Raw genomic sequence first — 70730 nt, 5'->3', positions numbered from 1 at the left:
CGGATTATAGGCGGGGCAAGCGGGGCTCCAGCCCAGGGGCCCCCACCAAAAGAGCTTCTAAGGGGGCCCCCACCACCAGGGCCATACTTGTCAGCATTTTTTTTTCCTTCACATCCTCTCCCCCTCCGTAAAGACAGTCTAATAAATCAGCTGTGTTTTCGGAGGGGGGGGGGGGGGTGTGCACCGGCATTTATTTGTATCTGCGTCTTTAAGATGCAAAAACAAACTGCGGGCACAGGACGCTGAATGACCCCGGAAGTACCAGCGATTGTACTTCCGGGGTCAGAGGTGTGCCAATGAGCTCCCTGCTATGTGCTGCGGCCGTCATGGGCGTACCCAGCGAGGGGCGGGGGGGCACCTGCCCCCCCCCTTCCTAGAAGCAGGGGTACGGTGTAATGGGCCGCTGTATGTGCAGCCACGCTCCTCCGCAGTGTGTGCATGCAGGCCCGACACACTAGCTGCAGCAGGAGCAGGAGGCAGCGCTGTGCTGTGTCGGCTCTGCTGTGTGCGGTGTGCCCGGCCTGCACACAATGCAGAGGAGCGGAGCTGGAGCCGGTGCTCGCAGCTTCCTCCTTCTTCCTATTCAAATGTATTTGCATCTTTCAGACGTAAATACATGTGAACAGCGCGCCGGGACTGGGCCCCGCCCCCGACGTGCAGCGACGTGATGAGATCAGCACCTTGCTGACGTCATCACAGTGCTGCGGGCGCCGGCACACAGGGGAGATCAGATGGTAAGCGCTCCATGAAGGAGCCGAAGAGACAGGTTTAATTAATGATGATGAGTGGGGAGGGGCTGAGGACACATAACGGGGAACATCTGTGAAGGAAGTGGAACACAGCTTTGTGACAGGCAGAGGGGGAGTACTGTATTCCGAGGGGGGAGGCAGGAGTGTGTAGGGATGGGGCAGTGTGATTTGTGTGTGTAGGGGGTGATGAGGGTTGCATTGTATTGTGTGGGGGGAGGGGTAATGGGGGGGTGCATTGTGTGTGTGTGTGTGTGTAGAGGTGATGGGGGGTGCATTGTATGTGTGTGTGGGGGGGGGGTGATGCATTGTGTGTGTAGGGGGTGATGGGGAGAAGCATTGTGTGTGTAGGGGGTGATGGGGAGAAGCATTCTGTGTGTAGGGGGTGATGGGGAGATGCATTGTGTGTGTGTAGGGGGTGATGGGTGGGTGCATTGTGTGTGTGTTTTGTGTGGGGGGAGTAATGGGGGGTGCATTGTGTGTGTGTGTGTGTGTAGGGGGTGATGGGGAGATGCATTGTGTGTGTGTGTAGGGAGGGGGTGATGGGTGGGTGCATTGTGTGTGTGTGTGTGTGTGGGGGTGATGGGTAGGTGCATTGTGTGTGTGTGTGTGTGTGTGTGTGTGTGGGGGTGATGGGTAGGTGCATTGTGTGTGTGTGTGTGTGTGTGTGGGGGGGGGGGTGATGGGTGGGTGCATTGTATGTGTGTTTTGTGTGGGGGGAGTAATGTATTTGTGTGTGTGTGTGTAGGGAGGAGAGGTAGGTGCATTGTATTTTAGTGTGTGTGTGTGTGTAGGGGGTGATGGGGGGTGCATTGTATTTGAGTGTGTGTGTGTTTGTAGGGGGTGATGGGTGCATTGTGTGTGTAGGGGGTGATGGGGGGTGCATTGTGTGTGTGTGTGTAGGGGGTGATGGGGGATGCATTTTGTGTGTGTGTGTGTGTGTGTGTGTGTAGGGGGTGATGGGGGGTGCATTGTGTGTGTGTGTGTGTGTAGGGGTAAAGGGGGTGCATTGTGTGTGTAGGGGGTGATGGGGGGTGCATTGTGTGTGTGTGTGTAGGGGGTGATGGGGGATGCATTTTGTGTGTGTGTGTGTGTGTGTGTAGGGGGTGATGGGGGGTGCATTGTGTGTGTGTGTGTGTGTGTAGGGGTAAAGGGGGTGCATTGTGTGTGTAGGGGGTGATGGGGGGTGCATTGTGTGTGTGTGTGTGTGTGTGTGTAGGCGGTAAAGGGGGGTGCATTGTGTGTGTGTGTAGGGGGTGATGGGTGGGTGCATTGTGTGTGTCAGAGCTGTGTATGGGTGTCAGAGCTGTGTATGTGTGTCAGAGCTGTGTGTGTGTGTCAGAGCTGTGTGTGTGTGTCAGAGCTGTGTGTGTGTTTGTGTGTCAGAGCTGTGTGTGTGTGTGTGTGTGTCAGAGCTGTGTGTGTGTGTCAGAGCTGTGTGTGTGTGTGTGTGTGTGTCAGAGCTGTGTATGTGTCAGAGCTGTGTGTGTGTGTCAGCTGTGTATGTGTCAGAGCTGTGTGTGTGTGTCAGAGCTGTGTGTGTCAGAGCTGTGTGTGTGTGTGTCAGAGCTGTGTGTGTCAGAGCTGTGTGTGTGTGTGTCAGAGCTGTGTGTGTCAGAGCTGTGTGTGTGTGTGTCAGAGCTGTGTGTGTGTGTCAGAGCTGTGTGTGTGTGTCAGAGCTGTGTGTGTGTGTCAGAGCTGTGTGTGTGTCAGAGCTGTGTGTGTGCCAGAGCTGTGTGTGTGTGTCAGAGCTGTGTGTGTGTGTGTCAGAGCTGTGTGTGTGTGTCAGAGCTGTGTGTGTGTGTCAGAGCTGTGTGTGTGTGTGTGTCAGAGCTGTGTGTGTGTGTCAGAGCTGTGTGTGTGTCAGAGCTGTGTGTGTGTGTCAGAGCTGTGTGTGTGTGTGTCAGAGCTGTGTGTGTGTGTGTCAGAGCTGTGTGTGTGTCAGAGCTGTGTGTGTGTGTCAGAGCTGTGTGTGTGTGTGTGTGTGTGTGTGTGTGTGTCAGAGCTGTGTGTGTGTGTCAGAGCTGTGTGTGTCAGAGCTGTGTGTGTAAGAAGCAGTCTGTGCAGCCCCCCAGAACTATATGAGTCCCCCAGAGCGCTATGTCACCCATCCCAGTAATGAGTACACCACCAGAGCTGTTTGCAACTCCAGTAACGTCTATGCCCCCTGCCCCTCCTGTAATGTATATATTGTAGCCCCCAGCCCCTCCTGTGATGTATATACAGCAGTGCTGTCAGTGTGCAGTCATGTCTGTTAGTGACAGCCATCGTGAAACACAGCCACATGTCCTGAAGAAGCTGGACGGAAACAAGCGGGAGAGGTGAGTGAGGCTGCTGGCGATTTCCCCATATTAATACCTGTAAGGGCTCATGCGCACGTAACTGCTGAATATTCTGCAGCGATTTGACAGCACATGTGCGCGTCAAATCGCTGCAGAAACACTGCATAATGGATGCAGTTTTTCTTTACAAAAAATGCCGATTCCATGCGCTCTGGCTGCTGCCCCCGCCATAGACAGAGTGGGAGCTGCATCCATAGCGCACGGAATAATTGACATGCTCATTTTATGAACTCACAGATTTGGGTCAACATTTTAGCACCCAAATCGCTGCGTTCATAAAAGCAACGTGCGCTCGTATCATGCACAATCTACATAGCTTGTATAGGGGACACAGGACGCATGCATTTACACTGCAGTGCTATACGCAGCGTAAATGCATGAAATTACGCAACGTGTGCACGAGCCCTAATGCGTCTGTGTCAGCATGCATGTCAGTGTATATGACTGTGCATATATTTGTCTGTTTATATGTATTTTTCTGAATTTGTCTTCAAATATGTATATATACGTATGCCTGTATGTGTATGCAGGGCCGTATTTGCCACTAGGCACCCGTGGTCCCGTGCCTAGGGCGGCACGTTGTGGGGGCGGCACTTTCTGGCAGCAAAAAAAAAGCAAAAAAAAAAAATATATATAATTTTTTTTTTTTTTTTACATCCCCGCCCCCCGTCCCTCCCTCCGTTGCACTCGGCTGTGTTCCGGGGGGGGGGGGGGGGGGGGGGGTTGGGAGGGAGGAGAGGCGCACTTCTGCTGTCTATTTAAATACATGGCGGGCGCCAGGCATAGTGAGCTGACTAACCCCGGAAGTTCCATGGCCTGCACTTCCGGGGTCAGAGGCGCGCGGGCGCAACAATCAGCTCACTGCCCCGTGCTGCAGCGTCCAATGCTGCAGCTGACACGCCGCGGAGGAGGACGCGTCTGCAGCTGGAGCAAGCCAGAAGAGGAGCCAGCCAGAGCAGGGCGGCGGGCACCGGAGAAGGTAAGGCAGAGGCAGAGCCTAGAATGTATGGGCTCCTTACAGGTTAGTTGATGATCGTTGCGAATTGCGATGCCTCTTTTTGTCCACTGTAATCATGCAAGGGGAGGCTGGGGGGAGAGAGGCTGAGGCTGGGGGGGAGGCTGGGAAGAGAGAGAGGCTGGGAGGAGGCTGGGAAGAGAGAGAGGCTGGGGGGAGGCTGGGAAGAGAGAGAGAGGCTGAGGCTGGGAAGAGAGAGAGGCTGGGAAGAGAGGCGCTGAGGGGAGGCTGGGAAGAGAGAGAGAGGCTGAGGCTGGGAAGAGAGAGGCTGAGGCTGGGGGGAGGCTGGGAAGAGAGAGGCTGAGGCTGGGGGGAGGCTGGGAAGAGAGAGGCTGAGGCTGGGGGGAGGCTGGGAAGAGAAAGAGGCTGAGGCTGGGGGGAGGCTTAGGCTGGGGGAGGCTGGGAGGGGGAAGGTGAGGCTTGGAGGAGGGAGGCTGATGCTGAGGGAGGCTGGGAGGAGGGAGGCTGATGCTGGGGGAGGTTGGGAGGAGGGAGGCTGATGCTTGGGGAGGTTGGGAGGAGGGAGGCTGAGGCTGGGGGAGGCTGGGAGGAGGGAGGCTGAGGCTGGGAGGCTGAGGCAGGCTGGGAGGAGGGAGGCTGAGGCTGGGGGAGGCTGGGAGGAGGGAGGCTGGGAGGAGGGAGGCTGATGCTGGGGGAGGTTGGGAGGAGGGAGGCTAAGGCTGGGAGGAGGGAGGCTGAGGCTGGGGGAGGCTGGGAGGAGGGAGGCTGAGGCTGGGGGAGGCTGGGAGGCTGATGCTGGGGGAGGTTGGGAGGAGGGAGGCTGATGCTTGGGGAGGTTGGGAGGAGGGAGGCTAAGGCTGGGGGAGGCTGGGAGGGAGGCTGATGCTGGGGGAGGCTGGGAGGAGGGAGGCTGATGCTTGGGGAGGTTGGGAGGAGGGAGGCTAAGGCTGGGGGAGGCTGGGAGGAGGGAGGCTGATGCTGAGGGAGGCTGGGAGGAGGGAGGCTGATGCTGGGAGGCTTGGAGGAGGGAGGCTGATGAGGAGGGAGGCTGATGCTGAGGGAGGCTGATGCTGGGGGAGGCTGGGAGAAGGGAGGCTGATGCTGGGGGAGGCTGAGAGGAGGGAGGCTGATGCTGGGGGAGGCTGGGAGGAGGGAGGCTGATGCTGTGGGAGGCTGGGAGGAGAGAGGCTGATGCTGGGGGAGGCTGGGAGGAGAGAGGCTGATGCTGGGGGAGGCGGGAGACTGATGCTGGGGGAGGCTGGGAGGAGAGAGGCTGATGCTGGGGGAGGCGGGAGGCTGATGCTGGGGGAGGCGGGAGGCTGATGCTGGGGGAGGCGGGAGGCTGATGCTGGGGGAGGCTGGGAGGAGAGAGGCTGATGCTGGGGGAGGCGGGAGGCTGATGCTGGGGGAGGCTGGGAGGCGGGAGGCTGATGCTGGGGGAGGCTGGGAGGCGGGTGGTTGATGCTGGGGGAGGCTGGGAAGATGGTGGCTGATGCTGGGGGAGGCTGGGAAGATGGTGGCTGATGCTGGGGGAGGCTGGGAAGATGGTGGCTGATGCTGGGGGAGGCTGGGAGGAGGGTGGTTGATGCTGGGGGAGGCTGGGAGGAGGGTGGCTGATGCTGGGGGAGGCTGGGAGGAGGGTGGTTGATGCTGGGGGAGGCTGGGAGGAGGGTGGTTGATGCTGGGGGAGGCTGGGAGGAGGGTGGCTGATACTGGGGGAGGCTGGGAGGAGGGTGGCTGATGCTGGGGGAGGCTGGGAGGAGGGTGGCTGATGCTGGGGTAGGCTGGGAGGAGGGTGGCTGATGCTGGGGGAGGCTGGGAGGAGAGAGGCTGATGCTGGGGGAGGCGGGAGGCTGATGCTGGGGGAGGCTGGGAGGCGGGAGGCTGATGCTGGGGGAGGCTGGGAGGCGGGTGGTTGATGCTGGGGGAGGCTGGGAAGATGGTGGCTGATGCTGGGGGAGGCTGGGAAGAGGGTGGCTGATGCTGGGGGAGGATGGGAGGAGGGTGGCTGCTGGGGGAGGCTGGGAGGAGGGAGGCTGATGCTTGGGGAGGTTGGGAGGAGGGAGGCTAAGGCTGGGGGAGGCTGGGAGGAGGGAGGCTGATGCTGAGGGAGGCTGGGAGGAGGGAGGCTGATGCTGGGAGGCTTGGAGGAGGGAGGCTGATGAGGAGGGAGGCTGATGCTGAGGGAGGCTGATGCTGGGGGAGGCTGGGAGAAGGGAGGCTGATGCTGGGGGAGGCTGAGAGGAGGGAGGCTGATGCTGGGGGAGGCGGGAGGCTGATGCTGGGGGAGGCTGGGAGGAGAGAGGCTGATGCTGGGGGAGGCGGGAGGCTGATGCTGGGGGAGGCGGGAGGCTGATGCTGGGGGAGGCTGGGAGGCGGGAGGCTGATGCTGGGGGAGGCTGGGAGGCGGTGGTTGATGCTGGGGGAGGCTGGGAAGATGGTGGCTGATGCTGGGGGAGGCTGGGAGGAGGGTGGTTGATGCTGGGGGAGGCTGGGAGGAGGGTGGCTGATGCTGGGGGAGGCTGGGAGGAGGGTGGTTGATGCTGGGGGAGGCTGGGAGGAGGGTGGCTGATACTGGGGGAGGCTGGAAGGAGGGTGGCTGATGCTGGGGGAGGCTGGGAGGAGGGTGGCTGATGCTGGGGGAGGCTGGGAGGAGGGTGGCTGATGCTGGGGGAGGCTGGGAGGAGAGAGGCTGATGCTGGGGGAGGCTGGGAGGCGGGTGGTTGATGCTGGGGGAGGCTGGGAAGATGGTGGCTGATGCTGGGGGAGGCTGGGAAGAGGGTGGCTGATGCTGGGGGAGGCTGGGAAGAGGGTGGCTGATGCTGGGGGAGGCTGGGAAGAGGGTGGCTGATGCTGGGGGAGGATGGGAGGAGGGTGGCTGCTGGGGGAGGCTGGGAAGAGGGTGGCTGATGCTGGGGGAGGCTGGGAAGAGGGTGGCAGATGCTGGGGGAGGCTGGGAAGAGGGTGGCTGATGCTGGGGGAGGCTGGGAAGAGGGTGGCTGATGCTGGGGGAGGCTGGGAAGAGGGTGGCTGATGCTGGGGGAGGCTGGGAAGAGGGTGGCTGATGCTGGGGGAGGCTGGGAAGAGGGAGGCTGATGCTGGGGGAGGCTGGGAAGAGGGAGGCTGATGCTGGGGGAGGCTGGGAAGAGGGAGGCTGATGCTGGGGGAGGCTGGGAGGAGGGAGGCTGATGCTGGGGGAGGCTGGGAAGAGGGTGGCTGATGCTGGGGGAGGCTGGGAAGAGGGTGGCTGATGCTGGGGGAGGCTGGGAAGAGGGTGGCTGATGCTGGGGGAGGCTGGGAAGAGGGTGGCTGATGCTGGGGGAGGCTGGGAAGAGGGTGGCTGATGCTGGGGGAGGCTGGGAAGAGGGTGGCTGATGCTGGGGGAGGCTGGGAAGAGGGAGGCTGATGCTGGGGGAGGCTGGGAGGAGGGAGGCTGATGCTGGGGGAGGCTGGGAGGAGGGAGGCTGATACTGGGGGAAGCTGGGAGCAGGGAGGCTGATGCTGGGAGGAGAGAGGCTGATGCTGGGGGAGGCTGGGAGGGGGAGGCTTGGAGGAGGGAGGCTTATGCTCAGGGAGGCTGATGCTGGGGGAGGCTTGGAGGAGGGGGGCTGGGAGGAGGGAGGCTGATGCTGGGGGAGGCTGGGAGGAGGGAGGCTGATGCTGGGGGAGGCTGGGAGGAGGGAGGCTGATGCTGGGGGAGGCTGGGAGGAGGGAGGCTGATGTTGGGGGAGGCTGGGAGGAGGGAGGCTGATGCTGGGGGAGGCTGGGAGGCTGATGCTGGGGGAGGCTGGGAGGAGGGAGGCTGATGCTGGAGGAGGCTCATGCTGGGGGAGGCTGGGAGGAGAGAGGCTGATGCTGGAGGAGGCTGATGCTGAGGGAGGCTGGGGGGAGAGAGGCTGATGCTGGGGGAGAGGCTGCTGCTGGAGGCGGGGGGAGAGAGGCTGATGCTGGGGGAGAGGCTGCTGCTGGAGGCGGGGGGAGAGAGGCTGCTGCTGGGGGAATGGGAGAGAGGGGCCAATGCTAGAGACAGAGGACAAGGGGTGAGGGATAGAGCAATGACAATATCGATGGTGGGGGAGTGTAAGGACTCAGAATAAGAGGGGGGCATCATTGGGAGCTCATTATGGAGAAGGGGCAGCATGTGTGGGCTCAGTTTGGAGTGGAACAATGTAGGGGGAGTCAATATCAAGAGTGGGGTAGTGTGTGTGTGTGTGTGTCTCAGCATAAGCGCTAGTGTGGTGGTCTTAGTATGATGAGTGGGGCAGCATGGAGGTGTCATTATGGAAAAGAGGAAGGCAGCATTAGGAGCTCATGGAGAGGGGCAGCATGCATGGGACATTGTGAGGAGGGGGCAGCATGCATGGGACACTGTGAGGAGGGGGCAGCATGCATGGGACATTGTGAGGAGGGGGCAGCATGCATGGGACATTGTGAGGAGGGGGCAGCATGCATGGGACACTGTGAGGAGGGGGCAGCATGCATGGGACATTGTGAGGAGGGGGCAGCATGCATGGGACATTGTGAGGAGGGGGCAGCATGCATGGGACATTGTGAGGAGGGGGCAGCATGCATGGGACACTGAGGAGGGGGCAGCATGCATGGGACACTGTGAGGAGGGGGCAGCATGCATGGGACACTGTGAGGACGGGGCAGCATGCATGGGACACTGTGAGGACGGGGCAGCATGCATGGGACATTGTGAGGAGGGGGCAGCATGCATGGGACATTGTGAGGAGGGGGCAGCATGCATGGGACATTGTGAGGAGGGGGCAGCATGCATGGAACATTGTGAGGAGGGGGCAGCATGCATGGGACATTGTGAGGAGGGGGCAGCATGCATGGGACATTGTGAGGAGGGGGCAGCATGCATGGGACATTGTGAGGAGGGGGCATCATGCATGAGACACTGTGAGGAGGGGGCAGCATGCATAGGACACTGTGAGGAGGGGGGCAGCATGCATGGGACACTGTGAGGAGGGGGCAGCATGCATGGGACATTGTGAGGAGGGGGCAGCATGATGTGAGGTCAATGTGCAGATCATATTTCATAACTGAGGAAGGTGTGGTGGGTATAATTTATAAGGTAGGGCAGTGTGTAGTTTTATTAGGGGCAGTGTGACAGTCACAGTATATAAGTGGGGACGGTGTGGTGGGAATATTTTATACTCATGCTATGTTTTGATGTGCCTGTGGTGATCCCCATTGGGGGGGGTTAGTGCCCTTCGTTTCTCATTGATACTTTTTAAAGTGTTTTACAGAGTAGATCTGCCTTAAACAGATGTCGTGTGCGAAAACTCAGTTTTACGTTGTCAATAAGGGGCGCGACCACTTAAAGTGCCTAGGGCAGCATGAAGGCAAAATACAGCCCTGTGTGTATGTGCGTGTCTGTGTGTGGATGGGGTCCACTCTTTCACCCGGAGGCCACAGAGACCTGGAGCCTTAACATTGGGATCAATAAAAAAAAATATGTGAGTAAGGTTCTGTACGCACGTTGCGTATTTGCATGCAGTTACACTGTGATCTGCACCGCAGCATAACTGCATGCGTCCTGCGTCCCCAGCACAATCTATGAAGATTATGCAGGAGCCGTGCGCACGTGGTGTATTAGAGCGCAGCGATTCGGCTGCTGCCTGAAGCGCTGCGCTCTAAGAAGTGACATGTGACTTCTTTCATGTGCTTTGGATGCAGCCCCTGCTCTGTCTATGGGAGGGGCTGCACTCAGAGCGCATGAAATTGGCTTTTCATTACGGACTCTTTCTGTAGCGATTTGAAGCGCACGTGTGCTGTTCAAATTGCTGCAGAAATTTCTGCAGAGACAAACGCAATGTGCGCACATAGCCTAACTCTACTTTCTGTGTATAAGTGACGGATGTGAGTGATCCTGGACTGTATCTGTATTGTAGTACTGGAAATCTGAATGTGGCAGAACAGGATAAGATAAATGTTCATTGGATTTATATCTAAATGCTACGGTTCGCGCTATACTGTTATAGCTAAAAATGTTAACGTTATGGGGCCCCCACCAGATTTTCTGCCCAGGGGCCCCCACCAACCTTAATCCAGCCCTGCCTACCAGTAATACTTAGCAACAAGGTTTGAAGTACAAAAATCTCCTAGGAGACACTAATATAAAACTTTTATTTAAGACCTTAATAAAAAGTGAACAGGGTCACTGGTAATCGTGATTTTTAAAAAAGAAAAATACACACATGTAGTGTACGATCACAGCCTCACACAAGCCATTACCGATGTGTATGATCTATGCAGTAACACATAGTATCTGACTCAAGCCACTCAAGGATCGACACCAATGCATGTGACACATAAATTATATCCATGCATATAATGGTCACAAGAGACCAACTCCACTCCAAACCTAGAAAGAGCCCACTTATAAAGAAGTGGACATTGAAGTGGTCATGGAGAATGAGACCCAGACCTATTACTTATAGCTCAAGAAACCACCCTCATCAACCGGGGGTCTTGCTGAAAAAAAAGGGGAAAGGTCTCACCAAATTCAGGCGGGCTTCGTTAGTATAGTAAACCTACATCAAGTATCCATTCTTCTGTTGGTTTGTAAAAATTGTTGCTATTGTAATAGGCATTCCTACCAGTAGCTGCCGCATCTCCCACCCTAGGCTTATACTCGAGTCAATAAGTCCAGTTTTTTGTGGTAAAATTTGTAGCCTCTGCTTATACTTGGGTCGGCTTATACTCAAGTACAGTATATGCGTAGCTAAAGTTATTGGGAGTTACTAACTGTGTATTTTTTTTGTAGGTCTCTTACAAAATTTGCGCAGTTGTGCACGCAAAAAAAAGATGTGAAAAGACAGGAAAAGCAAAATGTAAACCTATTTAATAAAAGGCACCAGCACCCATTATATATAAAGTACAACATTAAAAAAATTTAGTATACAAACTAAAATGTCTTTTTTTTTTTTTATCACAATTTCTGGTATGGAGACACGTAATATAACTTTACGTCTATCAGATATCATATTATATACACATTGTCCCAATATCAAACACAAGGCCTTAAATATTTGAGATGAAAAAAAGCTTTTTTTTTTTAAAGCTTAAAGTCAGTAGTTTCCTATATGACAAATTTATCCTGTATTAAAATGTAGGTATCCCTCTACCAGTAGTAAAAATAATAAAATTAGCAGTAAAAATATATAAAAGTTCATACAGCTTGTAAACATCTGAACATAAAAGTTCCCAAGCTTCTCACTCCACCTCTTCTTCTGGTTTCGGACTTCCTTGAAGAACAGATGTGATTTTGTTTTGTAGAAGAGCGGTCAGTTTTTTTGTGGTCTTTTTAAGGAAGGCACTGCCGGGGTGAATATTGTAAACATGCAAATATAAATCCTCCTGGGACGGCCCGGTGTACCCGCATTCTTCACACACGAATAGCTTGTCCCTCCTCTGCTTATAGGCATAGCCTTGCTGTACCCCGTGGATTTTCTTCAGATGAGATTCCAATGAGCAGCGCTGAGTAAACGCTTTGTTGCAAATGTCACATTTATAGGGCCGGATACCTGCAAGTACATTTTAAAATAAAGGTTAAACAATTACATAAATATATGGTCTCATATAGCATGTGTGATATATAGTATATTATATATATTTTTTATTTTTTGCAATCACATTAACCTATTCACGACACATGATATACTGGGTACGTCATGGATCAGGTCACTGTAATCCCGGGCAGCCGGCAGCGATCCCCGCATATGTTAGCTGATTTGAACAGCTGACATATGTGCCTACCAGGCATGAGTGGATCCGCGATCCACTCGTGCCTGTTAACCCCTTACATTTCGCTGTCAAAATCTGACAGTGCCAAGTAACAGCAAGCCATGATAAACATTCACTTACCCGGCGCCATCGGAAGTCACATGACGTGATCACGTGGAGATGATGGTTGCTATGGTAGCACAGGATCATGTGATAACTCCTGTAGTTATCATGAGTCAGTTCCTCTTACAGCCAGCAGAGGGCCGTGTGTGAATGGAGAGCAGCTTTTCTGCAGATCAGAGTAATGCTGCTCTGATCTACAGAAATGAATGAGTGATCAGACTGCTAATCCTTACTTATAGGTGAAGGGATTAAGTAAAGCTAGGGTCACACGACTATTTTTCTCTCATCCGAGAAAAATCGATCCGATTATGCTAATCTGACTCTGAACAGAATATGATCCGATTTTCTCAGATGTGTAGATGATTAAAGAAAAAAAAGAAAAAAATTAAAATCAAACCTCACTCATGTCATCCGAGTGCACCCCGATTTTTTTCCACAGACCCATTGACTTGCATTGCTGAGTGCAATCTGATTATGGAGGCAAATTGTTCATACTGCAACATGTCAAAATGACTGATAGCACTCATTCAATTTTTACGGTTGTCTGTACGAGCGCTTTATTGTATTTTGTTATATCATTCGACAACAGCACAAACAAAAAAAAAACCTGATTGATCTAGTGAATCTGGGTCTGCAGGAGAACGCAGGAGACCGCAGCTGCTTGTACCCACTATTTTGGTTCGGGGCGTTGTAGTCTCTCGCTTGTGTTCTCCCTATGGAGGACGCATGCAAATCCGCAGCAAACAATTGACATGCTGCGGTCTGGAAACAAGCACCACAGGTCAGTGTTTGCTGCAGAAAAAACAAGTACAGGGGGCACGGGATTTCTAGAATTCCATCCACTGTTCTTGTACTGTACACCGCAGCGTTTTGGACGCAGCGAAAACATGCTACATCCAGAATGCTGCAAACAGTAATTGTGGGCACGCACCCTTAGTGCCGATTATTTCCAAAAAAAATAATGACCATAAACCACACCTCTCTCAGGTGGGAAATGGACTTCACTTGCAGATTACGGTAATTATTTCTCTCCCAGCGGAATAGTGAAATGTTTTTAACCAATATTTGGTATTATACCATAGTATCTGAACCATGACACTAGTGAGGTAGTTTACTCAGACACAGATTTTGGAGTATATATTGCAGAAATTAAGATGCAAAATGTTCACATAGAATTGGATTAAAGGGGATCCGGTCACCAGATTTGTCCCCTATAAGCTGCGGCCACCAGTGAGCCCTTATATAATGCATTCTAGAATACAGCATGTAAGAGCCCAGGCTGCTCTGTATAAACTAAAAAATCTTAATTACTCACCGGTAATGGGATTTTCAATAGCCCATGACAGCACCACATGAGAGATAGGTTCCGCCCACATCAGGACAGGAAACCCACTGATAAAAAGGCGGTACCTCTCCTCCACATCAGTAGGTTTTCAGAGCCAGAGAGGACCAACAAAAACACAATAAACAGATTAATCATACCACCACCCAAGGAAACCACCAATAACTCTAACACTCCCCGAAGGGTGCCCACAACCAGTGAATAGGGGGGGAACTAAGGGTGCTGTCATGGGCTATTGAAAATCCCATTACCGGTGAGTAATTAAGATTTTTCCCTGCCGCCCATGACAGCACCACATGAGAGATTTATATAGACCAACCACCTTAGGGAGGGACCACCGCTTGTAAGACCCGTCTCCCAAAGGAAAGGTCAGTTGTGGAGGACAAGTCCAGCCTATAGTGCCGAAAGAAAGTCCCAGGAGACGACCAAGTAGCCGCCCGACAGATCTGGTCAAGAGAGGCATCCGCCCTCTCCGCCCAAGACGTAGACACTGCTCTAGTGGAGTGTGCCCTGATGCCCGGAGGAGGAGTGGCGTCTTTAGCCGAGTACGCCAAACCGATGGCATCCCTGACCCATCTGGCCAAGGTAGCTTTAGAAGCCCCACGCCCCTTGGACTGCCCCTGAAAAGTGACAAACAGGACCTGAGACTTCCTCCATTCCCTAGTCCTATCTAGGTACGTGACTAAGGCCCTCCGGACATCCAACGTGTGTAACCGAGCCTCCGCCTCGTCCCGAGGGGGGTCACAGAGGGAAGGGAGCACGATCTCTTGGGACCTATGAAAAGGGGTAGAAACCTTGGGCAAGTAGAAAGGATCAGTCCGCAACACTACCCTATCATCCAGAATCTGGGTATAAGGGTGAACCACAGACAAGGCTTGGAGATCCCCCACCCGCCTGGCCGAGGTGAGCGCGACGAGGAGGAAAACCTTAAGGGACAGCAGTTTGAGAGGGACTTCCCCCAAGGGCTCAAACGGAGGCCCCGTGAGGGCATCCAACACTAAATTAAGGTCCCAAGGGGGAACCCTGGGAGCCCGAACAGGTACAGACTTGGACTTAGATTTAATGAACCGGCAAACCCATTCATTCTGCGCCAGACTACAATGAAACAGAGCCCCTAAGGCTGATACCTGCACCTTGAGCGTACTGGTGGAGAGCCCCAATTCCAACCCCTTCTGGAGGAATTCCAGAATAGCCGGGATAGGAGGGGGGCCCTCCGCCCGAGCCCCCGACTGAAGGAGAAAGCGCTTCCAGACCCGACCGTAAATGGCTGTGGTGACCGCTTTCCTACTGCGAAGAAGAGTATCGATTAAGCAAGAGGAAAACCCACGTCGAGCTAGCAGCCGCCGCTCAAACGCCAAGCCGTCAAATGGAGAGCCGGGTCGGAGGGGTGACGGACTGGGCCCTGGGACAGGAGATGAGGGGCGTCCGGGAGAACCCAAGGATCCCCCAGAGATAGTGTCCGCAGCCAGTAAAACCACGCCCGTTTTGGCCAGAAGGGGGCGATGAGAATAATCTCTGCCCTGTCGGTCCGGATTTTCCGGAGAACCGAAGGCAACAGGATCAGGGGAGGAAATGCGTACAGGAGGCCCTGAGACCAAGACATCTGGAAGGCATCGAGGGCAACAGGATCGTCCCGGGGGTTGAGAGAGCAGAACCTGTCCACTTTCCGATTTGCCCGGGTAGCGAACAAGTCCAGAACAGGGACACCCCATAGAAGCGTGATCTTGTGAAAGACCTCCGGGTCCAAGGACCACTCCCCCTGACGGAGACAGTGCCGGCTGAGGAAGTCTGCCTCCTCGTTGTCCGTCCCCTTGATATGAAGAGCTGTCAAGGAGGAGAGATGTTGTTCGGCCAGCCGGAAGATGTGCAAAGTCAGAGCCAGAAGAGAAGGGGATCTGGTGCCGCCCTGATGGTTGATGTACGCTACCGTCACCCTGTTGTCCGAAAGGATCCGAACATGGCGACCTTCCAAGAAGGGGAGGAACCCCTCTAGCGCCTTGAGAACCGCCATGAGCTCCCTGAAGTTGGAGGACTGTCTGACCAACTGAGCGTCCCAGGGACCCTGAAGCACCAGGTGGCGTAGATGGGCACCCCACCCCCAATGGCTGGCATCCGTGACTATTGTGTCCGTGACCGGGGAAAGCCAAGGAACCCCCATCCGGAGGTGAGAGGGGTCCTGCCACCAACCCAGGGAGTGCAAAGTGGCCGCAGACAGGGTCAAAAGCTTCTCCAAACAGCCCCCTAACAGTCTCTGAAACCGAAGGACCTCCATCTGGAGGATTCTGGAACGCAGTTGGGCCCACCACACTCCTGGGATGCAAGAGGTAAGAGCCCCGACCAGCGACATAGCTTGTCGCAAGGACATGCGAGGGCAACTTTTCACGGAAGAGAGAAAGGACAAGATCCTGGCGACCTTGTCCTCTGGCAGGTGGCACAACTGGCTGGTGGAGTCCAAGACGAGACCCAGGAAGACTTGACACTGGAGAGGCTGGAGTCTGGACTTCTGTCGATTCACCACCCACCCCAGTCCTTCCAGGATGGTGATGACCTTGGTCACGTGAGTCGCACAGAGAGACTCCGACTGACCCACTATCAGGAGGTCGTCCAGATACGGAACGATCAATATGTCCTGTTCCCTGACATGAGCCATGACCTCCGCGAGGACTTTGGTGAAGATCCGTGGGGCCATGGAAAGCCCGAATGGCAGCGCTGCGAATTGGAAGTGTCTCAGCCTCCCGGAGACGTGTAGTGCGAATCTGAGGAACCGCCGGTGAGCCGGAAAAATAGGGATGTGATAATAGGCGTCCTTCAAGTCGAGGTCCGCCATGAAACACCCTGGATACAACAGTCTGACAGTCGACTTCATGGTCTCCATTTTGAAGGCTCGCTGTTCCAGATGCAAATTTAAGCTTCTCAGGTTGAAGATGGTGCGGAAGGTGGAGTCCGGCTTCCGAACCAGAAACAGAGTGGAGTAAAACCCCTCCCCTTCTTGACCTATGGGGACCTCCTGAACGACGTTCCTTGAGAGGAGAGTGAGCACTTCTACTTCCAAGGCCTTCTGCCGCTCTGGGGACCGCAAGGACGTTAGTAAGAGAGACCCCCGAGGGGGCGAACGGAAGTCCAATTTCAACCCCTCCTCCACAATCTGAAGGAGCCACCTGTTGGAGGAGATTGCCCGCCATGCATGGAGGAAGAGGGACAACCGACCCCCTACCTGATGATAGGCGTCATTGAGAGGACTTGGGCTTATTATCGGAGTGCTTGCCGAAGAGAAAACCCGAGTTGTTCTTTCTACGGTCCTTCCACTGATCATGCGGTTTTTGAGACTTCTTTGCAAAAAACTGACGTCTCCGAAAGGGCCGGCTGCGAGAGGACGCCACCGGAAAAACTGGAAACCCCTGTTTCCTATCGGATGCTTTAGTGAGGAGGTCGTCCAGGCTAGAGCCAAAAAGATAGGCACCCTCACAAGGCATGCTGCAAAGCCGTCCCTTGGATTGGACATCACCCTTCCAAGTCTTCAGCCAGAGGGCCCGACGTGCTGAATTGGACAGCGCCGCCGACCTGGCGAACAGTCTTAAAGAATCAACCGAGGCATCAGCCAGAAAGGCAGCAGCACCCTGTATTAAGGGCAAGGACGAGATAATATCCTTCCTAGGAGCGTCATTGCGCAACTGGTCTTCCAACTGCTGAAGCCACACCATCAAAGACCGGGCAACACAGGCGCCGGTCACGGCCGGGCGCAAGCCACCTGCCGCAGACTCCCATGTACCTCTCAGAAAACCATCAGCCTTCCTATCCAGCTGATCCTTAAGGGACCCCAAGTCCTCAAACGGCAAGGTAGTGGAACGAGACGCCTTGGCAATAGCGACATCAATTTTTGGGGTCCTATCCCAAGAGGTAGACGCCTCCTCATCCACAGGGTACTTCCGTTTTAGGGAAGAGCTAAGATTCAACCTTTTGTCCATCTTTTTCCACTGGTCAGTAATGAGACCTTGAACCTTTTGGGGAATGGGAAACCCCTTACGCTTCCTGGAATCCAAGCCCCCAAACATGACATCCTGGGTAGATTCGGGCCCCCTGGAGTCCACTATGCCCATGGTCGAACGTACAGCCTTCACCAAAGGTCCCACGTCTGCTGTAGGGAAACAAGGACGACCACCCTCATCGGAAGAGGAAGAGGAGCCAGAATCGGAGGGGGAAGATCCCGAGGATCCCGACGACCGAGAGCCCCGGGCCGAACCCGCCGAGGTATCGGGAGTAGACTGCTTATGATGACGGGACTTCTTGCGCCTCCTGCCCCCCTTAAGGGATTTAAGGGACTCCTGTACTTCCGCCCTGATAATGGAGCGCAATTCAGAGGAGAACCCCGGCCCCTCTTTGAGCAGGGTCTGTTGGATACAGTCTGCACATAGGGCCTTGGTGTAATCCGAAGACAGGGAGGATTGGCATATGGCACATTCCTTGTGACGCTGCTTGGAGGCACTCTTTTTCGGTACCTAACAAGAGAGGGGACACGGAAACGGGGACTTAGAAACACGAAGACCACGAAGTCCACTCACCCCCACGACTCCAGGCAATACCGGATCAGGAGGCGGATTCCCCTTGGATCTCCTGGGACCCACCGACCGAACGCTGCCCGGGCTCGACACAGCCTTCCGGGAACGATCCGCAGAGCCGCGGTCCGAGCCACGCTGGGGCGACTCCTTGCGCTGCTCCTTGCTGCGGGGGGAATCTCCTGCCATAATGGAGGAGAAAAAACTCACCAGTCCCAAGCGCCGGCCAGATATATCTCTTTAGATGGGCGCCGCCATCTTGGATCCGAGTGCGCATGCGCACACCAGTCACTTCCTGGTCGCAGGGCGCACGGCATCCTGGAATCGCGTCACTTCCGGTCGGAGCGTCCAGCTTCACCCCGGCGTGCAGCACAGCAGGGACAAGCCTTCCAGCGGCCGCCGTGAGTGCGCACATCCCCGGAGCGACGCCGGGCCGAGCTCCCGCTCCAGGCCCGCGCCTGACCGCCGCAGAGGTCCGAGACCGAGGGGGGGGTGCATCCAGGCCCGAGCACCGGCTTCAGGTAAGTACCAGGCTTCCACACCGGGCCGGACCTGGGACATCAATGGGTTGTCCATACCAGGACAGGAAACCAAACTGATGTGGAGGAGAGGTACCGCCTTTTTATCAGTGGGTTTCCTGTCCTGATGTGGGCGGAACCTATCTCTCATGTGGTGCTGTCATGGGCGGCAGGGAAAAAACATCTTTTATTATACTCACCCGAGGGGCGATCCAGTCAGATGGGCGTCACTGGTCTTGGTCCAGCGCTTTTTATCTTCCTTCCATCGCTGTCCTCCTTCCCTGCTCCATGTGGATGATGCATCCAATGTCATCCACACAGTGTCCTCCATTGTGCTTCTGCACACACGCACTACTCTCTGCCCTGATGAAGGCAGCTCTATGTATTGTAGTGCGCATGCAGTATTTGACCTTTCCCCGTGCCTGCGCAATACAGTACTTTGCTCTGCCCTCAGCAGGGCAGAGAGAATTGCACGTGTGCAGGACCGCAATGGAGGACTCTGTGCATGAGGTAGGACGTATTATCCACACAGAGCAGGGAAGGAGGATGGCGATCATAAAAAGAGAAGAAAGCGCTGGACTGAGACCAACAACGCCCATCAGACCAGACCATTCCGCAGGTGAGTATAATAATAGCGTTTTATTACTTTATACAGAGAAGCCTGGGCTCTTTTATACAGCATTGTAGAATACAGTAAATAACAGCATACTGGGGGTGGCCGCAGCTAATAGGGGACAAATCTGGCGACAGGCTCCCTTTAAAGAGCAATTCATACTGCACTGTGATTTGGTTTTAGTGAATGTTCCCAGCATTGCTATTGTGAAAGATTGTGATCATGGTTTTTATATGTGACTAGAAGGTGGCCCGATTCTACGTATCGGGTATTCTAGAATTTACGTATTGTGTAGTTCATGTATGATTTTTGTTATATATATATATATATATAGAGAGAGAGAGAGATGTTGTTGTCTGTAGTTACCAAGTGTTTGTGTAGGGCGCTGTACATGTTCTGGGTGTTGTCTGGGTGTGACGGGGGGTGAGAGCGGTGTTGTATGTGTGTTGCGTGTGTTGCGTTGTTTGTGGAGCGCTGTGTGTCTGTAGCGTTGTGTGTGTGTTGCGCGGTTTGTGTGTGTGTGGTGTGTTTTGGGGGGAGGTATGTTTTGTGCAATGTGTGTGTTGTGCGGTATGTGCGTATATTTGTGTGTGCCGCGGTGTTTGTGTGTTGGGTGTTGTGTGTGTGCAGCGTTGTCTGTGTGTGTGGGTGTCTGTGTAGGGCAGTTGTTTGTGGTTCCTAGTGTGTGTGTGTGTGTGTGTGTGTGTGTGTGTGGTGTGTTGTGCAGTGCGCGTGTGTGTGTGTGTGTGTGTGTGTGTGCATCAGCCTCTCTTCTCTCAGCCTACCTCTCCCAGCCTCCCTCCCCCCAGCCTCCCTCAGCATCAGCCTCCTTCCTCCCAGCCTCCCTCAGCATCAGCCTTCCCCTCCCAGTCTCCCCCAGCATCAGCCTCCCCAAGCATCAGCCTCCACCAGCATTAGCCTCTCTCCTTCCAGCCTCCCCCAGCATCAGCCTCCCCAAGCATCAGCCTACACCAGCATCAGCCTCCCTCGTCCCAGCCTCCCCCTCCCAGCCTCCCCCAGCATCAGCCTCTCTCCTCCCAGCCTTCCCCATGATCAGCCTCTCTGCTCCCAGCCTCCTCCAGCACGCCGTGCTCCTCTGCCGACACTCACACACCCGATCGCATCCACTCACACACACCCGATCGCATCCACTCACACACACCCGATCGCATCCACTCACACACACCCGATCGCATCCACTCACACACACCCGATCGCATCCACTCACACACACCCGATCGCATCCACTCACACACACCCGATCGCATCCACTCACACACACCCGATCGCATACACTCACACACACAGACACTGATGATATCGCACATACGCGCTTATACTCACAACATCCGGGGATATCACATGCTTCTGGCCATGTGATCCTCCGGCAGGTCCTGGAAGATCACAACAGCACAGTATCGAGGCCGAGAAGCAAGCGATATCCCAGGATGTTGTGAGTATGTGGATGCGATGTGATGTGTGAGGTGTGTGTGAGTGTGATCTGATTTGTGTGTGTATGTGTGTGTGTGTGTGTGTGCTGTTATGTGTCTGTATTTTCCGCAGCTGCAGGACCTTGATGTGTGGATGCGATGTGATGTGTGTGTGAGGTGTGTATGAGAGTGAGTGTGAGCCGGTGTACACTGGTAACTATGATACACATCGGGTAACTAAGGGACCTTAGTTACCCGATGTGTATAATGGTTACCAGCTTTCACGGCCTCCGTGAAGATCCCAGCATCGCAAGGTTATGTGTGGCGCTGCTGGGATCCTGACGGAGCCGGTGTAGAAGCAAGCGATATCCCAGCATGTTGTGATGTGTGAGGTGTGTGTGAGAGTGTGTGTGAGAGTGAGTGTGAGAGTGAGTGTGATCTGATGTGTGTGTGTGTACTCACCTGGGAATCGGGGCTCCGTGTCAGTTGGGCCAGAGCGAGCGTGGATTGCGTGAGGGGGGCGGGGCCTGCAGAGAGTCGGGGCGAGAGGCCAATCCGTGTGGGGGGGCGGGGCCATGGCGAGCCCAGCGGCCAATCAGCTTTGTGTCCCCGTAAGGACACAATTTCGGAGCATGACAGACAGACAGACAGACAGACAGAATAAGGCAATTATATATATAGATTATTAATGCAGTTTTTTTCCCCCTTATTACAAACAGCCATACTGTAACCTAATTTTATACAAAAGTTTTTTCTACTAGTTCTATGCACAATACAACAAAATTAATTCTTGGCATGCTTTATTGCTCCTAGAGGAGAATATTTGGATAACAATAGCACCATGCAGGGTGTCCATGATGCACAGAGCCATAGGCACTGAGTGCAACCGATCATATAAGTGGCTCTGCCATGTGCATGAAGCCCTGGGATGCCCACACCCCTTACATAACAGAGAGCCATATGTCCTGAGCTCCCTATACTGATGCATGCAAAATCACCTCTGGCCAGAGTTTACCTCCTGGGGAAAAACACAAGGATGAGGCATTGAAATTCAATGTGCCCAATTATTCTCATCCCTGCTATCACCTATAGTAAAGTGTCACAAGACCCCCATACACATCAGATGGTCTACCAGTCGCACTGAAATTGGAGGGTTTGGATGACTTTTCTCTGTCTATTGGGGCCATTAGTACAATTTTATTATATACTAGCTGTAGTACCCGGGCGTTGCCTGGGAAAGCAACTGTCTCTCTCGCAGTCTCTGTGTCTCTCTCTCTCTCTGTCTGTCTCCTTCCCCGTCTGTCTGTCTGTCTCCTTCCCCGTCTGTCTGTCTGTCTCCTTCCCCGTCTGTCTGTCTGTCTCCTTCCCCGTCTGTCTGTCTGTCTCCTTCCCCGTCTGTCTGTCTGTCTCCTTCCCCGTCTGTCTGTCTGTCTCCTTCCCCGTCTGTCTGTCTGTCTCCTTCCCCGTCTGTCTGTCTGTCTCCTTCCCCGTCTGTCTGTCTGTCTCCCTCCCCGTCTGTCTGTCTGTCTCCTTCCCCGTCTGTCTGTCTGTCTCCTTCCCCGTCTGTCTGTCTGTCTCCTTCCCCGTCTGTCTGTCTGTCTCCTTCCCCGTCTGTCTGTCTGTCTCCTTCCCCGTCTGTCTGTCTCCTTCCCCGTCTGTCTGTCTGTCTCCTTCCCCGTCTGTCTGTCTGTCTCCTTCCCCGTCTGTCTGTCTGTCTCCTTCCCCGTCTGTCTGTCTGTCTCCTTCCCCGTCTGTCTGTCTGTCTCCTTCCCCGTCTGTCTGTCTGTCTCCTTCCCCGTCTGTCTGTCTGTCTCCTTCCCCGTCTGTCTGTCTGTCTCCTTCCCCGTCTGTCTGTCTGTCTCCTTCCCCGTCTGTCTGTCTCCTTCCCCGTCTGTCTGTCTGTCTCCCTCCCCGTCTGTCTGTCTGTCTCCTTCCCCGTCTGTCTGTCTGTCTCCTTCCCCGTCTGTCTGTCTGTCTCCTTCCCCGTCTGTCTGTCTGTCTCCTTCCCCGTCTGTCTGTCTGTCTCCTTCCCCGTCTGTCTGTCTGTCTGTCTCCTTCCCCGTCTGTCTGTCTGTCTGTCTCCTTCCCCGTCTGTCTGTCTGTCTCCTTCCCCGTCTGTCTGTCTGTCTGTCTCCTTCCCCGTCTGTCTGTCTGTCTGTCTCCTTCCCCGTCTGTCTGTCTGTCTGTCTGTCTCCTTCCCCGTCTGTCTGTCTGTCTGTCTCATTCCCCGACTGTCTGTCTGTCTGTCTCATTCCCCGACTGTCTGTCTGTCTGTCTCCTTCCCCGACTGTCTGTCTTCTTTTCCAGGGCTGTCTCTTTTCCAGGGTTGTCTCTGTCTGTCTGTCTCTTTCCGTCTCCCCACTGACATCATATTACCTCACACATAAGCTTCTTATACTAAGTTTATTTTGTTCCTATCGCAACCACTGACAGTTGCTATTAATAGCCTATAGCTCCCACCTCCATTCAGTGTAATGGAGGCAGGATTTTGGAAAGTAACTGTAAAGCGCGGGGTTAAATTTTCCTGTCAAAACATAGTCTATGATGTTCCCTGAGTCACATGGATTGTCTGTGCAAAATTTCGTGATTGTAAATGCGACAGTGCGAATTTCTTTAGCGGACACACACACACACAGCTTTATATATTAGATTTTCCCCTGTGCCTGTTTGTTACTAAGATCATAATTAAAGGGAAGCCATCATCAGAAAATGACCTGTTTAGGATATTGTGTTAAATGTGTTTTAATAATACTTTTGCCAATGTTTTTTTTCTTCGTATCACAATCTGTGAAAAACAAAGTCTTGCCTTGCAATTTTGACATTGACCACTAAGGCTATGCTAGACTCATACTTTCTGTTTCAGAAAATTTACATGCACATTAGAAGCAATGAACAGACTGTGAACCTATCTTTTTTATGGAAGCTTCTAATGAGCATGTGCAAAGATTATTGTGAAGGGAACGACTGAGGGACTTGTGGCCTCATTTTTTGTGATTGGTGAATCCTGTGTTATAGCTGTATATAGATTGTGATAAAAAAAATAAATACGTGTAACAAAAAAAAAAAAGTGTTCACAGCTAGATGTTTTCTGCTGGCTCAATAGCTTAGTCTGCTCTACATCATCTGTTTTTAACAGCAGCAACTGGAGTTTACTCCGTTCGCTGCTGTTTAAAAAATGTAAATGCTGCTGTGAATCACTGACAGTGGACTTTAAATGGCTTGCTTGTATGCTAAAGAACAAGCTCCCATTGGTTCACCCCACTTCCCAACTGCAAGGAGCCAATGGATGCCATGGGAGCAGAGCGCCTGTTGAGCCAATGGCTGCCATCTTACACTTCCTGTGATACGCAGCTCCTATGAAGACTTAAATAAACAGAAAACTACTTTCCTAAGATGAGCTTTTGATGTTGCATAATTCTGCACCTATTATGTATATTAGATTACTTGCATTTTTTCATTGTGTTATTTTATGTGGGATTTTTTTACATGCATTTTTTGACACTGTTTTTTGTCTCTGTTGAGCGTGCATACTTTAAATAAAGCTGATTTTGTTTGTGAAACCTTCTGTTATTTGGCCGACAAAACCTTGACATTCTTAGGTGCGGATTAGGCTGCTTTCACACTACGTCTTTTTAACATGCGTCCTGAACGTTTTCTTGCTGCAAAAGCGGATCCTGCTTTTACAGCAAAAAATGCATGCAAACGCATGTGTTACTTTGCAGGATCCTGTCACTGGATGTTTAGGGGCGGGCATTGGAGTCATGTGATCGGGAGTGAGGGGAACTAAACGTGCCAGACAGGGAGCCGGCATCTGACGGCTGCGAGGCTCGTAACCAAGGTAAACATCAGGTATACTTGCTTGGATACCCGATATTTACTTTGGTTACAAGCGTCTGCAGCTGCTAGGAGCCGGGCTCCCTGCACACGTAACCAACGTAAACATCGGGTAACTAAGATAAGTGGTTACCCGATATTTACCTTGGTTATGAGTGTCCGCAGCTCTCAGGTGGGGGAGAGGGAGGGGGGGAGACAGAGAGACAGAGATAGAGAGGGAGGAGAGAGACAGAGGGAGGAGAGAGACAGACTGATCACGGAGGCTGGTTTCTGGGCATGCTCAGTAGAGCGAGCAGGATCCTGTCTATCAGCATGCCAGCGTTCACATACGTTTTCGTGCTGTTTAGTCAGGATCCAGCAATTTGCAGAAGTTGGACGCAGCTCAAAAACGCTACTTGTAGCGTTTTTGAAAGATGTTAAAAAACTGCAACTCGCTGGATCCTTACTATAACGCACGCAAACGCAGGTGAACGCATGTTAACGCGAGTCCATTGCAAATGCATTGAAATGAAAACGCATTTGCACTGGATCCGTTTCTGCGTTAAAAAAACGTTCAGGACGCATGTTAAAAAGACGTAGTGTGAAAGCAGCCTTACATGTGTTTTTGATGAGTTTCCACCGCGTGTGTGGGTTTTTTACCTCTGGATTTACCACATCTATTGCAAGTCTATGGAGAAATGCTGCCCAGAAGGCTCAGCATAAGGCTGGGGCCACACGGGCATTACTGTGATCCCCTCACGCTGGCAGCACAGAAGAGACAAGTGTCATGCGAGTGTGCCTGCGACTGAGGTGCGATTGTGCGAGCGGACCTCAGCTGCGGGGGGCGGGCCAGTGCTGTGGAGGGGCGGGAGGGATTAATCTCCCTCTCTCCTCCGTAGTCTGCTATTGCCATTCTCGCCCTGCACTCGTGGTACACCAGTTTACTGCGAGTGCAGTGCGATTTATCTCTCACCCCATACACTTGAATGGGTGTGAGAGAAACCAGGATCGCATTGCACCTGCAGCATGCTGCGATTGTTTTCTCGGTCTGATTAGGGCTGAGAAAATAATCGCTCATGTGTGCTCACACATAGGCGAATATTGGTCCGAGTGGAATGCGATTTTTTATCACACTGCACTCGCACCATTTTTCTCGCCGCATGTCTTAGGCATAACCGCAGGAAAAATGATATACTGCGGATTTGAAGAGCGCACAACAGGTCAGTTTACACGGAGTAAAAAAGAAGCGCAGTGGGCAGGAGATTTCTATAAATCCCATCCACTGCTGAAAATGCAACATTAAAAACGCCTTAAAAGCTCATCGTTGAAACATATAGATAACAAAAAAAAATGTGAAAAAAAAGTTAAAATGTTTTAACCTCTTCACCCCTGGGCGATTTTCAGTTTTTCATTTTTCCCACCCTGCTTCGAAGAGCCATAATTTTTTTTATTTTTCCATCTACGTATATAGCCATATGAGGGCCTGTTTTTTGCGAGATGAGTTGTAGTTCTGAATGACAGCCATTTATTGTACTGGAAAACCGGAAAAAAAATTCCAAGTACGGTGAAATTGCAAAAAAAAAGTTCAATAGTTTTTGGAGTTTTTTTTTGTTTTTTTTTTATTTACCACGTTTACTATATGGTAAAATTGATCCTGGCAATATTATTCCCCAGGCTCAGGTCAGTATGAGTTTGTAGATACAAAACTTGTATAGTTTTACTTTTATCTAAGTGGAGAAAAAAAAAAAAAATTAGACATTTGTCAATAGAAAGAATGGCGCTTTTGTCGCCAGTTTCTGAGACCTGTAGAGTTTTCATTTTTTGGGATCTGGGGCTCAGTGATGGCTTAATTTTTGCGTATTGAGCTGACGTTTTAAATTATTGCATTTTTAGGGTAGATGTAATATTTTGATCGCCTGTTATTGCATTTTAATGCAATGTTGTGATGGCCAATAAAACCTTTTTTTTCTCGCTACACCATGTACTGATCAGATTAAAGGGAACCTATTAGGTTCAATATGCACCCAGGACCACGATCCCTGCCTAACTGTCCCTGTATACACTAGCATAGATAAAGAGATCTTTAGAAAAAGTATTTCTAAAGATCTTTTACCGTATGCTAATGAGCGCAGGGACTAGTCCCCTGGGCGTTAGTTCCCCTGGCTAGTCAACTCCATTAGCATGTTAGTATGTCCAACTCCATTAGCATGTTAGTATGTCCCTGTGTATGCTAACATGCTAATGAATGTGCAGCGTCACAGGATGATCTCACTCACCTCTCCGCTGCCATCGCCACCCGACGCTGGATTTCGGCTCAGTGCGCATGACTCCGGAGGTTCAGTCATGCGTATTACTTCAGTTTGAAGCCGGCTTCATAGTGCCCATGACCGAACTCCGGGGGTCATGCGCATTGAGCTGAAATCTAGCGTCGGATGCAATGGCGGCGGAGAGGTGAGTGAGATCATCCTCTGACACTGCACATTCATTAGCATGTTAGCACGCCCACAGGGGCCCACAGGGACGTACTAACATGCTAATGGAGCCGACTAGCTAGGGTAACTAACGCCCAGGGGGCTACTGCCCTCGCTCATTAGCATATGGTAAAAGATCTTTAGAAATACTTTTTCTAAAGATCTCTTTATCTATGCTAGTGTATACAGGAATTGTTAGACAGGGATTAGCAATATTATTATTATTTATTATTATAGCGCCATTTATTCCATGGCGCTTTACAAGTGAAAGAGGGTATACGTACAACAATCATTAACAGTACAAAACAGACTGGTATAGGAGGAGAGAGGACCCTGCCCGCGAGGGCTCACAGTCTACAGGGAATGGATGATGGTACAATAGGTGGTTGCACAGTGGTTTACTGGACTACTGGAGCAATATGCACAGAACTGCTCGTGGTTTTAGGTGCATATTGGACCTGACAGGTTCCCTTTAATGGATTTTATATTTTGACAGATCGGACATTTCTGAAAGCGGCAATACCAAATGTGTGTATTTTGTTTTTTATGTTTTTCGTTTTATTTTCAATGTGGCAAAGGGGGGGGTGATTTGAACTTTCAAAAAAATGTTTACATTTTTTTTAAATGAATTTATTAATTAGTCCCCCTAAGATAAATTATGCTTGCACACATCGATCGCTTCTTCTGATCAGAGCAATACTTCAGCGTACCTCTGATCAGGAGAAATGCTGTGTTCCTGTGAGTGCTGGCATTCACAGGAAAACACATCATGGCAGCAACAAGTGTCATCATCTGACCTCATGCTACCATAGCAACCCATTGGCGCTCCGTGATTGCGTCACGGGCCGCCGATGGCTGCGCGGGGAACAGCGTGATCCCCGATGGAGAGCGTTAAAAGCCGGACAGCTTGATTTAAGGGGTTATCAGGTACAGGTGAATGTCCAATCCACTCACGCCTGTTAGCTGAATATGTCTGCTGATCTGAATATGTCTGCTGATTTGATTAGTAGACATATGCAGGGGACAATGTGGGCTCACCGCCGGAGTCCGCATTAAAAGGACTCACATCACCAAGGACGAATAGATACATGTTTGGATGTGAACGGGTTAAATCACCTGGCCTTTGTCCCACTTTAACAATATATTAAAAAAAAACAACAGCAGCACACATTTATGGTCTTGTAGTGTCTGTAAAAGGTAAATTATAAAATCATTTAAAATTATGAGTTACATGTTGGAAAACAAAAAAAATAAATAAAAAAATATAAAGTAAAACTGGTTGCATTTCACTCCATTAAGGACCTTTTCCTCCCCTTTTTTTTTTTAGTACAATTGGTAAAATAGCTGGTGTCATTCAATATTGCAACTTATCCCGCAAAAAATACAAGCCCTCATATGGTTATGTCGAGGGACAAATAAGAACGTTATAGCACTTGAAGAACCGGAGAGAAAAAAAAACAAAACCTCAAAAACAAGAAGGCCACCAGATCTTGAAAATGTTCAATAGGTCATTTTCTGATAAAACCTTCCTTTTCAACAACCACGGTTGACCTGCAGAGGGCAGCAGTGACCCTTATCACAGTGAGTGAAGCGTGCGTACCTGTGTGAGTCCTCACGTGTCTCTTCAGATCAAACGTATCGTTGAATCCTTTGCCACAGAAGGTGCAGAGGTGCCTTTTCACCTGGTTATGGCACTTGAGGTGACGATTGAGCATGCGCTGCAAACGGAAGCCTTTACCACACATGTCACAGCTATAAATCTCCTCGCTCAGTGATCCAGTGGTGACCTAAGAAAATACACAATACATCTCACTGGTAGAACAAATACACTGGTATGCAAGCAATCAAGATAGAGGTTTATGTAAAAACTGCTATAATGGTAAGCCTGGTGTGGCCTGTCGTACACGTTTTCCACTCTTATAGAACAAAGTACTGTCTTGACAAATATACGGAAAAAAAATATAAAACAACACTTGTTTCTGCTCGGATTTTTCATTAGCTGAACTCAAAGATCGAAGACTTTTTCTTTGTACACAAAAGGCCTTCCTCACAAATTTGTCTAAATCGGTGTTAGTGAGTAAAGATGAGCGAACCCTGAGGTTTGGGTTTTGAACCGAACACCAACTTAAAAAAAAATCAAGGTTCGGATGCTTTACGTGTGAACTTCACTCGCGCGAGCAACGCTGTGCTCAGGTACGCTCGGTGCTCAGCCCAATGCGAGCCACTTGTGTTTGAACGGCGCACACTGGGGGTAACAGCATGATTACATGTTTTGTGAAATCCAAAAATTGTTTGGTTCAGTATATAAAATTGTAATAGTTTTATTCAGTATATAAATACCCCGATCCATCAAAGCTTTTAAGCCAGATTACTTTGAAAAGTCACAGAACATGTGGCTTTTTGTGTTCTCATGCCATTTTTGCCCAGTTCTGATAAAGTGGTAGTGAAATCCATGAGTACCGATGGCGTTTGTTAAGCCAAAAATCTCACTCCAGCAGGGACTGGAACAGGATTTGTGGCGAGGCGCACGTAGAGGTATATGCCACTCGTTCAGCGCTCCCAATCCATTAAAGGGAACCTGTCAGGTGCAATATGCACCCAGAACCACAAGCCGTTCTGAGTGCATATTGGTAATCCCTGCCTAACCGTCCCTGTATCTGGTAGCATAGATAAATAGATCTTTAGAAAAAGTATTTCTAAAGATGCTTTATAATATGCTAATGAGGCCAGGGACTAATCGTAAGGGTGTTAGTTCCCTTGGCTAGTTTGCTCCCTTAACATGTTAGCACACCCCTGTGGGAGTGCTAACATGCTAATGAATGTGCAGCGTAAGAGGGATGGTCGCTATCACCTCTGCTGCCTCGGCTGGTTTTTGGCTCAATGCACATGATCAGAACGTCCCTGGACTTCCGGGCAGATCCACTACACCAGTCTGAAGCCGGGACGCGTACACCCGGTTTCATAGTATGCATGACTGGATGTCCGTGACTTCTGATCATGCACATTGAGCTGAAATCTAGCGTCGGGTACAGTGGCAGCAGAGAGGTGAGCGCAACCATGCCTCTGACGCTATGCATTTATTAGCATGTTAACAGGGGCGTGCTAACATGCTAAGGGGGCCAACTAACCAAGGGATCTAATGCCCTTGCGACTAGTGGCTGGCCTCATTAGCATATTATAAAGGATCTTTATAAATACTTTTTCTAAAGATCTCTTTATCTATGCTACTAGATACAGGGACGTTTAGGCAGGGATTAGCAATATGCACCCAGAACTGCTCGTGTTTCTGGGTGCATATTGCATCAGACAGGTTCCCTTTAAGAGGTGTAATGCCCAATCCATGGATAGCATGTATCCAGACAGGTAGGTTTGACTCTGAAACACTGCGACGTGATAAAAACATTGTATTTGCCCCAAAATGGTAAAAGTAAAAGAATCAGCTCAGGGTGCAAAGAATGGCCCTAAACATAAAAACGTTATGAATCTTGGGGAAAAAAGTGACAAGGTTTTCTCTTTAAACTTTGCACGTTTGGCATCGCTGTAGTCATACTGACCTAGAGAATAATATTGCCAGGTCATTTCTACCATATAATAAACGCCATGAAAACAAAAAACAATTGCAGAATTGTAGTTTTGCCAAGCTTGGAATTGTTTTTCCCATTTTCCAGTACATCACATGATAAAATAAATCTGAGTCTGTAAAAGAACAAGCCCTTAATAAGGCTACAGTGGCTTGAAAAAGTTTCCATACCCTGTGAACTGTTCCACATTTTATCACGCTACACCCACAATCTTCAGTGTATTTTATAGGGATTTATGTGATATACCATCACAAAGTAGAAAGTATTTGGAAAGTGAAGGATATAAGGTTTTCTAAAGATTTTAAAAATACAAATCTCGAACTGTAGAGAAACAGCGCAATAGGGTTTTACCCTGATAGAGGTCAGAATAAATAAAACGGTATGTGCTCACCTTTCAGCTGAATACAAAAGGAATAAAAAGGTATATCAGCTGCTGCAACGCCACAGGCTGGTGAGATCGCCTACTACTGAGTGGAAAAAATAAGTGCTGTACATCCTGCGCTGCTGACAATCATTCAGATGATTCCATATTGTCGAACGAAAGGTGGTCTTTATTTGATCGATGCGTTTTGAAATCCACTGACTTCTTCCTCAAGATCTCTTCCTATGCGTCTGAGATCTTGAAAAAGTCAGTGAATTTCAAAATGCGTCAATCGAATAAAGACCACCTTTATTTCAACAATATGGCATCATCTGAATGATTGTCAGCAGCGCAGGATGTACAGCACTTTTTTCCCATCCAGTAAAATTATAAATCTGAAAGTTGCGACGTGTATTTGTATCACAAGATCTCCTTCTTTACTCCCCTCTCATCTCCTCTTCCCACCATCGCATCCAAGATTTCTCCCGTGCCTCCCCCATACTCTGGAATGCTCTGCCACAACACATCAGACTCTCGCCTACCTTGACAAGCTTCAAAAAGAAGCTGAAGACCCACCTCTTCCGACAAGCCTACAACCTGCCGTAACCCTCAGTCTGATACAGCGCCGCACAATCAGCTCTACCCTCACCTACTGTATCCTCACCTATCCCTTGTAGACTGTGAGCCCTCGCGGGCAGGGACCTCTTTCCTCCTGTACCAGTCTGTGCCTTGTATTGTTTATGATTATTGTACTTGTCCCTATTATGTATACCCCTTTCACATGTAAAGCGCCATGGAATTGATGGTGCTATAATAATAAATAATAATAAAATAATAATAGTATTTGTATTTAACCACAATGACTACATACTTTGTACAACCTTTTGCTGCAATTACTGCTGCAAGTCTTCTGAAGTATGTCTCTACCAGCTTTGCACATATAGATGCTGACATTTTTTGCCCATTCACCGCAAGGGAAATAAAAAGAAAAACTAAAAAAGATTTTTAGACATTTCATTTATGTTGTTGCTACTGTAAAACGATGTGTGGGATTTTCTGTAGAAAAAAAAAAGTCATCACAGCAAAGAAGCTATATGTGAACAAGCCCTAAATGTTCAATCAGGGCTTTTCATCACACAGACAACGATCTCATGTTTATGGCAGATTTAGATTCCTTCAGTCCAGTCATTTTGTTAAACTTATTGATCTCTGATGAAGTAGGGAATAATCAGGGAGAACTGACTGCACATTATAGGATACTTCCCTTTAATTTATCTGCTTCCTCCCCGTCACTGATCAAAGGCTCTACAATCAGGAGCGATGCCCCTGGAGATGTGCTAACTGGGATGTGACCACAGAATACAGAATATCACTGTGCACCTTATAGTCAGAATATTCACACTTGTTTTATGAAGTATACTTCAATAGTCATTTATCATTATCACTGGAAGAGTTAAACAATGTGTTACAAATAGCTGAAAAAATATTTTCCCCATTCTTCTAGGCACACAGACCTCTAAATCCCCTAAGGCCTCTTTCTCACACTTTTTTAATATTGTTTTTAAAAGCTTGCAAAAAAAAATAAATAAAAAAAATTCCATGCATTTCTTTTATGATATGCTCCCATAGAGCAAATACATAGTGGATTTTCTGCTGTCACTTGCATAAAATCTGCCGCATATTACAGCAGCGGCATTTTATACGAGAGCTCACAAAATGTGGATTGGAAATCTGCATCGTGTTAATTTATGCTGCAAAAGAGGCCGTGGATATGTAATGCAAATGGTGAAATGCGCAGAAAACCCACTGCATTTCTGCATGAAAACCTGCAAAACGATAATCAGCTGTATATATGCCTGGAGGGTGCATGCCCCATTGGCTAAGTTCACCCATTGCATTTTTTTTGCTGCAAATTGAAACCGGCTTTTACAATCACCAAACCTATGAGTTTTCAGAAATCTCATGCACACATTTGGTGGTTTTTTTTCCTAACTGAATTGGAAAACTGCAGCATTTCAATTCATTCCGCGATTTTTTTTACCCCTAGAAAGCAAAAAGAGTGCAAGACTGCTGCAAAAAAACCACCCCCATGCTTTTTGGGGGAATAAGGCCCTGTGCGCACACTGCGGTTTTTACCGCAGTTTTGCTGCAGAAAATGCTCATAACCTTGCTGCAGTCCTCCCCCAACAAAACCTATGGTAAAAAAAAAAAATGCTGTGCGCACGCTGAGTTTTTTTTTACACCAACAGGTGTTGCTGCATGTTTTCTGCAGCAAAAATAATTGCATGTCACTTCTTTTCCGCAGGTAGCTGCGTTTTTGTGCCATAGATAATGGTCAAAAACCGCAGGGAACAACCCGCGGAAAAAACGCGGCAATACCGTGGCAAAACCACAAGCGGTTTTCAGGTGAGGTTTGCTGCAATTTTTTTTACTGCGGGTGCGGTAATCTTTCAGAGGGTCTGGAATTTTCTTGAAAAAATTCCATTTTCTACTGCGCACAGGACCTTCGACTGTGGGCGCAAAATGAGTTTTTAGTGCGTCTACATTCCCACGATGAGCTTTTGCTCAGTTTTTGTGATTGCAGATTTTCAGCATCTATTAGGTAAATTAGGTTACATGTATTTTTCATTGCGTTTTTATTGCATTTCTGGTTTTGTTGTTTTTAGTCTCTTTTTAGCATGTCATGCTTTAAAGGGAACCTGTGAGGTGCAATATGCACTCAGCACCACGAGCAGTACTAGGTGCATATTGCTAATCCCTGCCTAACTGTCCCTGTATACACTAGCATAGATAAAGAGGTCTTTCGAACAAGTATTTCTAAAGATCCTTTATGATATGCTAATGAGTGTAGGGATAAGTCAGAAGGGCGCTAGCTCCTACTCTCATTCCACCCTCTTACCACAGGGCCATGCTAACATGGTATTCAATGCAGCATCATCAGCGGTGAGGCGCGTACCTGTGTCCGCTGTCACCGCTGAACAGTACTCCTGGCACTTCCGGTCATGCTCAGTATGAAGCTGGAGGTACGCGTCCCGGCTTCAAAGAGGTCTAGTGAGCACAACCGGAAGTGCCAGGAGTACTGTTCAGTGGTGACAGCAGACACAGGTACGCGCCTCATCGCTGATGATGCTGCAATGAATACCATGTTAGAAAGGCCCTGTGGTAAGAGGGTGGAAGGAGAGCAGGAGCTAGCGCCCTTCTGACTTATCCCTACACTCATTAGCATATCATAAAGGATCTTTAGAAATACTTGTTCGAAAGACCTCTTTATCTATGCTAGTGTATACAGGGACGGTTAGGCAGGGATTAGCAATATGCACCTAGTACTGCTCGTGGTTCTAGGTATGTATTGCACCTGACAGGTTCCCTTTAAATAAAGCTGCTTTATTTATGATACTTCCTGGTAACAAAACTTTATTGATACCATCATGTGCGGATTACAGGTCTCTTCAGTGCATTTCTGCTGCGGCAATGCACTAAAAACATATATGCTGCTTTTACCTGTGGATTTTCCACATCTAATGCAAGTTGATGGGGAAAATATGCAAATAAAGCTTAGCATACCGGCGAATATGGTCAAGACAGTTTATGCGGCATATATATTCATGTTGCAGAATTTCTGCAGCTAGGTTACTTGAATATTTTAGATTCGTTTTTAATCACTATTTTTGACGCTGCGGTTTTTGTTTCTTGTTGGTATGTCATGTGTTAACCCCCTCACCCCCGGGTGATTTTTCCTCCTGTTCTTCCAAGAGCCATTTTTATTTTTTCATCAGGATAGCCGTATGAGGGCTTGTATTTTGCAGGACGAGTTGTACTTTTGTTCAAATCAAAGTTTATTAGAATAGAAGAAGATAATCAAACAATTGCACAGCGCGCAGGCTGAGGGTATATATCCAAGCTAGCTGCTAAAAACACAACAGTTCTTTGACTACACCTGCGCCACTGGCGACCAAAAATAACAAGTACAATTCGTATGTGTTTGAAATAGGAAGAACAAGTTGAAAAAAAAGAGATAAAGAAGAGGAGGTGGAAGAAGAATTTAGAGACAGTAAAGACAACAGAAACGTGGGAAAGTAAGATGAAAGGGGAAGGGTACATAGAGTTCCCACCCGAGTGGACGCGCCCTCCTACATCAAAACCACATTTTCAAGGCTAACCTTCTAGGTACAGAAATAAGAGAATGGAAAATTACCTACATACCTGCCCCCCCGTGAATCCATAGACCCATATCCGGTGAGTCCCTGAACATGATCCACGGGGCCCACGTAGCATCAACTTTGTCCTTGTTGCCGAGTGTCTGACCTATCAAGGTCTCCATCCTGAAGATCTCGTTGCACTCTGCTATGAATTCATCCCGTGATGGGATTCTAGTTTGCTTCCAATATCTTGGAATTAGGTTTCTGGCAGCTGTTAAAAAATGTCTTAATAAACCTTTCCTAAACCCTGAAGCAGAAACATTCCCGAGGGACAGGAGAGCTAACTCTTTTGTGGGCCGGATCTGCCTCGAGGAGAGTTTATTGAGTAACTGGAAAATGCTCTCCCAGAATGATCTCACCGGGGGACATGACCACCAGATATGAGTGAGGGTTCCCCTCTCCTTTTGGCATCTCCAGCACACATCAGAGGCTGATGGAAAGGCAGCATGGATACTCACAGGACACCTATACCACCTAGATAGGATCTTGTAGCACCTCTCCTGTGATATCACATTCAGCGAAGTTTTACCAATAAAGAGAAGGATTTTGGTCCGCTCCTCAGCCGAGAATGACCTCCCCCACTCTCTCTCCCATTTCCCAAAGTACCCAGGCAAGCCGTCCCTCGCACCTCTGCATCTGAGAAACAAGTCATACAAGGTCGAAATGGTATGGCCTGGAGGATCCTTCTCTAGGCAAAGGGCCTCAAAGGGTGTGAGTGCCCTATAGATGTCTACCCTCCTAGCCATAGACACTATAAAACTTTTCAGCTGTTCGAAGAAGAACCACATATCTTGAGATTTGGTGATATCTGAAGAGTAATTATCTAGGGGTGTAATACCTGTGTCTGAGATAAAGTCACGAATAATAGGATGGTCACTCTTCCTTTTATGGAGGAATGTTGATCTATGGAAACCCGCCTGAAAATCTGAATTACTATGGACCGGTGTCAATGGGCCTGGAATGGAGGACAAGTCAAGATATTTATTACCTCGGGACATAAAATTCCGCAATTGCTTTGTGATAAAGGGTACTGTGATAGAGCTGGAGCTGGGTGGTGCTCTGGTCCAAATAACTACCTTCGGATCAACATCAGATTGCGCGCTTTCGGCTTCCACCCATCTTTTCGTTTCACCTGAGTTAAATAGATCCAGAACGCACGTCCCTAAAGAGGCGTAGCTATACAAAAGGAGATTAGGGAGTCCAGTTCCTCCCATATCCCTTGATCTACTCAATATTTTGTGGGAAATACGTGGGCGTTTATGTGACCAGACAAATTTGGTTATGCTAGATTTCAGACGTGAGAAAAAAGAGGCCGGCAATACTAAGGGGATGGTTTGGAAGTAATAAAGCAGCTTCGGTAACAGGTCCATTTTGATCGCATTTATCCTCCCAAACCATGAAAGCTGGAGTTTGTTCCAGTTATTGAGGTCTAATTCTAACTTCCTGGAAATGTGGCGGTGATTTGATTTAAAGAGGTCAAGGGGATCTGCCGTCAGTTTAATTCCTAGGTATGTCAATGAATCCACCTGCCATTTGAAGGGGAGAGAGGCTTTGAGCTGAGTCACCAGCATTGGAGGAAGAGATATATTCAGTATTTCAGATTTATGAGTATTTATTTTAAAATTACTCAGAGATCCGAACCTCCGCAATTCAGCCATTATGTTGGGTAGACTAATGAGTGGAGAGGTAACGTACAGGAGCAGATCATCTGCGAATAAAGCTAATTTATGGTCCTGTTTGTGAAATGTAACCCCTTTAATTGATATATTGCTCCTCAATGCCACCGCCAGATGTTCCATGGTCAGAATATATAATAATGGGGAAAGGGGGCACCCTTGTCTTGTTCCATTACATATTGTAAAGGAATCTGAGAGGGAGCCATTTATTTTGATTTGTGCTGTGGGCGAAGAGTAGAGTGCTGTAACTCTGTTCATCATGTGCTCTCCCAACCCTATGTTTTTAAGGACCTGAAACATGAAACCCCAGTGCACCCTGTCAAACGCCTTCTCTGCATCTACCGACAGGATGCACATGGGGATCCTGTGACGTCTTGCGCCGTCAATCAGGGAGATGGTCCTCAGGGTGTTGTCCCTGGCTTCTCTTCTGAGCACGAAACCCACCTGGTCTGGATTTACCAGTCTGGGAAGAAGGTCTCGTAACCTATTTGATATCATTTTAGAATAAAGCTTGATATCTAGATTTATGAGCGAGATCGGTCTATAGTTGCAGCAAAGAGATGCGTCCTTCCCTGGTTTTGGTATAACTGTGATGTGGGCCATCAACGCCTGGGGAGGGAACGCACCCCCTGCAGATATATATCTACAGACCGATAGGAACAGAGGATTTAGAAGTTCTGAAAATTGTTTATAGAAACCCGCTGAGAACCCGTCTGGACCTGGGCTTTTCCCTGACTTCACATCTGAGACTACAGCATTGACCTCCTCCAGGGAGAAGTCCTCTTCCAGCTCCAGTAAGGTATCATTTGAGATGGAAGGGAGATTATGGGATTCCAGGTAAGCTTTAACATCATCTTGAGTCCCATATGTCGCTATGTGTCCCGATTGTCCCCTAATATCATAAAGCGCCTTGTAGTATGTGCGGAAGCCTGCTAAAATGTCCTGGTTGCTATGCAAATGACCATCACTTCCTGGGTCTTTTATGAAAGGGATGTAAGTATTCATGGAGCGGGGATGGAGGGCCCTTGCAAGAAGCTTCCCACTTCTATTTCCCAGTTGATAAAAGCGGCTTTTGAGACGTTCTCTTAAGCCCCTGGATTTCTGGTCTAATACCTCTAGTAATTTATGTCTGGTTGTAGAGAGTTGTGCGTAGGTTGTAGGAGATGAGTCCCGTTTGTGTTTGCTTTCTAGTGAGGCAATCTGGTTAGATAACTGCGTTATTTCAATGGCTCTTTCTTTTTTCAGGCGGGTACCATGTGAGATCAAAATGCCCCTTAATACACATTTCAGTGATTCCCACTGGATTGCAGGAGAAGTGGTATCACATTCATGATCTCTAATAAAGTTATGAATTGACTGGGTAAGGTCCGCTTTGCATAACTGATCCTGTAATAGGTTTTCATTCAGTCGCCAGGTGAAATTTGATTTGACACGAGGCCCTAACTGAATCGATAAGTAAATGGGAGCGTGGTCTGACCATATTATATTACCTATGGTCGCTTCTACTGTCATGTCTAGGAGGGCATGAGAAATGTGGAAGGAGTCAATTCTGCTATAGACAGAATGGACCGAGGAATAGAAGCTGTAATCTTTGGTGTCCGGATGAAGAATCCTCCATATGTCCACCAATCTCAGACCATGCATGTGCTTTTTGACCCTTTGTATGACTGAGGCCGGATAGGACGACTTACCCGAGGACACATCGAGGGCCGGGTTCATTGGTAGATTAAAATCGTCTCCTAATGACGAGTTGTACTTTTGAAAGACACCATTCATTCTGCCCCATATTGTACTGGAAAATGGGAAAAAAAAATTTAAAGCGTGGTGAAATTACAAAGCAGAAAAAAAAAAAGAAAAAAAAAAAAGTGCAATTGCAGGATTGTTTTGGGTTTATTTTTATTTATCATGTTCACTATATGGTAAAACTGACCAGGTATTATGATTCCCCAGGTCAATACGAGTTTGTCGATACCAAACATGTATAATTTTACTTTTATCTAAGTGGTGAAGAAAAAAAAATCAATAAAAAAAAAAAAAAAAAAAAAAATCAGTTTTTAAAAAAAGAGTAGCACTTTTGTTGCCATTTTCCAAGACCCGTAGCGTTCTCATTTTTTAGAATCTGGGGCTCAGTGACGGCTTATTTTTTGCGTCATGAGCTGACGTTTTTAATTATACCATTCTTCTGTAGATGTCACATTTTGATCGCCTGTTATTGCATTGTAATACAATGCTGCAGTGACCAAACAAAACTTAATTTTGGTGTTTGGAATTTTTTTTCTCGCTACGCCATGTACCGATCAGATTCTTTCATTTAAATATTTTGTCATTGTGGCAATACAAAATATTTATTATTCTTTTTGTTGTTTTATTTTCAATGGGGCAAAAGGGGGGTAATTTGAACTTGGGGGGGGTTGTTTTTACATTTTTTTTAATGATTTTACTAGTCCCCTTAGAGGATTTTATTAGTGCACACTCTGATCACTTCTGCTGAGATGCAGCATCACTCTGATCAGCAAAAATGCACTGTTCCTGTGACTGGTGGCACTGTGTCGGTATTCACAGGAAGGGAGGCATTACTGAGACAATTGTCATCGTCTGACCCCGCGCTGCCATGACAACCCACTGGCGCCCAATGAGCGTGTAACAGGGCCGCCAATGGAGGCAGGGAACGGCATCATCCTCACTGGTGCGCAAACTCTGCTGTCAGAGTTTGACAGCGCGATCTAAGGTGTTAAAAGGCGTGGGTGGATCTCTCATCCACACACGCATGTCTGCTGTTCAGATCAGCAAACAGGTATGGGGATTATCACAGGCTTGCCATGGTGAGCCCGTAGTAAAGGGACAGACAGGACCAAGGACATACCAGTACGTCCTTGGTTGTGATGGGGCTAAATAAAGCTGCTTTGTTTTTGATTCTATTTGGCTTTGACATAACTTTATTGATTGTAGACTGTGAGCCATTGCGGGCAGGGATCACTCTCCTCCTGTACCAGTCTGTGCCTTGTATTTATTATATATACCCCTTATCACTTGTAAAGCACAATGGTATAAATGGCGCTATAATAATAAAATAATAATAATTAATATACTTCGGTTCGGTTATATTGGTTTTTGATGAATTGCCTCTAGGAAAATGCACTAAAAAACGCATGTGGGTCTTTTACCTGCGGATTTTACGCATTTAATATATGTCTATGGGAAAAATCTGCACATAAAACTCAGCAGAAGAAATTGACATGTTGTGGATTGGAAACACGCACCACAGGTCAGTTACTCTGAGTAAAAAAGAAGCACAATGGGCAGGAGATTTCTATTAATCCCATCCACTGCGCTGGAACTGTTAGGCTATGTGCCCATAGGACTATGTACCCGTGGATATATCCGTAGGTACGGCTGCAGGTTTCCCGCAGCAATGCAATCCACAGCTATCCATTGCTGTGGGATTCCAGCGAAATAGCTGCGGTAAACCTGCGGCCATTCATGCGACTTACCTGTGGAAGTCCTGCCCTGTATCTCCATAGTGGAGAGGCGGGAATTCCACATGAATAATTGACATGCAGTGACGTGCGGCTGCGGGACATCCGCAGCATATTCCGCAGCCGCACATACCGCAGCATATTCCGCAGCCGCACATACCGCAGCATGGACACAGCACTCCCCATGTCCCATAGGATAACATGGGGAGTGTCTGTACTTGCTAAAACCTGCAGATTTATCTAGAAAATCCGGATAAATCCTCAGATTTTCCATGGCAAAACCCGCGGGTACAGAGTCCAGTGGGCACATAGCCTTAAGAGACAGCGAAAATACACAGCATCAAAAAGTCATTGTGTGAACACAGGCCAATAGTGTTTTTTTCCCCACTTTATACCATTTAAAGTATACAATTCCTACTAAGAAGAACAAGTGGAAAAATGCCATAAAATAGCATCAAAAACGCATGTAATCTGGACATAAGTATATCAAAATTTTGTCATAGCGAACTGCCAGTAAGTATCAAAATCAAGCAGCTTTATGGAGAGAGAACCTGTCATCAGGATGAGATGTTAAACTAAAGGTATGGCCATAAAGGCGCTGTTCTACTCATTTATTAGCTATCTTTAGTATAGAATTTGCAGTTTGGTTATTTTTTAATGATCATCAGAAGTCTGGGTGCGATAAAGTATTTGTGCATCAGGGCAGGACTGGGGGGTAGGGTCTTCGGCCGCAGCTCCTCATTTGCCTCTAGTGTTCATATATTTTTAGGCTATGTGCACCTTAAGATTTTTCACGTTTTTCATGCGTTTTTTTCTTGCAGAGTTTAATCAATACTGTAAAGAAAAACGCATTCCAGCAAAGTCTAAGAGAATCCTGACTTGCTGTGCACACGCTGCTTTTATCCTTGCAGATTTTGTTGCTTTGTTGCTGAAGCAGCATGTCAATCATTTCAGCATTTTTATAATCCCCTTGCAATGCTTTATCACTACAGTGGATTATATCACAGAACTTTATCTCACACACTGTGCATACAGCATGGTCTGTGAGGCGATCCGTAGCTCAGGAATGCAGGGTTGTCATGATGGTGACAACCCAGGGCTCCCATGGCAGCAATCGGGTCCTTGTGATCGCATTACAGGGACCCGATCGCCAGGGAGAGGTAAGCGATTCCTCTACCTTCCTCCTGAATGCTGCCATCGCACTGATCACAGCATTCACGGGAGTTAAACTACCCGAAGCGGCACGGGAACCGCTGCGGGCAATCAGCCGGGTCCTGGCTGTTACAAGTTCATTATTCCACATATTTTAGGACTTCAGAGTGCAGCTGTCTCCTTTTTGTTACTATGTCTCATTCAGTTTGCACCTGTTCACATTAGAATGATAGGATGTGTCACCAGTAGAGTTGAGCGGATTGCTAATAATCCGGCGGATTCGTTGCGGGTTGTCACAGAAGTCCGGATCCGATCCGGAATCCGGCCCAATGTAAGTCAATGGGGAGCGGATCCGAGACACGAGACACAGAGACACAAAGAGAAAAAAAAAATATCCCGAACCCGGATCGTGCAGCCAGATTCCCGGATCCAGATCGGACGCTGAAACCGCGCGGATCCGGACTTTTACAGTTTGGGTCCGCTCAGCACTAGTCTTTGTCTTAGATTACTGGCTGTTACATCAGTCTTTTTCTTAGATTACAGGGTTATGCCTTCTGATTGAGCCCTCCTGTTCTTCAGCCTTAGGCTATTTTAGTTCTCCATTTGCAGGTTCCTGTCCGCCTATAAATTGTAGGGTTTTTAACCCAAAGAGAGTCATTAGTTTGATAGGCACCCAACAAAAATGAGGTTGCCTTGCCGCTGGCTGTTGGGCTCACAAACTTTGGCCATGTTTGTGTGCTAAGTATCTCAATTTTTACATGTTTTTCATAGCAGTAATGCATGTCTATATTCCCATATTTATTGTTCCACATGTCTTAGCACTACAGAGGTCAGCTGTCTCCTTTTTGTTACCACGTTTCATATTCAGTTTGCACCTGTTCACATTAGAAAGATGGGATTTGCCATCAGTCTTTGTCTTAGATTACTGGCTGTTGCATCAGCTGGAGACCCGATAGCGGGGGGTACAGTGCAGGAACCCCTGGGATCGCCATGACAAAAAAAAAAAAAAAAAAGAAAAACGCATATGAAGAAATGCACAGATGCAATGAAAAAGTAATGCACGGTTTTTCAGCTGCTTTTTTTCCTGCCAAAACGCTTCTTTTCTGCACATAAAAAGCACACAAAAAAAGCAATATATGGACATAGCCTTAGGCGGGCTTTGCACGTTGCGACATCGCAAGCCGATGCTGCGATGTCGCACACGATAGTCCCCGCCCCCGTCGCAGGTACGATATCTTGTGATAGCTGGCGTAGCGAACATTATCGCTACGCCAGCTTCACATGCACTCACCTGCCCTGCGACCGTCGCTCTGGCCGGCGACCCGCCTCCTTCCTAAGGGGGCTGGTCGTGCGGCGTCATAGCGATGTCACATGGCAGGCGGCCAATAGCGGCGGAGGGGCGGAGATGAGCAGGATGTCAACATCCCGCCCACCTCTTTCCTTCCTCATTGCAGCCCGGACGCAGGTAGATGTTCCTCGCTCCTGCGGCTTCATACACAGCGATGTGTGCTGCCGCAGGAACGAGGAACTACATCGTACCTGTTGCTGCACCGGCATTATAGTAATGTCGGAGAATACACCGATGATACGATAACTACGCTTTTGCGCTCGTTAATCACATCATCTAGGATTTACACACTACGACATCGCAAGTGATGCCGGATGTGCGTCACTTTCGATTTGACCCCACCGACATCGCACCTGCAATGTCGTAGTGTGCAAAGCCGCCCTTAGTGTTTAAATCTTAGCAGTGTCGCTGTCCTAAAGCCTGCTTTACACGTTGCAATTTCGCATACGATTTCGTATGCGATTTGCAACGCCCCCATCGTATGTGTGGCACGTTTAATTTGTTGAACGTGCCGCACATACGAGTAACCCCCGTCACACGTACTTACCTTCCATATGACCTCGCTGTGGGCGGCGAACGTCCACTTCCTGGAGTGGGAGGGACGTTCGGCGTCACAGCGATGTCACACGGCAGCCGGCCAATAGAAGCGGAGGGGCGGAGCTAAGCGGCACGTAAACATCCCGCCCACCTCCTTCCTTCCGCATTGTGGGCCGGGAGCCGCAGGACGCTGGTAAGATCTGTTCATCGTTCCCGGGGTGTCACACACTGCAATGTGCGCTGCCCCAGGTACGATGAACAATCTGACGTGCAATTCTAGAGAAAGGTACGATGTGTATGCGATGAACGTTTTACCGTTCAATCGCACATACCTGTCACACACTGCAATGTACTTACAATGCCGGATTTGCGTCACTTACGACGTGACCCTGCCGACACATTGTAAGATACATTGCAGCGTGTAAAGCGTGCTTAACTGCGTGCAGCGCTTATGCACAGCGGGCTTCAGTAAAATGGCACCATGGGCTGCACACGTAAAGACTGAAATCTCGGCTCGTCATGGAGTGACACCGGTGACATTCATTTTACTCAAGCCCGCCTGGAAATCAATGTATGGATTGGCATTGCAAGTCTATGGGTCCATAAAGAAGAAAAACATTGGACCACATTTGGATGACATCAGAGTGCAGTCTGATTTTCAAGGACTGTCAGAATGGAGATGGTGAAGAAATTTTCTTTATTTCTCCATGTACAAGAAAAATTGATGGCATGGGGATCAAACAAAAAAAATAAATAAAGTGGAAAAAAATGGATGTCTGAATGAACCCTCACTCTAAAATGCTCCAGAGTTTCAGAGTAACCATACCTTTAAACGCCAGCCAGGCACTATGGCCCTGATTGATTTAAAGTCTTAATAAAGGGGCATGGCGGTGTAAAAGGCACCTAATTTGTTAAAAGAACCACATCGTTTACTGGATCAGGCTGATCTTACAAGTGGCTTTTGCTTCCAAGCACTTCGTTAGGAATCATTACTCCATTTCTAAACGCACAGATTGGAATTAATTGATTTAGCGAAAGTTGCCTTTTTCCTTAAATTAGCGTTAAAAACGCATGCGTATGTACCGCGTTTTAGATGCGTTTTGACAGATGTGTTTTGAACATCAAGACACTGCTAAATAAAGATTAGTCAAACCGAATGAAAAAAGAGAAAAAAGCAAAACATATATAATTTTTGAATTAATAAAGAAAATAGTTATATTTCATGAAATTATAGCGGTTTTATAATATTTATTGCTAAAATAGCAATAAAATCCTAATTTTCATTAATTTAATTGTCGGACTATGTGTGTGTGTAAAGGGACATATTATTCCATTATTTTAATGTCTGAAAAGCATGCGTTTTTTAAGTAAAAAAACGCAGTGTTTTCTGCACCTAAAAAGCAGGTAAAACGCTGGAATTTTGATATTTGTTGCTTTTTGATACTTCTCATTGACTTCAATGTTAGCAAAACGCTGCAGAAATGGCAAAAACAATTGACATGCCGCTTCTTTGAACGCATGGTTTTTGCCACAAATTATGCAAATTAAACGCAGCGTTTAAAAACGCAAAGTGCGGTCTAGAAATCTACACTTTCCATAGACTATCATGAAAAACCAAAACGCATGCCTTTTGGCATGAAAACGCTGCAGCTCAAAACGGACCTAAAAAGCAGCTGAATTGCAGGTGGAAACGCAAAGTGCGGTCACAGCCTAAGGCATTCCGAGTCTGGTCAATCATTGGACGTGTGTGACTGCCATACCCCCATATGCTCTGCCCACTTTGGCGGAACTGGCTGGTCTGGTGTGAAAACGCCAATAGTCGCTAAATGTTTGCACAACTTTATGTTGCACAAACATTTTGCGGCTTCAAAAAAAATTGTTTTACAGTGCTTTTCGGCGTAAACACTTGTTTGATGTATGGGAGCCCCTATGTATCTTGACTGACTAGTCAGAATCGAGCAGCCACCAGCTTATCCCTGCTGTATCCAATATAGGACCTCTCCCGAACTACACATATAAATCACAAGACCATGTGGACACGTATTAACCGCGGTGCACGAATTCCAGGATGGGCTCCAGAAACAGTATAAGGCCTGCGCCACACATCCGTGCCTCCGGCACGTGTTTGTCATTTTTTACACGTACCGGCGGCACGGAGACACTTTAACCAATGCTACCCTATTGTAGCAGGCACACACACGTAAAACCACACGGAACGTGTGTCCGTGTGCGTTTGTACGTGTGTGCGTTTTTGAAAGCGCTGACATGTCCGTTTTTTCACCGGCAGCACGGGTGTCACACGGCCCGCACCCGCACCACACGGGTGTAGTGTGGATGCGGTCCCGTGTGACACGCGCCGGAGAAAACACACATGTCATTGAAAAAAAAACAAAACATTAACTCACCTTCTCCAGCTCTCCTGTCTCTGCCGCTGCTGCCTCTTGCTGCCGACCGCCGCTCATTATTCTCATTGAATATTCACTTCACTGCCTGGCAGCAGCAGCAGCGGGGAGACGGGAGGGCTGGAGACCGAGGATCAGCACCACGGACAGCAGCGCAGACATCGGGAAGGACCAGGTGAGTATGATAATTACCGATTCTACGTGTGCTATCGCGGATAGCACACGTAGAACACACGTGTCACGCACGTACCAGAGACACGTACTTACCTGCACGCAACACGCAGGGAAAATACGTGTCTCTTGGCACGTGCGTGAAATTCACGTGAGTGTGGCAGAGGCCTAAGAAGAAGGATCGGCACTCACAAAAATCCTTATTGTAGAATTTATTCCACTTGGTTTTCATTCCATTTTCTTTCCAAAAAAAATTATTTACTATAAGATGACGCGTTTCGGTCAGAAAGTACAGCACTTTTTGAAACCATATTGATATGATATAGTTCCATAGAATCATAGAGTAGGAAAGGACCTCAAGGACCATCGGATCCAACCCCCCTGCGAGAGGCGGCTTTCCTAAATCATCCAAGCTATATGTTTATCCAGTTTCTGCTGGATTTTGAAAAAGGTCTGTACTTTCTGACCGAAACGCATCATCTTATAATAAATAATTTTTTTTGGGAAAGAAAATGGAATAAAATAGAAAAAAAAAAAAATATGGAATAAATTCTGCAATAAGGATTTTTGTGAGTGCTGATCCTTCTTCTTAGGCTATGTGTCCGCACGTTGCTTTTTACCTACTTTTTTGCTGCTTTTTCAACTGCAGCGTTTAATGCCAAAATGGATGTGTTCTGCTCTTCAAGCTTAGTCTGTGGGAATTTGGGTTTCTAAACCCCACTATGCAGTTCAAACTGCAGCCTTTTTGTGGCAGAAATTTGGGCAACCCAACCCAAATTCCCACAGACTAAGCTTGAAAAGCAGAACACATCCATTTTGGCATTAAACGCTGCAGTTGAAAAAGCAGGTAAAAAGCAGGTAAAAAGCAACGTGGACACATAGGGAGAGATCTGTCAGTCAATTGGAGCAGGGTGGAGCGCAGCCGCCAGAAAACTGCCTCACACTAGTAATCCTAGACACAAGGGCTAGAGTTTGTCTCCTTTACTGGAGAGACAATTAGACACAAGGGCCTGATTCATCAAGTGGGGGGAGGTTTAAAAAGATAAAATTAAATTAAAAAGTCCCTTTTTTTGCCTTGAGGTATTCATTGACATTTTTTGGTATCAAATTCTTCAAAAATGTGTTTCTTGAATTTTGTGCAAAATCAAAAATGCTCTTTATTTTTGTGTTTAACCAGTTTTACGACTTTAGTGCAAAAGGTAACATTATACTAAAACGTCCTAAAAATGAACACTAAAATAGCTGACATATATAAAATCTTTTAAAACGCTTGCAGTTAAAAGAATCAGCCAAAAACATGAAAATAAAAAAGCAAACACATAGAAAAAAAACAAAAAAAAAAACAAAAAAAAAACCCATAAAAGAAAGGGTACAAATTAAAAGACGGAGGCAAAAATAAAAAAAATTAAAAAAAATAATGGTAAAAACACAGAAAACTAAACAAGAAAAAAAAATGCAATAAATCAGGCCCATAGTTCCCGTCAGTCTTTTCAAAGTAAATTTACTCAAACACTGTAGCATTTCAGAGTAAGGCTAAGAACGCACTTTGCGTTTCCACCTGCGTTTTAGGATGCATCTTTTTAATGCCAAAAGCCAGGCGTTTAGATTTAACATCAAAGTCTATGGAAAATGGGGATTTCTAGACTGCACTTTGCAATTCTAAACGCTGCGTTTAATTTGCATATTTTGTGGCAAAAACCATGCGTTCAAAGAAGCAGCATGTCAGTTGTTTTTGCCATTTTGGGTGCGTTTTGCTAACATTGAAGTCAATGAGAAATGGCAAAAACCAAGATTCCTTCAAATTCTTGCGTTTTACCTGCTTTTTATGTTTTGTACTACCAAAAACGCATGATTTTTGGACATTAAAATAATGATTTCATATGTCCCTTTCCACACACACATAATCCTACAATTTAATTTTCAAAAAAATATGTTATTGCTATTTTTGCAATAAATAGTATATTACCGCTATAATTTTAATCTATATTTCTATTTTTTTATTATTTCTTAAAATCTATTTGTTTTTGTTTCTCTTTTTTCATTGTGTTTGACTATTAAACTTTATTTAGCAGTGTCTTGATGTTCAAAACGCATCTGTCAAAACGCAGGTGAAAAAGCATGCAAAAAGCGGTAAATACGCATGCGTTTTTCAGCGCTAAAGTTCTGAAAACGGCAACTTTGGTCAAATCAATTAAGCCTAAAACGTGCGTTTAGAACTGCAAGTAGGACGACACAAAGTGCGGTCTTAGCCTAAAACCTGCACCAGAAACAGATTGATAAAAGGAAGAGGACGCAGCAAACATGCAAAAATTAAATCAGATTGGTATGGAATACTTTACTGTGGACGCCTACAAGAATAAAAAAAAAAAAAAAAAAAAAAAAAAAACACACAACAACAAAAAAAACGGCATTTGATTACAGGGGAACAGAAGTTTGTCGAAAAGATTCTACCATTCCTGTTCCCGTGATTGTTACTTTTTCACATATTTACAAAACATGTTGATAAACAGATGCAATGTTCCGATAATTGTTTTTAAATATCTTGCTTCTTTCTACAGGGGATAGACAGAAGTTTGGCTGTCTGCCCTTATATAACTGAAAATACCTTAATTTTGGATCTGACGGATGATTTCTTAAGATCCAGAGCCTGTTCCTCTACATTCTCTTGGCCGCTTCCTTTTGCTTCGGGGGACGATTCATGGTCAGGCTCGGCAGTGCTGTTGGGGGTGGTGAGGCTGGAGTCACTGCTGCCCCTCTCCGGACTGTCCCCTACAGGGTCACCATTGCTGCTGCTGTTACTCAGGCTATCCTCAGTCACATACTTGAAGATGCAGTCAATGCTGTCTGGAGACAAACACAAGGGTGGAGATGAGCTGCATGAAAGGAGAACATCACCTGCAGGGCACAGTGAAGCAAAGTGTGGCTTTTTTTTTTTCTAAATTGAAAGTCAAATATGTAAAGCTGATCCCTTTTCCCCAGAGCGACAATCATCAGAATGGGAGGGAGTGGGGGGAGGAGGCAGGTGAGGCTGCAGTGTTTGAGCTGAGGGTGTAGTCACAATGTAAGTCTCTCATTAACAAGTCAATGGCATAAAGCAAACACAGAGGAGCCGCACTGATGGCGTGGACTTTCCGTTAGATTGTGAGAAAAGAAAGACAAACAGAGCAGTTAAGGGCCATGCGGAATCCGGGACCCCCCCAGGTAATCCGGGACCCCCAGTCTTAGCTCGGGTCCCCCTGATTCCAACACAGGTCACTCTCCACAGCCCAAGGCTCAACTATTCCCATTGTTCTTAAGACAAACACGAGATCACCCAGCAGGGCACCTGCGCCACTTGTGCAAACAGCACAGGTCCTGGAAACTTAACAATGGAGCTCACAGGAGTCAGCTCCACTCACAGAGGATGGGGTTAATGAGATTACTGCAGAATAGGTAATAGTGTGAGAGCCATTAATATGAAGGCACACAATGTGGGGCATTAACGACCGTGGATCTGCTAAATGACTGCACAATCTGAACGCGCTTACAGTGCGCACGCGACTATGCGTAATAGATCGCTAATAGGCTGCCATTGTTCTCGGCAGCACATGTCCAGTTTACACAAGACTGTGTGCTTCCGAATCCTGTTTACACCACCCAACTATAGCCAAGAACGCTCGTTCCAAAGAACCACGCAGTGTCCATGATCCTAAACTAATGGATTCTCATTGACTCAGACAAGTGTTTGTATGAAGAATATATATGTATACAGTGTGTATACAAGGATTGATATGGAAAAAAAATCCTCATATATTGATGCAAGAAGGCTCTATATTAAATAATAAGAAATATGAAGAGTATATGCCTTATAAAAGCACGTAAAAAAGTGTTAATGTATGAGGTTTGCACATGAGTGGGTAGAGAGTGGACTGAATTAGCTGCGTGAGACGTATATATGCGCTTTGTTAAATAACCGATTTCTGCAGAATCCGTTTCCGTATCATTGGACTCTATGGGGAACGGATCCGTTACCAGATTGCTATTTAGCTATCCATTTTTTCCTTACAGGATCCGTTTCAAACGGAAGATAAATGGTAATCCGTTACGGGATCAGTTCTCCACAGATTCCCATGTTAAAAAAAATGGATTTGGCAAAAGTCAGTTATTTAAGAACAGACAGAAGTTGTGTTTGCAGAACTTTTTTGCCAATGGATCTCTACAGGATCTGCTCTAACGGAGGATTACAGGACATGTGACTTCAGCCTTAGAAGGGTTGTATATGTGAAGAACGGAAGCAGCAATAACATAAAACAAACTAGAAAATGGTTTTGTTTGTATCTAAACCAAAAATAGACGGGAAAGTTTTCAACTCTTTTAGAGAATCAATTTCAAGCTGTATATATGAAGGCTGTAAAGAGCAGAGAGGTATGTATGAGAGGAGAATAGTATATAGATTAGAGGGGCACGTATGAGAGGAGAATAGTATATAGATTAGAGGGGCACGTATGAGAGGAGAATAGTATATAGATTATAGGGGCACGTATGAGAGGAGAATAGTATATAGATTAGAGGGGCACGTATGAGAGGAGAATAGTGTATAGATTAGAGGGGCACGTATGAGAGGAGAATAGTATATAGATTAGAGGGGCACGTATGAGAGGAGAATAGTATATAGATTAGAGGGGCGCGTATGAGAGGAGAATAGTATATAGATTAGAGGGGCGCGTATGAGAGGAGAATAGTATATAGATTAGAGGGGCACGTATGAGAGGAGAATAGTATACAGATTAGAGGGGCACGTATGAGAGGAGAATAGTGTATAGATTAGAGGGGCACGTATGAGAGGAGAATAGTATATAGATTAGAGGGGCACGTATGAGAGGAGAATAGTATATAGATTAGAGGGGCGCGTATGAGAGGAGAATAGTATATAGATTAGAGGGGCGCGTATGAGAGGAGAATAGTATATAGATTAGAGGGGCACGTATGAGAGGAGAATAGTATATAGATTAGAGGGGCACGTATGAGAGGAGAATAGTATATAGATTAGAGGGGCACGTATGAGAGGGGAATAGTATATAGATTAGAGGGGCACGTATGAGAGGAGAATAGTATATAGATTAGAGGGGCGCGTATGAGAGGAGAATAGTATATAGATTAGAGGGGCACGTATGAGAGGAGAATAGTATATAGATTAGAGGGGCGCGTATGAGAGGAGAATAGTATATAGATTAGAGGGGCACGTATGAGAGGGGAATAGTATATAGATTAGAGGGGCACGTATGAGAGGAGAATAGTATATAGATTAGAGGGGCACATATGAGAGGAGAATAGTATATAGATTAGAGGGGCACGTATGAGAGAATAGTATATAGATTAGAGGGGCACGTATGAGAGGAGAATAGTATATAGATTAGAGGGGCACGTATGAGAGGGGAATAGTATATAGATTAGAGGGGCACGTATGAGAGGAGAATAGTATATAGATTAGAGGGGCACGTATGAGAGGGGAATAGTATATAGATTAGAGGGGCACGTATGAGAGGAGAATAGTATATAGATTAGAGGGGCACGTATGAGAGGGGAATAGTATATAGATTAGAGGGGCACGTATGAGAGGAGAATAGTATATAGATTAGAGGGGTATGTATGAGAGGGGAATAGTATATAGATTAGAGGGGCACGTATGAGAGGAGAATAGTATATAGATTAGAGGGGCACGTATGAGAGGAGAATAGTATATAGATTAGAGGGGCACGTATGAGACACGTATGAGAGGGGAATAGTATATAGATTAGAGGGGCACGTATGAGAGGGGAATAGTATATAGATTAGAGGGGCACGTATGAGAGGGGAATAGTATATAGATTAGAGGGGCACGTATGAGACGCGTATGAGAGGAGAATAGTATATAGATTAGAGGGGCGCGTATGAGAGGGGAATAGTATATAGATTAGAGGGGCACGTATGGTGACTGGACAGTGATCTACATACACATACCGTTTATTTATTTATTTCAGATATGTGTAAATACAGTTTGGAGAATATTAGATATAGATATATGAGACCTTTGTGGGTATGAGTAGTGTATGTAGTGTTCTCAGTGATATGTGTATATGAGGTGGCAGTAGATACAGGCAGGTGTGTGCACAATGCTCTATACAGTGTGTCTGCTGTGTACAGTGTGTCTGCTGTGTACAGTGTGTCTGCTCTGTGCACACATTTTACTGTATACAGTGTGTCTGTGTGCACACTTTTTGCTGTGTACAGTGTGTCTGCTGTGTGCACACTTTTTGCTGTATACAGTGTGTCTGCTGTATACAGTGTGTCTGCTGTATACAGTGTGTCTGCTGTGTGCACACTTTCTGCTGTGTACAGTGTGTCTACTGTGTGCACACTTTTTGCTGTATACAGGGTCTACTGTGTGTCAACTGTATACAGTGTGTCTGCTGTATACAATGTGTCTGCTGTGTGCACACTTTTTGCTGTGTACAGTGTGTGTCTGCTGTGTACAGTGTGTCTGCTGTATACAATGTGTCTGCTGTGTGCACACTTTTTGCTGTGTACAGTGTGTGTCTGCTGTGTACAGTGTGTCTGCTGTATACAATGTGTCTGCTGTGTGCACACTTTTTGCTGTGTACAGTGTGTGTCTGCTGTGTACAGTGTGTCTGCTGTATACAATGTGTCTGCTGTGTGCACACTTTTTGCTGTGTACAGTGTGTGTCTGCTGTGTACAGTGTGTCTGCTGTATACAATGTGTCTGCTGTGTGCACACTTTTTGCTGTGTACAGTGTGTGTCTGCTGTGTACAGTGTGTCTGCTGTATACAATGTGTCTGCTGTGTGCACACTTTTTGCTGTGTACAGTGTGTGTCTGCTGTGTACAGTGTGTCTGCTGTATACAATGTGTCTGCTGTGTGCACACTTTTTGCTGTGTACAGTGTGTCTGCTGTGTACAGTGTGTCTGCTGTATACAATGTGTCTGCTGTGTGCACACTTTTTGCTGTGTACAGTGTGTGTCTGCTGTGTACAGTGTGTCTGCTGTATACAATGTGTCTGCTGTGTGCACACTTTTTGCTGTGTACAGTGTGTGTCTGCTGTGTACAGTGTGTCTGCTGTATACAATGTGTCTGCTGTGTGCACACTTTTTGCTGTGTACAGTGTGTCTGCTGTGTACAGTGTGTCTGCTGTATACAATGTGTCTGCTGTGTGCACACTTTTTGCTGTGTACAGTGTGTGTCTGCTGTGTACAGTGTGTCTGCTGTATACAATGTGTCTGCTGTGTGCACACTTTTTGCTGTGTACAGTGTGTCTGCTGTACGTTGCGGCTCCGTGCTCACCTGGGATGTAGGTGTCCGCTCGCTCCTCGTCGGGCTGCTCGTCCCAGCTGCGGACCACAGGCGGCGGAGTCCTCCTCTTCACCAGGAAGGCTCTGGGCATGGTGATCAGAGGGATCGCGGGATCTCCGGGGCCGGCACGTCTCTCCTCCACCTGGAGCAGTTAGTAGCGGCGCGGTACCTGCACGGATCCGCCCGGTGTGATCAGCCGGGGACACCGCAGACCTCAGGTGTCCTCCGCTACTTGGATCCACTCTCCAAAAACTTCCGAGAAAAGGAGCAATAGAGAACCGCACCAGGAACTGCGCCAGTGCGCATGCGTACTGCAAATATAACGGTGTCAACAAGCTCCTTACCTGTCCGACCGGTTAGAGCAGCTCAGTCCCTGCCCTTCCTCATGGAGCGGCTGCTGAGTGTCTGCAGAGGAATGTAACAAAGCCCCGCCACCAAGAGCCCATTCATCCTGCAGACAGCAGCCCACCCTCCAGCCTGCTCACCTGGGGGGCTGCTAATAGGGGGCAGGTATGGCAGCTCCAGAGAGGAGTGTGGAAATAACACTGGTGTCAAGATGTGAACAAGTGTACAATATAATACACAGCTCGTCCACACCCCACACAATTACCTGCACCCACTCATCACAGGAAACATTCCACCACTCCTGTACCATCAAGAGCATGGATGGATCATGGATGGATGGGATCATGGATGGATGGATGGGATCAAGGATGGATGGGATCATGAATGGATGGATGGGATCATGGATGGATGGGATCATTAATGGATGGATGGGATCATGGATGGATGGGATCATGAATGGATGGATGGGATCATGGATGGATGGGATCATGAATGGATGGATGGGATCATGGATGGATGGATGGGATCATGAATGGATGGATGGGATCATGGATGGATGGGATCATGAATGGATGGGATCATGAATGGATGGATGGGATCATGAATGGATGGATGGGACCATGGATGGATGGATGGATGGAATCATGGATGGATGGGATCATGGATGGATGGGATCATGAATGGATGGGATCATGAATGGATGAATGGGATCATGAATGGATGGATGGGATCATGGATGGATGGGATCATGGATGGATGGATGGGATCATGGATGGATGGGATCATGGATAGATGGATGGGATCATGGATGGATGGGATCATGGATGGATGGGATCATGAATGGATGGATGGGATCATAAATGGATGGATGGGATCATGGATGGATGGGATCATGAATGGATGGATGGGATCATGGATGATGGATGGGATCATGGATGGATGGGATCATGGATAGATGGATGGGATCATGGATGGATGGATGGGCTCATGGATGGATGGGGATAAAGAGACGGATGGAGATATAGAGATGGAAGGAGATAGGTGGATAGATCATAGATTGAGAGATGGAGATACAGATGCTAAAAGAGAAGTGTAAATACACAGATGGAAATAAAGTTACTAAAAGAGGAAAAAGATGGGTGAAAACAAAGGAAAAGATTAGATAACATATTAAAGAAGGGATGGATAGATAGATGAATGGATGGAGGAAAAGAAAGACAACTTGATACAAAGCTAGCTGCCAGAAGAGGAATACTAAAAAAAAAAAAAAATTAATGGATAGATTAAAATAAAGAAAAACTCCAATGAAGGGGAGAGATAGAAAAAAATTGTCAGCACTTATTTCAAAAAGGTGAAAAAATGGTCTTCATTCCAGGCCCCTGTACACGAAGGTTTGGAATAAATACAGTTATCACCTTCTTGTAATGGGAGTACTGCCATTTTTCATGTTATATATAAATGAGAGGATGAGTAAGAGGAGTCCCATTCATTAAACGGCGCTCACCACTTGATGACTCTTACAAGTGGCTTTCTCTCCTGTGCACCTCTCCAGGAACCATTACTTCAGGCTGGAGTAAGATTTCTGGTGGACGGCGTGCCACGTGTGGTCAATAATCAGACGGGTGTGATTGCCCTGCCCAATTTCTGCCCACTCTGGTGGAGCTGGCCGGGACTGGTGTGAAAAACGGCAAAAGTCGCAACATTTTTGCTCAACGTTAAGATACATAAAAATTTAGCAACTATATTAGGTGTTTTCTACTAGTTTTCTGGTGTAAAAACTATGCTGTATTGGCCCCTACGTATCCTGGCTAACTACTAGTCCAAGGTGGGTCGTCAGCAGCTTATGCCTGCACTAGCCCTATGAATAACAGGCCTCACACCCCATCAACAGAGCAGAGCCGAAAAGACGCTGCCACCAACGTGACGTCTGCAGAAGCCATTGAATCTCTGACAGGAGCGGACCCCTCTGTACCAGCAGAAATCATCACTGGGCACGACAGGCAGGTAGTTAGCAACTACTTGCCTGTTAGTGATTAGGCACCCTGTGAAAAAGAAAAAAGTCCCAGATAACCCCTTTAACATAAACAGTCAATGATCTCTGCATAATAACAACCCCTGTGTATATGGGCTGTGATTGATATGGCCTCGCTGGAGTGGTAATACTAAATGTCAACATAATAATAGCAAAAAAAGTGGATTTAAAATAAAACCTTTACTGAGGACAGTTAAAAAAGGGGATAAATTCCCTATTAAAGACGCTAAAAGCAATTTTAACAGTGAGCTCTTGAATGCATTAGAGATAATTGAACCTCAGTTTTACATACTCCATATATCCATAATAAGCACCAGAAGGTATATTCAGATAATATGATGCCAGATACCACACAATAGTAAGGAGCCTTTCTTCTGGGCTCCTTACTACTCTTTGGAAGCTGGAATCATTTTAGCCTGGATTGAGCTATGGTGCAACCCTAATCATTCTCCCAAGATGAATCTACAATGAGGAAACACATTGGGAGATAAAGGGAATCTGTGATGGAGGGTTTCATTAGATACCTACCTAATGGTGTCCTATAGAAACAGGATTGAATAGATGAGGACTTTCCCTGGACCCTGGTGAGATTGTTCCTTGCTACTAGAGATGAGCAAAAAACCCAAACTGTAAAGTTCAGGGTTCGAACTGGACACCTAATGTCCAGGGCTCAAACTCGAACACAGACTTCTCAGAGAAGCCCATGGCCAGAGTTCGGATGATGAATAAAATTTGTTGAAAGGGCAAATCAACAAGGTTTCGGTATGGGGAAGATACCAGTATGCTGCTGGGAAAAAGAAACATAATAAAAAATAAGACATGGGGGTCCCTCCCTTTTTTAATAACCAGCACAGAAAAAGCAGACAGCTGCAGGCTGCAGCCCTCAGCTGTCTGCTTTACCTTGGCTGGTGATCAAAAATAGAGGGGATCCCACACATTTTTTTATTATTTATTTATTTTTTTAAACAATTAAAAAAATACATGGATTTATCCCCTTTTGTTTGATAACCAGCCAAGGTGAAACACAAAGCACTCCAAACACAGTATATCAACACACAGAGCTCCACACAGTATACTGTCCTCACAAAGCTTCCCATGTAGGATGACGTCCCTACACAGACCCCCCTTACATAGTATTATGCCCCATACAGTTCACCCCACTCAGAAAAATGGCCCTATACAGCCCCCTTCCACAGTATTGTGTCCCAATACAGCCCTCCATGCAGAATGATGTCCCATCACAGCTCCCTTACTTCCCCTCCCCACTGGCAAAATGATGTAAAAAAACCCCAAAAAACTTCTCACTCCATTCCCCCCACTGCTCCGGACTGTGCTGTGTATTGAGACACTGCTGACACAAAGTAATGACGTCATCATGCCTGCTGCGCTCTCAGATGCATTGGCTCCGTGATGGAAGAGGGAGCTGACGGCTCCCTGTTTCATTATTGTACTCACCGGTATCTCATCCAGAGGATGCAAATATTGGTGAATTTGAGACACTGGATGGCTGCGTGGTGTAGGACACCACTCCATAAAGCCCATTGGTGACCCAGTCCATAGGCTGCACTAGAAGGGCCAAGGGACCACATGTAGCGCGAGGGCACACTTTTCCAAGGACTTGTCTAATGTATATTGGGGCACTTAGGTTGTATTTAGACAACCCGATCTCCAGCATAAAACAAATGCTGACTGGCTACATGTAAGTAATTAGGTGTCTGTTTAGTAGCCTGTTCAGACAGTCTAACCGCGCTGTGCACACAGAACAATCAGTTATAGATAATTTGGTGCACATAGGCTGCCATTGTTTTTTGGAACACTTTTTTGGCGTACACAAAACGATCCACTGCCAAGCATGATGACTTTTAAGCAAGTTTAAAAATAATTTCACCTGAATAACAAGTGTTTTGCTCATGCATCTGGTGATTCCCCACCTGTTTAGACTGCATGATTATTGGGAAATGAAGGAATCCTAATTCACAATTATCATCTTTGTCCAGTGCTGTATATGCAGGTGTGGTAGCCATCAATATAGATAGGTATAGCTAAATTCGGCACACAGTAATCCACCAAATGAAGTAGGTGATAAATAGAAAGTATAGGCTGGGGCCACACGAGCACTACTGCGAGTGCATCGCATGACACTCGGCTACCGCTTTGCTGGAGTGTAAGCTGAGTGTCATGCCACTGTGATGCGCTCCTGGGATCGGAGCACAGCTGTGGAGGACAGGGCGGGCGCTGCGGAGGAGAGGGAGGGATTAATCTCCCCATCTCCTCCATTGTCAACTGATGCGTATATCACACTGCACTTCGGTGTAATGCGAGTGCAATGCAATGTTTCTCTCCATAGACTTGTATAGAAAACAAATTGGATTCCACCTGCAGCATGCTGCGATTGTTTTCTCGGTCCAATTAGGGCTGGGAAAAAAATCGCTCATGAGAGCTGCCCCATAGAGTAACATGGGTCCAGGTGGAAAGTGATTTTCTATCGCATTCCACTTCCGCCGTGTGTCCTTAGCCTAACAATTTTATTGATGGGCTTCAAGACAAAAGTATTCACAGAAATCCAACGTTTCAACTCGTATAGAGCCTTTCTCAAGGATGTTTTTTTATTTCTATATAAAGTTTGTTGAATATAAATGCTTAAGGAATCACTCAAGTATAAGCGTACGTTTGAGAGCCTATGTAAAGGTCTAGGACAATGATAAGGGTTAGTCATACCACAGCTGTATGGTGAAGTTAAAGATGGGAAGCCTATCAATATTGGGAAATGGGTGATATGCCCAAGAAAATATGAAGGTGACCCTGAATTGTGGCAGCTGGGATGGCTGGGGGCTGGGAGGAAGCAGTGTCCCATCCTCGTAGCCACCAATATGACCGCTATTCCATGTGCTACTCATTCAAAGTGAATGAGACTGTTTCGTTCTAACAGCGTATCACACATTTGCAAGCTAGGCTTTCACTGTAGCTTGCCATCATGTCGTTAGCTGTTGCTCCTATACAGAGATATTCTCAACTATATGCATTGCCCAAAATTACCTTCATACATATGAAATGAGATGGATCATACTATGATTTGGGGTAAGGTTGTTTTCTGCCAGATATCTTAAGGCCCAGTTAGATTACTGGTCCATTCACATATGCTGCCAAAACAATATGGGGAATAATGATCGCTATAGAGGTATTCCCATCTCCGAGAACCTTGTAGGAGGTGTAATAATAATAATATTAGCAAATGCCTCCAATTAGAAATGTAGTATAGTTCTCCTGATATAGTCATCTCTTATCTCATGTGCAGGACACTTCAGCTTAGGTATCCATGGTTTCAACCACAACCAACTAACTGGTACTATATGAGTGGGCATAACCATGGTTACCTAACCTGCAATGCCCTGCACATGAGGAAAAGAGACATGGCTATATCAGGAGAACTATACTACATTTCTAATTGGAGGTATTTGGTAATATTATTATTATTACCTACTATATATTAGGATAGGATTTTGGAGATGGGAATTCCCCTTTAATGTAGTTGTTCTTCTCCATAGAGCATCATGTTGCTAGCAGCACATCCATCTTTACACGGGAGTGATGTACGGCTAGCAAGGATTATTTATGTCAGCATAATAGATGCAATCACCCGATTTGTGTTTTACTCGTTCGTTGGCGATATGCTTACATCGTCTGATGTTATGTTCTTATGACTGCTCGTTAGCCGATTATTTGTCTCTCTTAGGCTGTGTCCACACTTTGCGTTTTTACCTGCGTTTCAGCAGCGTTTTGAACTGCAGCGTTTTCATGCCAAAATGCATGCGTTTTGATTTTCAAGCAAAGTCTATGGGAAAAGTGGATTTCTTGTGCGCACTTTGCAGTTCAAAACGCTACGTTTAATTTGCATAATTTTGGGCAAAAACTCAGCATTCAAAGAAGCAGCATGTCAATTGTTTTTGACATTTTGGGCTGCGTTTTGCTAACATTAAAGTCAATGAGAAGTTGCAAAAAGCAGCGTTTTATATGCTTTTTAGCTGCAGAAAGGATGCGTTTCCGACATCAAAATAATGGAATCATATGTCCCTTTACACACACACATAGTCCGACAATTAAATTAATGAAAAATATTAATTTATTGCTATTTTAGCCATATATAGTATAAAACCGCTATAATTATATTAAATATATCTATTATCTTTATGATTTAAATAATTATATTTGTTTCCATTTTTTTCCCCTTTTTTCATAGTGTTTGTATGTTAAAACTTTATTTAGTAGTGTCTTTTTAATCAAAACGCATCTGACTTTAAGCAATGGAAAAGCATGTAAAAAGCGCTAAAACGCGGCAAAAACGCATGCGTATTTACCGCGTTTTTGTGGTCAAAAGCAACTTTGGCAAAAACCATTTCTGCCAGAGGATGCGTTTAGAACTGCAACTACCTCGACGCAAAGTGCGCACATAGCCTAATAGACCTGTTACCGGTTCAAAACCTGCGTAAAGGCCTATCTTTTTTTGGGTCAGTGTGACGCCAAACATAAACCAGAGGAGGTAATAGATATACTGCAGATTGTTTTTAGGGAGGAGAAGGATAGTCAACCCAAGAAGGTCATTTTGTAATGTACTCTTGTACTAAAAGACTATTGAAACTTTAGATTACTTTGCAGTAAAACAATCTTCATACATGTTGAATCTAATGATCATGCAACAACTTCAAAAGTTTACACTTGTATGAGCGCAATATCATAGCCCAGAGATTGTGGAGCTGTAAAATAACCACGTGCCTGAGCCCTGAGATAAGTGGCTCCAACCCTTGTGGTCATAAAGGTAATCACATTGCTTGTAACTCTATTTTCAGCTCAAACATTTCTATTACAGGTGTTTTTTTATTATATATATATATTCTTTTTTTTATTCTGGGGAAAATGCAGTTAAAGTGTGCTTGACCTGATATATTCCATATCTTGTAAACCCCGTTGCTTCCTAGTATCTGTGCTGTGTTGAAGGTATGGGGTTATGTATTTTCTCTGTGACATGCTAGTACCAGAAAAGTATGTTACCTGCTTTTTTACATGTCAAAATGTCAGCCCATAAGGCAGTAAAACAAAAATACTTCCTTACCATAAATGTGCACAATTTGGGTGGGGCCCGTCTATGTCATTGACTCTACAGTCAGTTTTTTTCTTAGGACGGGGCCACACAGGGCACTGCGATTCTCGCATGGCACTTGGCTCACACTGGCAGCACAGCAGAAGCCGAGTGTCATGTGAGAGTCACTGCGACTGAGGTCTGATCTTGCAATCGGACCACAGCTGCGGGGGGTGGGCCAGCACTGAGGAGGGGCGGGAGGGATTTAGCTCCCTGTCTCCTCACTAACCGGCTATTGCCATTCTCCCACTGGTGTACTGCGAGTGCAGTGGGATTTTTCTCTCGCCCCATAGACTTGAGTTGGTGCGAGAGAAACAAGGATTGCATTACACCCGCAGCATGCTGCGACTGTTTTTTTGGTCTGATTAGGGCTGAGAAAATAATTGCTCATGGGTACTGGCACATAGGCTAATATTGGTCCGAGTGGAATGCGATGTTTTATCGCATTTCACTTGCTCCGATTTTCATGCCGTGTGTCTTAGGCCTTATAGGTAAAGTTGCCTGTTTACAGCAGATACTGTCTCAAAATTAACTTTGGGCTTGTAGTGGCAGACATTAGCTGGAGCAAAACGTTATGAGCCATAGATACTCAGATATAGAGATGTAGGACACTCAGAGTCTTTGTATCATACGGTCTTATCTGTACTTCACTCTATATGACCAGTGGTTGCCAACTGTAGAGTTTGCAATTGAATAAGCCACCTTCAATTTTCTTCTTGTATGGATAAAAACAACATTTAGGGGGTTGTTAAGGTGCATTTACACTACACAATTATTAAAGAGGTTCTCCCCTACTTTTACATTGATGGCTTATCCTTAGGATTGGTTATCAATGTCTGATCGGCCGGGATCCGATACCCCGCACCCCTACCAATCAGCTGCTCTCTGTCCCTGTGGCGGCAGCAGCAGCAGGCAGCCAGAAATGCTCAGTTCCGGAGCTGCTCTGTCTTCTGATAATGGCCGCGGTTGGGTACTGCACATCTGCCTCGCATTCAGATCAATAGGAGACAGATGTGCAGTTCCTGGCAGCAGCCACTATCAGAAGACGGAGCAGCTCTGGATCTGAGCATTTCCGGCTGCCTGCTGCTGCCGCCGGGACAGAGAACACCTGATCGGTGGGGGTGCGGGGTGCTGGTCCCCTGCCAATCAGACATTGATGACCTATCCTAAGGGGTACTTTGCACACTACGATATCGCAGGTGCGATGTCAGTGGGGTCAAATCGAAAGTGACGCACATCCGACGTCGCTGTCAACATCGTAGTGTGTAAAGCCTTTTACATACGATTAACGAGCGCAAAAGCGTCATTATCGTATGATCGGTGTAGGGTCCGACATTTCCATAATGCTGCTGCTGCTGCGACGGTACGATGTTGTTCCTTGTTCCAGCAGGCAGCACACATCGCTGTGTGTGAAGCCGCTGGAGCGAGGAACATCTCCTACCTGCGTCCACCGGCTATGCGGAAGGAAGGAGGTGAACGGGAGGTTTACGTCCCGCTCATCTCCGCCCCTCCGCTTCTATTGGCTGCCTGCCGTGTGATGTCGCTATGATGCCGCACAACCCGCCCCCTTAGTAAGGAGGCGGTTCGCTGGCCAGAGCGACGTCGCAGGGCAGGTGAGTGCATGTGAAGCTGGCGTAGCGATAATGTTCGCTACGGCAGCAATCACAATATATCGCACCTGCGACGGGGGCGGGGACTATCGCTGCAGCGTCAGAAACACATTGTTACCAATGTCGCAGCGTGCAAAGTACCCCTAAGGCTAGGCTATCAATGTAAAAGTTGTGGACAACTCCTTTAAGAACGAGCATGCTTAGGAACGCATTTTTTCCACTATTTTTGCAGTGTAAACAGGCTACCGATTAACCCTCAAATAACGAAAAAGCTTGGTCATCAGGTCAAATGAGCTGTTAGTACAATATTCTCGACTTCAAACAGAAAGTGTGCTTCAGAAAAGAATGGCAGCATATGCGCACAGGACAATCTATTACTGATCTTTTATGTGGTCTTAACAGGCTATTACACCACCTTAGGGTACAGTCCCACTTTAGCGACGCAGCAGCGATCCGACCAGCGATCTGACCTGGTCAGGATCGCTGCTGCATCGCTACATGGTCGCCGGTGAGCTGTCAAACAGGCAGATCTCACCAGCGACCAGTGACCAGCCCCCAGCCAGCAGCGACGTGCAAGCGACGCTGCGCTTGCACGGAGCTGGCGTCTGGAAGCTGCGGACACTGGTAACTAAGGTAAACATTGGGTATGGTTACCTGATGTTTACCTTAGTTACCAGCGCTCACCGCTTAACTTAGCGTGTGCAGGGAGCAGGAGCCGGCACTGGCAGCGTGAGAGCTGCGGAGGCTGATAACGAAGGTAAATATCGGGTAACCACCTTGGTTACCCGATGTTTACCTTGGTTACAGCTTACCGCAGGCTGTCAGACGCCGGCTCCTGCTCCCTTCACAGTCAGGATTGTTGCTCTCTCGCTGTCACACACAGCGATGTGTGCTTATCAGCGGGAGAGCAACAATAAAAAATGAACCAGCACTGTGTGTAACGAGCAGCGATCTCACAGCAGGGGCCAGATCGCTGCTCAGTGTCACACACAGCGAGATCGCTAATGAGGTCACAAAAAACATGACTCAGCAGCGATCTCAGTAGCGATCTCGCTGTGTGTGAAGTACCCCTTAGATAGGCAAATATGTACTGATGGGCCATTCTTTAGTGCCACAGATCGCATAATGTAAACGGACCCTTAAACTACCCAAGCAGTAGTGTTAATCAGCTGCCAATTGGTACATTTTTGCCAAATGGCAGACGTTTCATAGCGAGTTTAGACGGACAGACCATATTTAACATGTACAAAGAATGATCAGTAATAGATCCTTCTGTGTGCATAGGATGCCATTCTTCCCGGCAGCATCGGTCCTGTTTACACAGTGTTGTGGAGAACGGTAGTTTTTTAAGCAAGCCAAAAGATCATTTCACCCAACAAATGAGCAATTATCTCTACAGACTATTTACACTGCACAATTATAGGCAAAAGAGTATACCCGATAATATAGAAGTGATTGGAGATGTGGGTATCCTGCTGGTTGTAAAATCAAGAAAATTCAGTGCACTGCGTATGAGGAACAGTGCGGTGTAATCTCTGCGCATTTCGAAGTTCTCCAACGTCTTCATCAGGAGATCCACAAAGATGGATTGTGCACATTTTTTTACGTTATCCCCACAAACTTAAATGCATTTTATTAGGATTTTATGTGATATACCAACAATAAGTAGCAAGTATTTGTGGAGTGTTAACTAACTAGTCTTCTGCTCTGATCCCTTTTGCCTGACAGGTGTATGTTTGTGTATATGGAGAGAACTATCAGTCTACAGTGCTTGACAAATTTATTCATGAACTTTTCCAAAAAGATTTTTATTTTACACACAAAAACAAAAAAAAAATGATATACCAAATAAAGTAGCACGTTTTGCATAGCGTTTTGCATTTAGCCCAAAAAATTCTTCTTTGGTCTCATCTGAGCAGAGCACGTTCTTCCACGTTTGCTGTGTCCCCTACATGGCTTTTTGCAAACTGCAATGAGACTTCTTATGGCTTGCTTTCAAAACTGCCTTTCTTTTTGGCCATAAAAGTCAGATTTGTGGAGTAGACAACTAATAGTTATCCTGTGGACAGATTCTCAAACCTGAGCTGTGGATCTCTGCAGCTCCTCCAGAGTGACCATGGGCCTCTTGGCTGCTTCTCTACCACTCTCGTTTCTTGGGATGTCAGTTCAGGTGGACGGCCATGTCTTGGTAGGTTTGCAGTTGTGGCATATTCCTTCAGTGTTTGTATGATGGATTGAACAGTGCTCTGTGTGATGTTCAGAGCTTAGGCTATTTTTTTTATTATAACCTAACCCTGCTTTACTCTTCTCCACAACTTTATTCCTGACCTGTCTGGTGGTTTCCTTGGTTTTCATGATGCTGTTTGATTCCTAATGTTCTTAAACAAACCTCTGAGGCCTTCACAGAACAACTGTGGTTATACTGAGAATACATTACACACAGGTGGACTCAATTTACTAATTAGGTGACATCTAGATACAACTGGTCCCTCAGGATCTGCAGTTTTTGTTGCTTTTTTGTCGCTTTTTTTGGTGCAGTTTTGTTGTCAGAAAGTTGTCACTTTTGACTTCCCAACATAGTATATGAGAATTCAGATTTACTGTGCGCACATTGCATTTGTTTTGTTTGCAGTTTATTTGTCACAAACGTCTGAAAAAAAGTGCAGCATGTTCATTCGTCTTGCTTTTTTGTCGCAATTTTGTCACACTTTCTATACTGACAAACCTATGAAGTCAGAATTGACAAAAAAGCACCAAAAATGCACCAAAAAAGCATCAAAACAGCACCAAAAACGCACCATAATTACAAGCATTTTTTTTTACATTTCCAGGCACTCTGTGACAAGGTGCAGGTTTGGTTGCAGTTTGGGTGCAGTTAAAACTGCAGCGTACGCATATAGCCTAAAACCGCACCCGCGTTTTGCCATGGTTTTGCTGTGGTTCACCGCAGGTTGGCCCCTCGATTTTTTTACCATTATCTATGGCAAAAACGACAGGTACCTGCAGAAAAGAAGTGACATGCTCATTCTTTTTGCTGCAGAAATTCTGCAGCAAAACCTGTAGGGGAAAAAAAGTAGTGTGCACTCACAATTTTTATTTACCTTAGGTTTTGCTGGGAAATGACTGCATAAAGGTTATGAACATTTTTTGCAGCAATTCATGCAGCAAAACCGCGGCAAATCTACCGCAGCGTGTGCACAGGGCCTAATACAGCCATGTTTATTAGCTGTAAAGGCCGCTTTACACATAGTGACATCGCTAGCGATGTCGCTAGTGAAAGCACCCGCCCACATCGTTTGTGCGTCACGGGTAAATCGCTGCCCGTGGCGCACAATATCACTGGTATGTGTCAGACAAACATACCTTTGTAACGATGTCGCTGTGGCCGCCGAACAACCTCTTTTTTAGGGGGCGGTTCGTTCGGCGTCACAGCGATGTCACCATGCAGGACACCAATAGCAGTGGAGGAGCGGAGAGGAGGCGCTGGATCGTCACTCCCACCTCGTTGCTGGAGGATGCAGTTACATTCTTGTTTGTCGTTCCTGGAGTGTCACACGTAGCGATGTGTGCTGCCTCAGGAACGACGAACAACCTGCGTCCAAAATCAGCAACGATATTTTGGAAATGAACGACGTGTCAACGATCAACGATTTGGTAAGTAGTTTTGAACGTTAGCGGTCACTCGTACGTTTCACACACAACGTCGCTAACGAGGCCGGATGTGCGTCACAAATTCCGTGACCCCAGCGATATCTCGTTAGCGATGTCGTTGCGTGTAAAGTGGCCTTAAGTTTAATTTTACCCATCAAAATAATAAAATTCCCATTCAAGAGGGTCTGTTGGGCCCCAGTGGTATCAATCTGTTGAAAACTGAAACTAAATCTGAGATGTGAACCAACTTTCAGTATTATGTCAAACGTTAAATCTTTGAAATCAGTGAAACATGGTATGAACAAAGAACACAAGAAGTGTTTTTTCCAGCTGTTGGGGTACTACAAGTCACAGCATGTTGGTGCTTGCATCCTCACAGAAACTGAAGAGCCACATGCTCCTAAGCCTGGTGCTTGCCACATACATCCTTGTAGTCTCTGTCAGGCATACCTCTATCTCCTGAACATGCCTCCAGCATTGGGAGGTAACCGCTTACTAACCTGACACCTCACCTGCGTGCTAATGAAATGTGAGCAGTCACAGACATCTAGAGGCCCAGTAAACACGCAAAGAAATAGTTATCCACCTCCAGGGTGACCTTTGGAAGCTGAGCGCTTAACGGATCGTTCCTTCTCCACTTAGAAACACTACTGATTTTCTGGTGATAGTGAAGACGTTACACAATGGAGTCATTCTTCCACGACCTGCCCGGTGCACATGTGACCTACATCTCCCAGTAAATGCCAAACGCTATGTTACATTCTGATTTAAAAGCTCCAACACAAATATTAGAACATTCATTTAATGTCAAATATATTAATACATTTGAATCATATAGCTTACGGATTTTAACATCTAAGTTAGACGTTTTCCTTCGAGGTCTAATATTTATTCTACTCGCTTATATGACGCCATTAACCCAACAGCGCATTATCTGGGGCAGCACGGTGGCTCAGTGGTTAGCACTTCAGTGCTGGGGTCCTGGGTTCAAATCCCACCAAGGACAACACCTGCAAGGAGTTTGTATGTTCTCCCCTTGTTTGCGTGGGTTTCCTCAGGGTATTCCAGTATTCTCCCACACTTCAAAGACATCCTGATAAGGAATTTAGATTGTGAGCCCCAATGGGAATAGTGATGATAATGTATAATAGCACAATTTAAATAATTCATAATCACTGTCCCCATTGGGACGCAAAATCTTAATTCCCTATCAGTATGTCTTTGAATTGGAGGAGGAAACTAGAGAATCAGGAGGAAACCCACAGAGAACATACAAACTCCTTGCAGATTTTGTCTTTGGTGGGACTTGAAACCAGGAACCCAGTGCTGCAAAGGAACAATACTAATCACTGAGCCAAAATATGTCCATATTCCATATATGAAACTAATGTTAAAAGAAATCTGTCATGTAAAAAAATTGTATGAACCTGCAGATATGAGGTTAATGATGTGCTGATGTCTTGCAGTTGCTGCACTGCGAGCCCCGGTTCCGGGAGGAAATTAACTTTATTCTTTCAGTCACAGGGGTGCTGCCTGCGCATTTCAGTCACCTATGTGTGCATAAGGAGCAGCGGCTCTACCCACGCGCCTGCAGTGCTTCACAGCCAACTAGTTACCGATGCAGGTAGCCAGTGCCGCTCAATATGCACAGTTGTGACCGAAACTGCTCTTCTATAACTGAAATCCCCAGGCTGCCGGGAGGAATATAGTTCATTTCATTCCAGCAGTGGGGCTCTTAGTGCGATGGCCGCACGACATCAGAACGCTTTTACCGTACAGATTAATCTCATGTCTGCAGGTTAATAGTGAGGGTTTTTTTTAACCTAACAGGTTCCCTTTAACACTAGAAGTCCCAGAGAGGGGTCATTTAACATTTCTACCATTGGAACCCTATGGAGCTCGAAATTTCTGGGACTTCTAGTGTTAATGAATGAACCTATTCACCTTTAGGCCATCACAGTCTTAAATCACTACAGTAGTATCAAAATAACCCAGTTTTCACATTTTTATTATCAGAAATGAGTTTGGACCTGTCTCTGTTAAACCACATGAATTCATTATCATGCGAAAAACAAACAAACATAAATAAGCTATTCAGTAGAAATGGAGTGCCATCCATGTCAGCACTAAATGTGTTAAATACGTCAAAAGCTTCAATACAATACCTGTACTCAGTCTCTTAAAAGGGTTTTAGACTCCCACCCCGAGACGGAGAATTTCAGGCACACCCATTCATTCTTTGAATCACTCATCTACCGACTTAGGGAGAATTAGGACACAGCCCTACTTCTATCACAAAACCAGTGGCACCTCTCCTGTAATGCTGAAAGGAGCCCATCAATAGCTGCAATACAACCCTTATATCCTATTCTTATTTCCATTATATCTATGGCAATCTGACTTTCCATTCAGACTTTCTCACCCGCTGCATCAGTTACATTATGCCCCATCCAAAGCCCTCTGGCTCTGAAACTGTGGTATGTTCACAGTTTCACAACATAGCTGCATTGTACAAAGGCGAGACGTGAGTGCAGGCGTTATTATTTATACCGTTTTACACAGGTATTTGCTATGGAAGGGAGGAACCTAGTTTGCAGAATCTGATGCATCTATTACAATTTCTATGATTTGTCTTAATTTAACTGAATCTCGAATTTATGAAGATTCTTAAATTAAAGCTGTAAATAACTCTGATGACCTGTGCGGGGCAGCAAGACAGAAATAGCTGGAGGGAGCGCCATTACAGAGCTCCTGAGAATCCGAGAAGTGCAAACACTTTACAAGATATATCTTAGTCAAGTTAGGCTGTGTGCACACGTTGCATTTTTATCGTTTTTTTCTTGCAGATTTTAGTTAATACTGTAAGAAAAAACACATCCCAGCAAAGTCTATGAGAATCCTGACTTGCTGTGCACATGTAGCTTCTTTTTCCTTGCAGATTTTGGTCCTGAAAAAAGAAGCAGCATGTCAATTCTTTCAACGTTTTTCCAGCAGATATAATAACCTGCAGTGCTTGAGTGGATTAGAGCTCACACTCGCAGCACTGACACTTCAGCTCACACACCATACATACGTCATGGTCTGTGAGGCGATCCGTAGCTCAGTAACCCGGTGTCATCATGGTGACAACTCAGGGGTGCCATGGCAGCGATCGGGTCCCTGTTATCACATTACAGGGACCTGAATGCCAGGAAGAGGTAAGCAATCCCTCTCCCTGCCTCCTGAATGCTGCGATCGCATTGATCGCAGCATTCATGGGGTTAAACTACCGGGAGCGGCGTGGGCACCACTCTGGGGAGTGAGACCTGGGTCCTGGCAGTAACATCAGCCAGAGACCCCGCGATGATAGAGAGGATACAGCGCAGGAACCCCCGTTATCACCATGACTAAAAAAAACTAATAGAAAAACACATGGAAAAAACACACAAGCGCAATAAAAAATGTGTACTTTTTTTCTGTTGTGGTTTTCCTTCCAAAATAAGCAGTTTTGTGCACAAAAATCTGCTATGTGGGCACATGCCCTAAGTAGTGGAGCTGAGTTTTCTTCTAGCACGTTATGTTTGTGCTGTCCTGGTTGCTAAAAGTGGGTGCTAGCCACCTAAGTAGAATAAAGGGGAGACCAGCCCAAGTACCCGGACACTATGTGTTACCTGCCCTGTAAGTATAGTGGTCCAGGCAATCTGCCCCTCTACATGGATTCTAAGCTGTATAACCTTCTCATCACAAAGAATAGAGATAAATACATTTGGCGCAAGTATTGTGGTGATTAATGTTGTGTGCAGTGGGTACGCAGGTTGGATGAGGTCACAGGTTATCGATGGAGAACTCCAAAGCATGTCGGTCTTTTAGTCCATTGTAGGTAAGTCTGAAGAATAAAACTGAAGCAATTGTGCCTTGTGATCAGAAGGAAGTACATGGTAATTAGGTAAATTCAACAAAAGCTTTGATTAGTAGTTAGTGAAAAGAAAGGCCTTCAGGCATGTCGTGGACTTCTGCAATGGTGGGGCAAATAAAAGGAGACCTCAAGAGAGCGAAGAAGCTCTGTATACAGCAAGCAGCTACAGACCACTCTGACTACTGGTGAGTTCAGAAGTAGAGGAACGACCTGAGCTAAATTATAGCCCCTGGACAAGTACAGTGTATGATGCCATAAAGTGATCTGCAGTGATTGACTACACCAGCCTGCTTGCCCTAAGACTGCGCGTGAGAAGAGCTGTTGCTTCAGAAAGTGTAAAGGACTGGGGCTGGAGACGACAAGTTATGTCATACTCTGTACTGGAAAGGAGACAGTTGTACTCTGTAGTACTAAGACATGTGGAATAATGAATATGGGAATTGAGATGTGCATTACTGCTATGAAAAACAGGTAAAAATTGAGATACTTAGCACACAAAAATGGCCATTTTTATGTGAGTCCAACAGCCAAAGGCAAGGCAACCTCATTTTGTTGGATCCCTGTCAAACTAATGTTCACATTAGAAAGGTCGGATGTGCCATCAGTCTTTTTCTTAGATTCTCTGTACTGGGACATAAACTATGTGCGTGTCACCAAGCTGTGTTGTGTCCTGTAACCGTAAGTGTTTCGACTTACCTCGTGAGGTGCATCCTCCAAGCCCAATGTTCTGGTAGACACATGGGCATCAGTGCAGCAGGCAGGTGAGGCATGGAGGAAACAGATGGTAGAAGCAATCGAGGTTACAGGCAGACAGGAAACTGGGAAACAGGCAATAAAAACAATGGCGGCTGTAGGTGGACAAGACACAGGTGACAGGAACACAAAGTTTATAGTTTAAAGGCTATCTGTCACCAGGTTTTTGCTCCCGTATCTCAGAGCAGCATAATGTAGAGACAGAGAACCTGATTCCAATGATGTGTCACTTACTGAGCTGTTTGCTGTCTTTTTGATAAATCATTGTTTTTTCTGCTGCAGATCTAACAGTTATACAGAGCTCATGAATATGATGTACTATCTGGCAGCACGTCCAGTAGTTCTCTAATGAAAAAATCCCTGTTTAAACAGCAGTAGATTATCAAAACTACACTAAGCAGCCCATTAAATGACACA

At 46.9% G+C, this 70730-nt stretch overlaps 1 protein-coding gene across 1 annotated transcript; it reads right to left on the bottom strand.

Annotated features, from left to right (window-relative positions):
* Positions 1-10936: 10936 nt before the first annotated feature.
* Positions 10937-53167, bottom strand: OVOL2 (ovo like zinc finger 2). The gene is made up of 4 exons (XM_075339403.1): positions 52885-53167; positions 48173-48411; positions 28265-28451; positions 10937-11602 (listed from the first exon to the last, which is right to left on the bottom strand). The coding sequence occupies exons 1-4, from the start codon at positions 52982-52984 to the stop codon at positions 11292-11294; spliced, it is 837 nt and encodes a 278-aa protein (XP_075195518.1). The 5' UTR covers positions 52985-53167; the 3' UTR covers positions 10937-11291.
* Between the last annotated feature and the right edge of the window lie 17563 nt (positions 53168-70730).

This window comes from Anomaloglossus baeobatrachus, chromosome 3 (assembly GCF_048569485.1).
Source record: "Anomaloglossus baeobatrachus isolate aAnoBae1 chromosome 3, aAnoBae1.hap1, whole genome shotgun sequence".
NCBI classification, from domain to species: domain Eukaryota; kingdom Metazoa; phylum Chordata; class Amphibia; order Anura; family Aromobatidae; genus Anomaloglossus; species Anomaloglossus baeobatrachus.
Note: the sequence above shows the minus strand (reverse complement) of the source record. Positions and strands in the feature narration are given on the sequence as shown.

Excerpts from the sequence above, each read along its gene's own strand:
- OVOL2 (XM_075339403.1), bottom strand. The coding sequence starts at position 52,984 with ATGCCCAGAGCCTTCCTGGTGAAGAGGAGGACTCCGCCGCCTGTGGTC. Across the intron at positions 48,412-52,884 it reads AGCGGACACCTACATCCCAG|ACAGCATTGACTGCATCTTC; the intron begins GTGAGCACGGAG and ends GTTTGTCTCCAG. Across the intron at positions 11,603-28,264 it reads ACACGTGAGGACTCACACAG|GTATCCGGCCCTATAAATGT; the intron begins GTACGCACGCTT and ends ATGTACTTGCAG.